This window comes from Amblyomma mixtum, chromosome 3, assembly GCF_055824585.1.
Source record: "Amblyomma mixtum isolate Tamu chromosome 3, ASM5582458v1, whole genome shotgun sequence".
Taxonomy (NCBI): domain Eukaryota; kingdom Metazoa; phylum Arthropoda; class Arachnida; order Ixodida; family Ixodidae; genus Amblyomma; species Amblyomma mixtum.
Genome location: NC_143014.1, coordinates 140,626,726 through 140,698,814, shown reverse-complemented (window position 1 = coordinate 140,698,814; position 72,089 = coordinate 140,626,726). Strand labels below are relative to the sequence as shown.

The window sequence follows — 72,089 nt, the reverse complement described above, 5'->3', positions numbered from 1 at the left end:
TCAGTCGCATGAACGTGCTCGGGGCGTTAGACAAACCAAACGGGAGTCGAGTAAATTCGAAGAGCCCGCGGTGGCAGGTGAATGCGGTTTTCTCAATGTCACCTTCGGCCACCTCAATCTGCAGGTACCCTCTGCTTGCATCTAGGACTGTGAAGAACCTCGCGTTCCCTAACGCGTACATCACAGCCTCGATCGACTGAAAAGGGTACGCAACCGTAGGCGTCAGTGAGTTGAGCTTGCGATAATCAACACACAGCCTGACCGATCCATCTTTCTTCGGTGCTAGAACCACTGGTGACGCCCAGGGACTTTGTGAGGGTCTCACCGCACCGGTGTCAATCATCTCGTCAAGGGCACAGTCGAGAAGCTGCCTCTTATGCGCACTTAACGGCCTCGGGTTACACCTGAAAGGGCGCGTATCACCCGTCTGAATCTCGTGCTGAAGCAGGTCGGTTCTGCCCGGTTTCTCCGTGAAGGAATCCGAAAACGGGAGTAAAGTTTCCGCGAGCCTTCGGCGCTGACTACTGGGTCCTGAGAAAGACGCAATAATCGCTTCTAACGGGCCACCGTCTCTCAGCATCTCGAGGGAGCTCACCTGCCTTTCTGTCGCACAGGTGTGGACACCCACCTTTTGTGCAGGACAGCCGGGCAAGGATGCGCTTTCGAAGGGAATGAGGGGGGCGAGCTGGCTGTAACGATAGCCATTCTCCCCCATGTCGAGCACAATGTCTTCGCTCGAGAGAAAATCCCTCCCCAGAATTACTGGTATCGACAAGCCAGGCAGATAGACGAAGCGATGTCTCCGCTTTCTGCCGTCAAAGCGCATCGTAAGACGCACTGCTCCCTTTGCCTTTTCCGCCCCAGCTGCTAAGCTTAACGGGGTTTCGGCCGGTCTGACACGGATGTTACCTATCCGGCAGGCCTCGTACACCTCGTCACCGACCAGTGACAGCGTTGAGCCCGTGTCTACGAGTGCAGAGTAGCATCGACCCGCTAACTGCACTAGCATAAAAGGGCTTGAGCGCGGAACGACTCCCTGAGCTCTACAGGCGAGCGGGACAAAGGCCTCCCCGTCGCCGGCGCGGGAGTTCTTTTCCTGACTAGCGCCTTGACAACCATGAAATTCTCCCGCTGACGGTGAAAGGTCGGTGCCACCAGACATCACCGCCAGCGCCTGGCGTTTCCCTGCATACGCCTAGCTTGGCATTCGCGTGCCACGTGGCCGGGCTGGTTGCAATTCCAGCAAAGCCGGTCGTTCACCCGCCGCGTGGACGGAGGACCCCTCGTTCCACGAAGCGGTTGGGGACGACTCTCCCCTTTCTCCGCGCATTCCTGACGCTCGCTCGGCGCGTGGCCTGTGAGGCCGGCACGACGCCGCTGCTCGAATGCGTACGGGTCAAGCGCGCGAGGGACAACAGGGGGTTCCGCCTGCCTTTCCACGGCCATTACCTCGGCGCGCCGAGCCCTCATCGCGCATTCTCGGCCTCCATCCCATGCGCATCCCGGTTCTAGCGATTCGGCCGGCCTGGGGGGCGGCTGGTAGCGCAGTTCGGCGAGTAAATCCGCCTGCACGGTCTTGGCCTCCTGCGCTAGGGCCTCGAGGTTTGTAAAACTGCGGCCCCGCAGATACGGCTTGAAGCGTGGATGGCACTGCCTGATCACACGCGCAACCTGATCTCGGTCGGTTGCCGTCGGATCTGCCCTCTTGTACAGCTCTTGCATTGCGCGTACGTACTCGAGGAGGCTTTCCTCTGGGTGTTGGGTGCGCAACGCGAGCTCCTCCAGCATCCGGCGCTCATAATCAGGCGGCAAGAACTCGGCGCGGAAACGGTCTTTGAAGTCCGCCATCGACTGGAAAGTCGGCTGGCAGCGCCTCCATCGCGCCGCGCTCTCGACGAGTGCTACAGGCAGGACCTGCCCTAGCATTACGTCATCTGGGGCGCCCAGAGCCGTCTGGTAGTCCTCGAGTTGTTGTAGAAACTCGTGGACTGATTTCGCGTCCGTGTACCCGGAAAAGGAGGGGACCTCCATATTTATCCGCGGGCGCGATGTTGTCGCCGATGCTACCGATGCTGCGGCCTGGCTGGCGCCAGCCACCGAACCGAGATGACGGGCTAATGCGGCAAACATCTCAGTCACCTGCCCTATTACGGCCGCCGCGTCGGCCGTCTCACTACCGGCTGCCCCGCCATCCAAAGCCGTGGCTGAAGCATCCTTTCTGGGAGGCATAGTTCGCGCTAACTGTCCGGCCGCCCCGGCTAACTGCTCATGGCAACAAGAACATTCATATACGCAACAATCTATCTACAAACACACGGAAATACACAACAGAAAACGCCCCATAACTACACAAATAACACAAAACCCCTAACAAATTTACAACACTACACAAGTCGCTACCCCGCGAACATTCCGCCTGACCCGCTCCTTAACCCTATCGGTCCGGCGTGGCCCCGAACAAAGAGGGCCTGCCACGAGTCTGGCTGCACATCCCAAAATCGGCAGAGAAATCGTCCACAAGGTGTTAATTAAAGCCGCACGCTGGGCGCCATTATTTGTGGGCGATTCCTCTGCGCGGGGACGCACAGGCAGTCACTCGAGACAGGACTTTGTACAAACGGTTTATTCTCACATCAGGGGGGCCGGTCGTCGTCGTGGCAGCTGGGTCAGGTGGTCCTTTGGCAGGGCTTGTCCAAGAGCGAGAGCCCGCGAGCCTTCCCGGTCTCGCCTTATAAAGGCTTTCTCCCAGCCTCGCTCCCCCCGCCCCCCACTCGGGAAGAAGGGGTCCGAGGCTACCCGCGGTGAGCGGCGCGAGATTTGACTTGCCCGCGAGCAGACCCTACAAACTTGAGAAAAAACAGATGCCTAACATAATGAGGCTGCACTGCTTAGTGGGCAGGGAGTGCTGACAGACGAGGGACGAAGGAAAGACGAGACACACAGGGCGTACTTCCTTCGTGCCTCGTCTGTCAGTGCGACAATGTTCAGACTGCGTAGTGGGGATTCCACAAATCAAGTTTGGTCTAGGGCTTGAAGGAAAAACAGCATCTACGTCCTACTGGGCTGTTGGCTGGCATGGGGCAAAATTGCACTCACAATACCAATATCTACGCGTACTGAGTATGCAAAACTTCATTTATTTATCTGCAGCATACCTGTGGCTTGAAAACCAAGAAAACGGGCCGAAATATGAAGATGTATATTGTGTTTCATGCGCTGGTTCAAAATGCTATTATTTATTGTTTACGAGAACTGTACTGATAACATCGTTTCTCCTCTATTTGGCTGCAAATTTGGAGCTAAGTTTAAGTGGAATGACCACTTTGGGTATATTTAGGCCGAGTTATGGCTCCTTTTTAAATGTGCCTAACGGAAACGAACCGTGGCAGGCAGGCAGCCAAAATTTTGGGGGAAGAGGCCCAAGATGACTTCCTGCAATGAGCAGTGGAGTGAGGGGGGTGTCGGTGGGCTCATCCTCATCAACATCACTGCCATGAGAACTGGAAGGGATGAGCTTGTTTTAAGGGGTTGTGGGGAGCCACTCGGGTCACCCTTTGGATACGTGCCGGACGCCAGGTTTTGATGGACCAGGCTTTGCGTGCCCACAATCGAGGTTCCAGCTCAGATGGATTACAGATAACAACACCTATGTATTTTTAAGCGTAAACATTATAGTCATGTACGCAAAAACAAATTCAGCGGCTCGGTCTGCATTGACGCAGGTTGTAGGCAAAACAGCAGGCTGCCGGTGCCATGCCTAGACAGGAGTTATGCGTTTCTTTCAACCTGTTCACCACGAAATTACTATGCGTTGTACAGTCGAACCTGGATATATGAATTCGGAGAAGATTGCAAAATGGTTAGATGTGTCGTTAACAGATAAGCTCATCGGTGAACTAGATTCAGTTATTCATTGCGCACAGGCTAGCTTCTGCCAGCGGGCGTCCCTGCGCGCCGGCGTGCTGGGAGCGCACCGCTCGTTGGGTGTTGGTTTGCATGAAAGCCGCCGAGGACGATACTTTGCAACTAGCCATGACACATTATAAAATGTCTGATCATGTTACCATTATAGTATAAAAAGAATGTTATTAAATATAGGTGTGGTTGTTTTCCGGAACGCTTTAGGCAGCAAAGCACGCCAACCGAAGGCCACCGCTGTAGGCTTCAGTAAGTTTGGTTGACTTCAACACATTGCTGTGGTGTGGCATGGAAAATGAGTACAAGAAACCGAAGGACAACCTCAAACACATTCCACTTTCACAGCGCTAGCGCTGACAACAAGTACTCAAGGCCGCGCTGCCGACCTGCCTTCGCGCGCGAAAACCGTTGAAAGAGCGCTGTTAGGAGAAGCGCCACTTAAAGGAGTGCGGTGCACGGTTCGATATATAGGATGTTCCGCTGAACGCGAGTTCGATAAACACGAACAACAGTGCTGTACTGTTGCATGGGATTTCCAAGGGGCTGTTCTGAATATTCGCTGTAAACAATAATTCGATATATCCGGGCTCGACTGTTATGCATCGGTTTCATTCTCCGCTCGTCGCCCTCAGCAAGTAAGACGTCTGCATGGCAGGGCTACGGTGAGCGACTACACTGATGAAATTAAACCGAGAAATCGAGCTATCCTGAGAAACTAGTGAAAGGTTCTCACCTTTCTGTCTTATGCAATATACCCGATTACAGCTGCATGGAAGGGGACCACGCAAGGAGGCTTTGGACACACTTTCACATTACGAACCTTGTGATGTGGGACCGAGCTACTTCACTCCGGAGGACGTGCAAAAACATGAAATTTTAGAGATACAATTACTTTGAATAAGGCAAGTGATATCCCTCTATATTTAGAACTTTGTTGAGAGCCCAGTGAACTTATCGATAAGAAATTAGTTTATTCTGCTTGCTTCAACAGACACTTGTGGAAAGAGTCGAGGTCTTGCTCCGCCGGGAACGTATGTAGGTCGGCAAGAAGGCAGTATGTTTTAATTGCAGTTACGTTTGGGTAAACAGCATATATTACAGCAAATAAAATATGTTCAGACTGCTGCGCTAAATATTACCAAGTCATTCGACCTGTAGCCGCGTTACATGAACGCGACAGAAGTCGACTCCAGCTTGAGGGAAAGTGGTGGTAGTGTGTAAAACTTTATTCAGCAAGAAAATTCGAGGCCCGCAGTCCCCGTGGGTCTCGGCACCACCCCACGAAAATGTCGTGGAAGAAGTAGAATATGAGTGATGGCTTTCCTTTTTCAAAACCTGCTTTCTCTCAAAGAGGGGAGTGGAGCCGATTTCTGTCGCATTTGCGCTTCATTTGCTTATCCACAGTAGCTTTGGTGCGGTATTTGTTTTGTGTGTCAGGCATTAAATGGTCTGTAATGAGGAAATCATGAAATCAAATAAATGGCACTGCTCGTGCGACTAATTATACTTTCTCGAGACCCTGTATCGATGTTGCATCGCTTTGTGACAGTTGGATACACATAGTGTCGAATAGTCACTCGTTGATGCTTGTGAAGGTGAAAATTCAGAAGAAACTACATGTCGTATTATAAGCATCGACGCGCTCAGCGGTCACTGTGTTGCAGAAGCCTTAACGCTCGTAGAAAAAGATGCTCGGCAGGAATTCCGGTTGACCCGATTCTGAGAACAACTTCCCAGAGTTCAGAAACTTGGGGTCGCACTTTCTGCGCGCAGTATATAAACATAAATGTATATCATGTGCCTGAACTTCTTATCCTCAGCTCGAAACAGGACACGGACGAGCAGCAGGCGTCGACTCTTGCCTTGTTCTCTACGCAACTTACGAGAAATCATGAAGGTCAAAAAGCGCGAAAGAAGCGATCAGTTTTCCTAAAATCACACGTTTGCAGAGCAGATCCGCTGAATGTGTCGATCTCTCTCGCGACACAGCGTCTGCCCACAGCTTCCACCCCGGTTAGTCCACAAGATACTTGTGGAAAGTTATGCCGCTTCTCTTCTTGTGTCTTTCAGCGCGACCAGCTGCAAGGCAACTGGCTGGCATATCTCGAACGACGCTTAAAACTATGCCAGCGCGGCACACCGCAGGAAGACGCGTTTTCGCCTTTTGCCTACGCGGTGAAAGTCACTACTCGTACATAAGCAAAAAAGGCTATCGTGCTCCATGTACAAGGTTGAAACTGTCTTTTTTTTGTGTGGGAAAGAGCAGAACTGTTTTCGTTTTTTTAAAAATGTCATTGCTTCTCAAGGGGCTTTGTTTCTTTTAAAAATTATATGCCAAGTGCGCAGAGAGGAACCAAATATTGATAAAAATTACAATTTTTTTCCGCCTCCGATAATAACATTGCGCCCGCAACAGATTCAGCTCCTGCTAAAAGGATAGGAAAGCGCGCATCGACGAGGTGTTGTTGTCTTCAAGAAGATAATGGTGCGTACCCACTGGGAGGATTGACGAAGACGCAGGCGGCGACTGACAGGCGCTCAAAACGTTAAAAAATGAAATAATAATAATAATAATAATAATAATAATAATAATAATAATAATAATAATAATAATAATAATAATAATAATAATAATAATAATAATAATAATAATAATAATAATAATAATAATAATAATAATAATAATAATAAAATAAATAAAATAGAATTGAGATATGTTGATTTAAATAAACAAATCAAACACTGAGATGGGTGACTGAAAGAGGGAAAGGGGCTAAACATGCCGTGTTTAGGAAGCTTTGGTGGGAGATAAATTTTGAACATGAGAAAGAGTTTAGGATGGCAGCCGTTTCGTGTCTGAAAGGAAAGTTTGAATGGCTGAAACCACAAAGCACATTCCATTTACTGTACCCAAATGAGGAAGCACCAAGAGACAGAACAAACCTAGGATTCAGACTTAGACCGACCTGTCGTAACGGGTCCTCTGCAGCAGGCGCCTCCGTGAAGAGGAGAGGGCAGCAGGGCAACAAGTAGTGACCTATCGTTTCAGGTTCAGCGCAGAGCGGGCGCAATGGGGAGACCGCTAGACGAGATCTGTGTAGGTAGAAGTAACTGAGGCACGCGAGAACGTAGACGCGTGAAAGAAACCTCAAGCTTGCGGGATAGCCATCCTTTACTGCACCACAAGTAGAGAATATGCTGGAATTCGGGAGAGGAGGTCAGTGCTGATGCAAATTCTTCCAAGAGCAGATACATACGAAACCTGGCCGCAGTAATATAAGCGCAGGGCAACAGAAGAGATATGACTGGGCATTGAAGAGATGCCTTCGCCAGGGTATCAGCAGCCTCATTTAAATGAATTCCTCTGTGTGCAGGCACCCAAACCAACCGCAATGAACACACGTGGGGTGGTATCAAGCATTTGAGTAAGCGGAGTGCCTGAGATCCCGTAGACGCGGTGAGAGAGGAAGACAGGGATAATGGATCCGTCACAATTATGACAGAAGACAGAGCGGTTTAACTTGCGCAAGGCCAGGACTACTGCTAAATATTCAGCCAAATAAATGGGGCTGTAATCGGTAAGGCGGAGTGAGAATGACCAGTCAAGGGAGAGAGAGAAGATACCAACGCCAGCCTTTTCTTCACACTGTGAGTCGTCTGTCGCAATGAGTACACGAGAGTTAAAGCGCATCAAGTAATCCTGTAATAAACCGCTGAACAGGTCGAAAGGCATTAATTTTGCATGTTTTGAAAAGATGTCATCAAAGACAATCTGAATAGATGTTGGATTAGCGCACACCGGAAGGGTGTCCGAAATACGGACGTTTAAGGGGTCAAGGAGAGATTGCACAAAAACAAATCTGTTGAGTATGAAAATGAGACCAGATTTCGTTGAAAGATGGCCTAGGCTGACGAAGGTAAGACTGTAAGGACTGGTAAAGAGAGTATATGTCATTCTGGGAAGCAAAAAAGGCGATGTCAACTGCGTACACATAGGCTGGCACCTTATGACTGCAGGGAATACTGCTAAGTAAGATGTTGAAAAGTGCAGGGGAGAGGACCGCACCTTAGGGCACTCCTCTCGATTGTGGAAATGTGCTTGAGGGAACACCGTTCTGGAAGTAGTGAAATTCTTTGTCAGCCAGAAATTCAGAAACCCATGCCACAAAGTATCTCGGAAGTCCTATTGCCTGTAATATTTGCAAGAGCGTCGTGTTCTCAACGCTATCATAAGCCTTATACATATCTAGAGTAACAAGCGCTGCGTACTGTTTTCGGCGACGAGCTAATTGTATGCGGCTCTCCAGGTCGGCATAAGCACACCATATAGAGCATCCTGGCCTGAAACCTATTTGTCAAGGGTTCAGCAACCAATTCTCTGAAATGATTCACGTTATTCGACCATGCAACATCCTTTCAATTAACTTTACGAGATTCGAAGTTAAAGAAATTGGCCTTATGTTGTCTAACACATAACCGTCTCCCTGCCTTTTAAGCAAAGGGATAATCTTTGCAAGACGCCACTCATTTGGAATCCATGGCCTTATAAGAGTAATTTATAAGCGCCAGTAAGTCGGCGGAAGACTCCTCGCACAAAATTTTAACCCTAGAAGAACTGACACCATCAGGGCCAGGGGCCATGAGTGGAAGGCGGGACACAGTTTTCGAGAGCTCAGTGAGGGCGACCTCCTCGGAATCGTCCAAAGTGGTAAGAAATCTCGGAGGAGAAGGAAGAAGAGCCGTAAACCGACGCTGAAGGTCTCTGCCTATATCTTCTAAAAACTGAGCAAGTCCAGCCGGTGTCTGAACTAGGGAGACTGCGTTCATGACGGTCGGGATCAGTTTCCTGAACTTTAGGTAATTAGATAAAGCATGCATTTTAAGGGGCTATGCAATAAATTAATTGAAATTACGGTTTGGTTTGGGGGGGTTTAGTGTCCCAAAGCGACTCAGGCTATGAGGGACGCCGTAGTGAAGAGCTCCGGAAATTTCGACCACCTGGGGTTCTTTAACGTGCATTGACATCGCTCAGTACACGGGCCTCTAGAATTTTACCTCCATAGAAATTCGACCGCCGCGGCCAGGATCGAACCCGCGTCTTTCGGGTCAGCAGCCGAGCGCCGTAACTACTGAGCCACCCCGGCGGCGATTGAGATACCGTAAAGCAGACCGGAGATAGGCATTCCATCACTAGTCATCCCAGCGCAAGAATTTTTCAGCTAGCATCAATAACAACGTAGTTATAGACGATCAAAATTACGCTCCTCCTCTTCCTCCCCAACTCGTACACGCGGGGCACCACACAAAAAAAAAAATTAAGAAAACAGCTCTGGAACTGGGTCCCGCCCATGAACACGTCATTCGCTGACGTTCGGTTTGCGACGACCAGTTGTCGCACCCAGCACCCCAGCAGCAGCGTGGCAGCCTTCCAGTATTGCGGCGCGCGTCGGATTTGTTTGCTTGCCACTGCGACAAAGGTGGTGGTTATGGTTACTATGAAATATTCTGGGGGGATGATACTGGTCCTGGCGTATGTTGGCCAGTTAGAGGCATCACTCTTGGGGACCAAGGGAAGGGGGGGAGGGGAGGGGGAAGGTGGTCGCCACCGCATCGGGTGAGGGCCTTGACCTTGCGAGGGAGGGTCTTGTATCCGCACTGCTGCCGCCGGAACTACAGCTTGGGGAGCTCGGTGGGGGGGAACCTCAGCTCGTCTACTGAGCCGGAGTACCCGGGTTCGAACCCGACCGTGGCGGCCCCGTTTCGAGTGAGGCGAAACGCAAGAGGCGCCCGTTTGCTGTGCGATGTCAGTGCACGTTAAAGTTCCCCAGGTGGTCGAAATTATTCCGGAGACCTTCACTACGGCACCTCTACCTATCTTTCATATTTCGCTCCCACCTTCCTCCGTTCCCTTACGGCACGGTTGAGGTGTCTGCCGAGATATGTGAGACAGATACTGTGCCATTTCCTTTCCTCAAAAACCAATTTACCAATTTACCAACCTCGGCGCACTGGGAGTGTGTGCAAGCTCCGGGCAGAGGGAAGGAGCCCAGGTGCACTGGGAATATGTGCAAGCGCCATGTAGGGAGGGGGGTAGAACCACGATGCACTGGAGGTGTGTGCAAGCATCGGGCTGGGAGAAGTCAGTCTTCTAGCACCTCCATCTGGCTGTGAGGCACCGTGGGAGGCGCCGAGTGTCGAGGAGGTCACAGGTCCAGGAGGGCCACGTGTCCAGGTATCCGCAGGCCTGGAGGAGGCTGTCCAAGCCGGTCTCCTTGAGGTAGGACAGCAGGACACGGTAGGCGGACAGGTGGGTTCTGGCAGGGAACAGCAGCTGGTCCCCCGTGTCTGCTGGAAGGACGAGGGCTCGGTATCCTGCAAAGAGGCGGCAGCGATGCAGATAAAAAGTTGGCCACGCACACAGCAAGTGTCCCAAAGTGCCTGCATCGCCGCACGATGGACAGGCAGGGGAGGGGGCCATGCCGACAATGAACTTCCACGTTGTCGCCCATGCGGAGTCGTAGCAGGAGGACTCGTTCCCGGCGGGGGATCTCGTCTGGAAGTCGGTGGGAGGGCCGGCACGCAGCGATGCGCCTGTCGGGGTGCTGCGCCCTTACCACCTACTGCCTGAGTAGCTGCCGAGCAATGTAATAGGGGGCTACTCTGGCAGACACAGGCGACCCGTTGTTGGGAGCTGCATTGGCGAGGGAATCGGCGTCCTCGTTGCCCTGGATGCCGGCATGACCAGGAACCCATTGTAGAGACACCTGGTAGCCGGCATACTCAAGGGCATGCAGCTGGGCATGGAGGTAGCTGGACGAAATCTGGAAGATGTGGGGCCTGCTCAGGTGCTGTAGGGCTGGCCGGGAGTCACACAGGACAGCAGCGGGGCTAGGGGGGTCATTGGTCCCGATGAAGTCAGCTGCTAGGTGGAGTCCCGCCAGCTCAGCTGCTGTGGAGCTGCCCGGGAAGGAAAGCCTGCAGGTCCGGGACTGCTGCAACTGCAGCACTGGCAAAGCTGCCGCCACCTGCCCCGTGGCAGGTAGTACCGAGACGTCGGTGAAGAGGAGGGTAGAACCTTTGCACTCTTCCAGGAAGGCTGCGGTGGTCTGGCGGAGTGCGGCTGCAGGGGAGTGACGCTTGGTTACTCCGTCAAGGCCCCTTGTGACCTGCAGAGGGGGTCGTGTTGAGAGGGGAGGGAGAACCGGACGTCCCTGGGGAAGACCAAGTGCCTCCTCTTAGGCCGCATGCAGCTTCCCCATCCTGGAGTTAGGGTTGCCATGCAGACGTTCACTGAAGGCCCCGCCGTCACGAACGTGGGCGAGCCGGTCCGTGTGTGTCAAGCCTCTCTGTAGCAGCAGGAGGTTCAGTGGGTACACGCCCGCCTTTGCCAGTGTCGCCGGGACCTGCGATCACTCTGGGACTCCCATGAGACGGCGGATCCATTTCCTGCAGGAGAGTTTCAAGCGATTAAGGCGGGTACTCTGGAGGGCGACTAGAGGTAGGGCGTAGAGGACGGCTGATGTGGCCGCTGCCTCGAAGAGTCGGATGGCCCAAGGGAGGGTGTGTGCAGCCGTTGTCTCGGGCGAGAAGGGATTGGGCTGCTCGGCCGACTTGATCCATGTGGGACAGGAGTGCCTTGTCAGCAGGGATGCAGGTGAGCCGGTGGTCGATAGTGAGACCAAGGTACTTCACCGGCGAATTCCAAGAGAGGATAGTACCATAGACTTTGATGGTAGCAATTCGAGCCGTGGCTCGTGCTCCTCTCAGATGGACAAACAGGGCCTCGGATTTCGTGGCCGAGTGACAACCCCCTGGTCGCCAGGAACTGCTGCACCCCGGTGAGGGCACGCTGCAGGGCCTGCCTGGCAGAGGTGATCTGCCTCCTCGGTGCTCGGACCCAGAGGGCCACATCATCCGCGTGCACAGAGCAGATGACCTTGTGGCGGCTCTCCTGCTGGATGGAGCGGGGGAGGCTTGCCATGACCGGTTGAACAGGGAGGGGCTGAGGACGGAACCCTGGAGGACCCCGGAGGTGTGGGGCGAGGACTGCTCAGGGAGCGGCCAACCAGGACCTGCATGGAACGGTTAGAGAGGAAGGAGGTTATGAAGCATCGGAGGTTTCCTGTAACCTCCAGCTCGTCCAAAGCCACCTCGATGGTGCTGTGTGGCAGACCGTGGAAAGCCGACGGACGTCCAGGAGGACTAGGAGGGCGACGTCTCCTTGATGCTTCGCCTCCTCGAGGGACGACACCACGTCCGCGATGGAGTCTGCGGTGCAGCAGTGCCTGCGGAACCCTGTCAGGTTCTCGGGAAGGAAGTTTGCGGCCTCTGCGCTCCAGGTGAGACGCTCGAGTGCCACCGACTCCATGGTCTTACAGGCGGCCGAGGTCAGCCAGACTGGTCTGTAGGAACACAGCTCCCTGGAAGGCTTGCGGAGAAAAAGGATGTGAACCACGATGACTGTGGTCCAACACTCCGGAAGGCTGCCGCTCGTCCAGATGTCGTTGAACATAGTCAGGAGGCGGGCCTTTTCTGGAGCATCCAGGTTCCGCAGCATCTGCAACGTGAGCCCGTCCGCCACAGGAGCGCTCTTCTTTTTGGACTACTGGAGGACCCTGTGGAGCTCGTGGGGGTTATTGGATCGTTGCACAGGGAGGTCGCGCCTGCAGAACCTGCAAGAACGGGTGGGCGGCTGTCCGGACACTGGGCAGGGGGACTTGAAGCCGGATGGGCTGCCTTGGTGGGGTGGTCGGCCAGATGCTCTGCAAGTGCCTGGTAGGACACACCCCAGGCGATGGCAGCACTAAGGACTGGATGGCGATTGGCGGCGACCTGGAGCAGGGATCGCAGGAGGCGCCAGGCCATCGCCGACCGCCGGGCTGAGTGGATGGAGTTGCAGACGCCAGCCAATCACTCCCGAGCGCGGCGGTAGGCCTGGCTGCGGCAGTCAGCGTCGATCTGCCGGTAGGCCATCCAGCCCGCGGGACGCGACGTTCTCTCCGCCTTCCGTTCAGTACGCCTCCTGGCACCTTGGAGGCCCAGCAGTCGGAGGTCGGGGCCGGGGCCTGCGCTGTGGTAGAGCAGGATACGGTGGCGCTCTGGGCACACGTGCAAAGGAGGGGCAGGAAGTCCCCTGCATGGTGAATGTCCTTTACGAGTTCCCTCAACAAGGGTCACTTGGTGACTTTGTGCACTTTTTCTTTCCATTGCCTTCGAGTGGAAGGGTTCAGGAAGATGGGGAAGAGGTCCGAGCCCAGAGAGTCCGCTGCTCTTTCCCAGGAGTAGTGGCATGAATCCGACAGCAGGCCGAGGTCGATGATGGACGAGCGTCTCAGACGGATGAAGTAGGAGACGTGGGCTGCAGGACCCGAAGTCTGGCAGCGGCGATGGGGTGCAGGAGCTTCCTGCCTGTGGCGGTCGTGGTTCGACTGCCCCATTCCCTGGGATGAGAATTGAAATCTCCACAGATTAGTACATACTTACCAATACGTGCATGAAGGGCCGTGTGGCAGGAAGGATCCCAAGGCACACTGGGAGGGAGGTAAGCCGTGGCCATTGAGGTGTCCGTGTTGCCCATTCGGACACGCACTGCACAGATCTCTCTGTGACCCAGGTGAGGGTCATCCACTGCCAGGGCGGTGTGGGGCATACCGTTCCTGACATAGAAGGCCGTGCGGGGTCTCTCCATAGGGTGAGCTCGTCCAGGCTGGGGGCGTCACTACAGTCCTGGAGGGAGCAGCAGGAGCGGCCCGAGTACCCAGTGTACTCGGGAAGGCGGGACGCTTGGGCAGGGATCCGGGTCTCCTGAAGTGCCAGCACATCGTAGTCTAGGGAGCCCTGCAAAACGAGATATTTTAGATCTGCGAGGCGTGCACGCAGGGAATTCACATTCTACTGCATGACGCGTGGTCTTGACGTAGTTTCGTTACGACGAGCCGTGATGGCGGTCGGTAGGACTCTCGGCAGCGATAGCAGCCATGCACACAGCTTGCGGGCCCCTGAGGTAGGGGAGAGCTGTGGCAGGAGGGATTGGACGGCGAGCCGCAAGGCGGCAGTCACCGTCTGTTGGGCGTCCTGGACAAGCGTGTGGGCTGGGACCTTGACAGCAGGTCGGGAGGGCCTGGAGCTCCGTGACTGCTGGGCCTTAGCGTAGCTGAGCCCTCCGACGTCCCTGGCTGTCCAGGACCCCGGTTCCCTGGTGGGCTGCTGCTGTTGGCAGATCTGGGCCATGGCTTCCCACGAAACACAAAACGTCTTATAAACTTCTCGGAACAGCTCCAAATGACTACAAACGTCTAGCGCTGCGTTCAAACGTCTCATAGATGTCCACAAGAAGAAGTTTCCTCTGCAACGTCTCTTAAACATCTGCAGTAAGACGTTTGCTGTGAAACTTCTGTGAAACATCTGTAGTCATGATGTTTTCTAGACTTGTTTCTAACACGTATGCGGAACTTGAGATCACGTCAAGGAGACGCGCCTAGCAATCAGCAGAGAGTTGCCGCCGTGGATTAAACATGCTGTAAATCACGGCACATAAATTAGATGGCTCTCCTGCTTGACGTTTCGAAGAGCAGGCGCGCCGGTGCAAAGACCGCTCTGTGTATTCGAACACTGCAAGAGCATTTTCTGCTACGGAGCCCGAATCACGTTCGACATCGAGTGCAGCTAACCCGCCACTCGTAAGGCTGGATTTAGGTAACATATAATGGCCCTGAAAGACGACGGTAGTTATGCGAGTGAAAAAATTTGCTTCATGTTGCGAACGCCTCTGTTACGCCTCGGCTAGCTGGCGGCAGCACGCGGATTGACAGGCGCAGCGTACGCTGCCATTACCGCCTTCCCGCCGCCTTCGCCGAGCTCGCTCGCGCGCGATCTTTTCATATCCTCCGAGATCAGCCACGCGCTATCGCTATCGTTTCGTGTCGGCGGATCTTGGAGGCAATAATCTTTCTTGATCGAGTCACGCCGCAGCTTGCAGCTTGGTGTCGCTCCGCACGGTGGCGATGCAGGCTAGTTTGCCAAAGTGGTTTTAACCGTTTCAAGCAGAAATAAATCTTAGTGCAAGTTGCAAGTGCTTAGTTTTACATGAAAGTATTAGATTCAGTTTGTTTTTTTGGTTCTTTGATGATTTGCTTATTTTTACGTTTAGAAATTTAGTACTTCATTTGGCCATTTGGCTTTGCAGAGGCTAGCGATAGCTACGCGCGCGAAGTGGATGCTGCGTACGTTGTACGTTTCGCTGCGCACTTTTCTCCGCGCTGGTTGGCACTTCACTCCGCTGCAGTTTACCCTTTTTCTGCGGTATCGTTTACTACCAGTGTTGCACTGAGATGTGCGCCTCGTTTTCCGCAAAAGTAAGTAACCTTCCATTTCTCTTCTGTGGTAAAAGTGTCGGCCTTGCTTTAGCTAAGCCACTAACACGCCTGATTGTACGGTCGGCTAATGTGTCACTTCTTTGGTTTACAAATCACAAAACAGTATCAGCCAGTGCTTTACATACCAAAGTGCAGCGTTGAATGTATCAAAACAGGGCATTTGCATGTATTTGAGCTTTTGTTAAGTGGATACAGCTAGGCTGCTCTCGCATGTGAGTTGCTTCCTTTACCAAGGCGGTGACAAGGTGAACGTGACAAAGCTTCAAACCAACCAGCTTTGTTTAAGTGTATTTTGATAAGGCGCGAATTTGTTCCTACACATTGATTAAAGTCTGTGCTCTGTTGCATTCTGTCAGGGTTTTATTCTTGCCAAGGACTCTCATCTGGCCACCTGTGTGCTCCAATTCTCCTTGCTGTGATTGCCATCAGTGAAACTCGCGTTAAAAAGGCTTTGGTTGTCTTAACTGCGTCAAGATTTTATTTCATTACGATTGAGAGCCCCGGCACAAAGGTAGTTTACTCAGTGGTGCTGCCCTGTATGTGTGCAGGCTGTTTGACAGTGCAGTACTACGGCTCTTTGCAGGCATGGCTGCTTTTATTTTTTGGCAAACCATTGCACCGTGCACAGCTGGCGTTGTCCCTGCTTCACTGTGTACATTTCGTTTTGTGTACAGGCTGTTCAACAGTGGTTTTCAGAGGACCTCCTTGCCTGCTCAACTTCGCAAGTTTTGGTAAGCACGCTTTGCCGCTGACACCTTTTCTTTCACTTCATAATTTCTTGTATAGGTCTAGGCTGTTTGCTAATGTTCATTCCACAAGCCCCATTATTTGTTTGTCCTTTAGAACTCCAACGGTTGGCCGAAGGTGCAAGGACCTTGTCTAGTTTCACGCAAATTAATCCCAGCACCTTGTACTTGGTTGTTCAGACGACTTGGCCTGGACATTGTTTCAGTTCTGAGGTGAGAATCTGGACTAATGCTTCTTGTGAAGTGGTGTAAGTAATCTCTTGCCCGCTGTTTGAGCTTCATCGTACAGATTAGAAAGGGCTTGTTTGGCAATGCAGTCTTAGGAACCTTATACACACGCACTTTTATTTGTCTTATCTTTCAGATGTGCCCGTGCGTGGCTGTCAAGGTAAGGTCCAAGATTTAACCCATCTCTGGCGTATACTGAAGTGATGCAGGTATTACCAGAACAGCAGCATCTCAGCTGTGTTTTCATGCGACGGTGCAAGATGTCAACCATACACCACTTTTGATTCAGCCATATCTTGCAGGTAAGAGAAAGCCTGTTTGCAAGGTGCAGATTAGGAGGTTCTGTGAGTACAGTGTGCATCACAGTAAAGCAGTGCACTTGCTATTCACTGCTTGGCTTTCAGTGTCTATGCACGCTGTTTGAATTTTGCTTCCCTCCACAGTGATTGACTTCTTGAGTTTATGGTGAGCCGTAGCACTCTGCTGAAATACCGCTTGCAATGACATATCATATGCATCTATGTTTATAGTTAGCTTATTTTATTGCCTATGCTGTCCCTCCTAGCCATTCCCTGGTCTTATTTGCTTCCGACTCCTCATTGGCCATTCTCCATGCACCTGACTGACTGTGTGTTTGGTTACCCTAATATTTTTCCCTTCTGCAGGCTGCTGAACAGACCTGGATTTACTTCCCCTTGTTACCGTCTAGTTGGCATCCTCCTTGCAAGATAAGAGATTTTTGGAACACCTAGCGAGCTCTTCACTGCCATCTACATCACGCAACTTGCTCATCAACGCATCCGTTATGAACAAGGCCCGGGGCCGAATCAATTTTTGATTTAACAATTGGTTGCTGCTGGACACTTTCCCGCCATCCAAGTGCTTACTGTTGTAATGTCAGCCAAACCAGGGAAGCTACCTCCTCCGTGCTTTAACAATAAATTCCTGGTCCTTTTCTTTTTTTGTGTGTGGGTGTATGCACTGGATTCAATAAAGAGTAACGCAGTGACTGAAATGTGTGCTAGCACATGCATTTATGGCTCATTACTACAGCCATACATCCCTTGCAATGTGGGCTCATTGTTCGGGTCATTGCAAATCAGCTTTGAGTTCTTTTTTGAGTGATGTATACCAGAAAAATGAGCTATAACATTTTTAAAGCTTTAGAGGGTTTAAAGGCAGCACTAAAATAAGTCTTGAAATGCGTAAAATAATCCAGGCACCCATTTCGGAAAAAAAAAGGAACGTCTAAAAAAATTCTAGAAAAGTTCTACCTCAGAAGTTTTCTAGCCGTATACAAGCGTAGCGTTAGCAGAGCTAATAGAAGGCTAGTAAATGTCTAAGTCCAAAAAACTGCTTAGATGAAACTTCTTTTAGATGTCAAGCGTTTTTTTTCCGAGACTTTTTTTAAACGTCTATTAGCGCTTTTTGTGTTTCGTGGGTTCACGTCGGGCTCCAGGGCCGGCAATCCGGTGGAGAACAGTGGATACCTGACTCTGCTCCTACCAGCAGGGACAGGTAGGATCCGCAGCACGGTGGTGTCTGCCGCAGTGGAGGCATCGAGGGACTTCAGCCGTGCAGTCCCTGTGGTGGTGGGGGCCGCTGCAGAAACTGCATCGCTGTGGTCTCGTGCAGGAGGCGGCCACATGGATGTAGCCCTCACAATGGGAGCACAGCAGGGGCCAGGGTTTGAAGGGGTGAACCCGGAACTGCATCCCGGCGATCTGAACCTGGTCCGGGGGGGGGGGGGGGGGCTGCCGCAAAGCGAGCGGTGACGCCGTGGCCATGGCGCCGGATGTTTAGGATGTCGACCGTGGCCTCGACGGTGTCTGCGACGTCCCAGTGAGTCCCCTCTGGGTCGACGCCGAAGATGGCCCCGATGCAGCCTTCAGAACGGGAGGCCTCAAAAGCCCGAACCTGGGTGGACAGCAGGCAGCTGAGGCCCAGGAGAGCAACCCTTGACTCCTCGCTGGAAACATCTGCAGCGTTGATGTTCCGCTTCCGGTTGATCTGGAGGTCCATGACACCAGGCTGGGCGACGAGGAAGGATCTGAAGACCTCCTTCACGACGTCCCGGAGAGAGAGGGACCTCTGGAAGGGCCGGAAGAGGATTGTGGTGAGCTGGGAGCGTCTGTGAGCCGCCGGACGCCCGACTTTGCGCAGAACCTGGATCCAGCCCCCTGCTCCGCTTTGGTCCTGGCTGCCTGCGACAGTAGAGGGGGGGGGGGGGGGGGGAGGTGAGAAAGCGAAGGCTCTCTACCTACCTCCGCAGGGCCCTGGCCAGAGGACGAGAGGAGAGATTCCTCACTGTGGAGCTCCGGTGGAGTGGCAGCACTGGTGCTGGAGCACACAGAATGAAGTTGCTGAGTGGCCGCGATGAGCTGCTTCTCCAGGGCTTGGGACTTCTCTCCCGCAGTATCTCCTGGAGGTGGAACCTCTGCAGTGGGAGCGTCCAGGGGGGTGACCGGGGCACCTCCCAGCTGGTTCTGCACCGCGCGGGGGGACGGTCCACCTGCAGGGGAGAAAGGGGCCAGTGAGTGTTCAGGTGGCGTGTTCACTGCTTCCTGGAGGTCCCCTGCGGGCGAGTCCTCCAATGCCGTGCCCGGGAGAGGCTTTGGCTTGGTGCGCCAGGGTTTGTAGGGCTGACGCCTGGGACCTGGGGGTTGCTCCGGGTGGTCCTTCAAGAACTCGGCCCGTTGGCGAGTGATGACCGGTGAGGGAGAAGGGCTGCGCTCGGGCGACTGGGGCCTGGAGCCAGCGAGGGTGTCCAGCGGGCTGACGTCAGCCTGGCCTCAGGTTGCTGGAGGGCGAGGAGGGGCCTTGAAAGGGACCGGGATGTCCGGCGTTTCGAGGGCGCGCTGGCCCTTGTTGATCTCCTCCAGAAGGGCCCCGAAGGAAGAAATGCGAAACAAAAAAATAAATGAGAATAACAAAACAAAAAGAGGGATTGAGAAAGGCGCAGGAGGAAATGCGAAAAAAACAATGAGAATAACAAAACAAAAAGGGAGGTTGAGAAGGGCGGTGGAAGAAATGCGATAAAAAACGATGACAATAACAAAACAACACAAACAGAATCCTTGGGAGAAAAGAAGAAACTTGATAGAGAGACAAGCAAACTCGGAGAAAAAATAGAGACGGTAGTAAGCCTGGAAAAACGATAGAGAAAATGGGGAGAAAAAAAAGACTGTAGAGACGAAGTAAATGCGTGCAGAAAGCCGCGATTAGAGGGATTAGTAAGAGGGTAGGTAAAACTGAAGAACTAATGAAGAGAGAAAGTCAAAAGGTGCTGAAACCCGCGGAAGAAGGGCGAGCAAAAAGGCTAGGGGGAACGGAAAAACCTGCTGCAGCGACGGGCTGGCAAGGCTCCTGAAGAAGTTCAGGGGAACTCCACGCCAGGCGGCTGGGGTGGAGGCAGGGCTGAGGAACAGCTGATTAGGACAGGTAATCCAAGGACCAGGGCACCAAGGCACAGGGCACACAGAATCACAGCGAGCACAGGATGGCGGAGGGCCGCGGCCGCGGGCGCGCTCGAACTCGACGGAGCGAACGCCGCGCACAACCGGCCGCGCCGGGAGCTAGAAGACTGGCCCGACGCGGCGAGAACGAAGCAGCGAAAAACCGGGAAGCGAGCGACCGGGGTCTGCTCTATTTGAGGGCTCTGCGAGTGGCACCCGAACTCCCGACGGAAAAAGACGGCTGAGGTAAATTAAAACCATATGCGCGAAGCCAATGCACTGGCTCGCGCTTGCCCGATGGGGTCGCGCGGAGGCACGAGCAGACTATTTTCACGGCTACCGGAAGTGTGCCCGTGACGTCGTGGCTGCCGTGGTTCCAACGAATGACAGCGTATGGTGGCCTGCCGACGTCACGGAACTAGTGACGTCTATTTTCACGATTTGAGTTTCAAAATCGGTCACTACGAAGACACCAATCGGCCCGCGAATTTTAAAAACACAGTTTTTAAAAATTCATAATAAAAAGCGGGCTCAGCTTCGATGACTCATACTTGGTGTGAATGCTTCATAGCGTCATTTATAAGAACTGAAAACATTTACAAGCGGCTTTTAATTCGCTTATTTTGTTGAGTTGTTGAGTATAGTATAACTCTTTCGCACGAGTTGCGGTAGTACGCTTAAACGTAGACGCAATGAACTTATCATCTATGCAGTTTTTGGGGCACTGATTGTGGAGAAGTTTCTTCCATGCAGCCCTTCGGCGCCTATAATCTCGAGTGCACTCTGCGTTACACCAATGACATGGCAATGTTCTCTTATTTGCGTGGACCAAGAACTCACATTTGTTACGAGCTTCGTCCAAAATCGAACAAATGCGGGCGGCATTGTCCCCACTGTTTGAATTAGATAATGCTTGAACATCTGATTTGTGGATATTTTTAAAGCTGTGGTAATTTATAAAACTGCGCCGGTGGCTGGTAGGAGAACTGGCACGCAACTTGGAAACTGATCGGAAGGTGATCACTATAGGGAGGCGCAGTCAACAGGCGCCCGAGAGGAGGCAGTTATTCCAGGGGTGGAAAATGACAGGTCTAGACTGGCCTCTAACAAATGTGGGGAGACCCGAATTTGGACAGATGATGTTACTTTCACAAGCCCAGTCCCACAAGCGTGTACCGCAGCGATCTGTTCGAAACCCCCACGAAACATGATGAGAGTTGAAGTCACCAACAATTAAAACCTCAAATCAAATCAAATGTTTTTTTTTTCACCAGGTTTTTACTGGTTGGAGCACCTGGGCTAAAAGCTGCACCTTGTGTCCTGAAACTAGATGAAAACGAGTCTAAAGACCGAAAGTCATGCACACCTGTGGGGAAGTGTAGATTAGCTAGAGTGGGTGGATGATATCCAGGAAGGTTCAGACAAACAGCCCGAATTTCGCACTGCCTGTCCGTATATTGAAATAACACAGTTGCCCTGTGGCAAAATTTAGAGGATACGAACAATACCAAACCACCTCCTATTGATGGACGATCTAGCCTGAAAGAGCGATAAGTTTTCAAATTGTACACTGAATCTTTAGTGAGCAGCGACTCCTGAAGAGCAATTAAGTCTGGAGTTAATTTATTGGTTGAACAAACTAAATCTGTTGCAGCGGAAAGAATATACCGGCAGTTCCACTGCCACACCTTCAGCGACCCTATTTTGCCTAAAGGGCCGCAGCGGCGACCGCCTGGTCCAAAATACTGCCTTTGGGTGTAGATTTAGGGTGATTCTTTTTTTGTCTTCGTCAGAGGGCAATACGGACCAGCAACGTCTAACGGGGATCTACTGCGCTTTTAAACTTGCATCTCAGCCTCCATGTCAACGCACTCTACAGATGATTGAGTTTGATATTGTGGAATGGCAGCCACGGGCATAAAAGGTTGGGGAGGTGCATCCGAAGCTGAAGAGATTGTGCCATGAAGAGGAGCAGTGGAGGCTTGCAAGAAAGTCGACATCTGAGATGCCATGACCTGCGAAATGCACGTATATAGCTCGACTATACGATCCATGGCACACGCCATTGCTTTCTCCACCGGAGCAGCTATCGCTTGCGACAAGGAGGAATCCACAATATTTGCATGCCGCGCTGCCACACTTGCATAGCCAGATGCCCTATCTTTTATAGATGCAAATGCCTCGCGTCTTGTGAACCTGCGCTTGTCGATTATCTTCAGCACTTGAACTTCTTGAGCGCGCGCTGGGCCGACGGAATGGCTTGCGGAGTGGCCAACACCACATTAACAGCACTTCTCGTGTTCAGAACACCCAGCGGGGTTGTGGCTCTCTCCACACGCACAGCAACGAAAACTCTATTTACAGGCCTTGGCACCATAGCCCAACCTCCAGCACTTGCGGCACTGTGGGAGCCTAGATGTGAACTGATCAACACGGAAAATCAAAGGCCACACCTTGACTTCCGATGGACAAGTCAGCCCTGCAAACCTATACCTATAACCGTCTCCGTCGGTATCTTTGTCTCTTCCACCATTCGAGTGCATCGGTGAATGGCGATCACGGCAGCCGAATTTAGTTCCTCTAGCGCCTCAGACGCGCTTAGCCGTGGGTCTACAGCACGGTGTAACCCTTTGGAACACGCCAGATGAGGAGGAATGAACGCGCTCACCGGGTGATCGGAGAAGGAAGAACACTTGAGTAGGTCAGCCACGCAAGCCCGGTCTGGCGACCTGCAAACGATCCCACCACGGCCGACCTGCCGGACATCAGTGATCCTCATGTAGTGAGTGGTGGTCGATTTAAGAGATAGCTGTACAGCCTCGGGGTAATTGAGCTTGATGGAGCCTCCATCCGCGGGGACGAAAGCAACCGGAATGCTGCTTACTCCGCCGCGGAAGAAACAGCCAAGTGGCAACTGATCTGGGGAGAGACAAACCGACCAGAGGGAGTTCTCCTGGCCTGGAGGGCTTGTGGACCTCAGCCCACGTTCCCGCCTTCAGTCACCCTGGAAAACAGGAAAAGAAAGCAGGAAACCAAGCAGAAATTCAAGAGGTAAGGCAGCACCGCCTGTTACTTAGCCGTAACCCAACAGAGAGCAGCCCGAGTCCAGCAGCAAGCGAGCTTCACAGGCGCATCTGAACCGTTTTCAGATCTTCGTCGTCTGTGGCGGCGAAACGATGACGAAGAAGCTGCAGAACAAGGGTGCCGATCTCAGTTCTTTGCAGTGGGTTGACGACACGCCGGCAGCAGTTTGGAATTCCATTTTGACCACATCTTCCCATCTCATGCGGAACACATGCCTACAAACACTTTAAACGGCATTCTTTCTGGTCATATAGCGGAATTCCCCCATCATGTGGTGCTTTCTACCGATGCCTCCATCAGCTGCCAAAAAGCTGCAGTTGGCATCTTTTCGCAGGATTTGGCATGGAGCTATTCTGTCCGCATCCCAGATTATACCCCTACATTCTTTGCGCAATTTTTGGCTCTTGGAATGGCCCTGCGCAAAATTCCGTGTCATGTATCTCGCGTTATCATCCTGGCTGATTGTTTGTCAGTTTTAGTCTCCCTTGAAACTTCCCAAAAAGATTTTTTGTGCCGTTTCCTGCGATTTTTTGTCCCCTCCACTTTAAAGGAGGTCCGTTTTGTCTGGGTTCCTGGTCATGCAGGCATTCATTCAAACGAGGTGACTGATTATTTAGCAAGGTCAGCTCTTGACGGGTCAGTAACGCATCCCGTCCCGAATTTCAGTCTGCTGGCTATCTCCAGGTTTCAGCGGTTCCAACACATATCAGCCAGGTCACGCGATCCCCTACTAAATACTACTGATTATCAGCACTTAGCGTATAAATGGAACGTCCGTTCGTGTAAAACCAGGCAGTGTGAGGTATCAATGACGCGACTGCGGTGCAGGATTCCCAGTTTAAATTTATACCTATGCAGATGTGGGTGGTCACCAACAAACCTATGTGACTCATGCGGGGACGTTGAGTCTGTGGACCATTTCCTTCTCTACTGTCCAAAGTTCGCACTTCAGAGAAAAATTTACCTGGAGGTCCCTCTCTCCAGGTTAGGGCACCCGTTATCTCTGCCAGTGTTGTTATCGTTCGGTGCGAGCGTCAAAGGATTTGCATTGGGTTCAATTTGTGGGAATCTCCATGATTACACAATTGCAACTGGTAGATTGATTTGCTTACTCCTTTAAAAGTCTTGGAGTTATCTTTTTTTTATTTTCGCCAAAATGTTCTTTGTTATTTCACTTCAAATATTCTCCTGTCGTTTTTCATGAATGCATTTTTCAAAATTCACGTTTGGCTCCGATATTTTGTCGTAATCCTATGGAAATATCCATATTTATACCACTATACCTTGGCCAATCCCCCCACGTGGGTATGTGCCATTACAAAGAGGAGGAGGAAGAAGAAGAAGAAGAAGAAGGATGCCACGCGCAGCGCCGAACCATCACCCTGGCCAATGTTAACAAATGTTAACAAATGCGCTACCCTTGTTTTCCGACTCCAAGATCCTGTTGCTCTGTCTCTAACTTACAAGCGTCAAATTATTCCCCAAGTTCAGTCTTTAAAATATATTGGTGTCATTTATGATGACAAGCTCACATGGCTCTCTCACAATGACCATGTTGCAGCGAAAGGCACTCGTGCTGTGGGCATGTTGTGTAGATTAAGCAATCCCCGGTCTGGAATGCGGAGAGATGCACTTTTAATGATTTATGTTATGTACGTCCGACCAATGTTAGAATTTGGATCAGTGCTGTTTTCTGGTTCAGCTGCTTACAAAATTCGCCCGCTTGTTCTTTTAGAGCGGGAAGCTCTACGGTTGTGCCTTGGCCTCCCTAAATTTGTAGCTAACGACGTGCTTTATCTTGAAGCTCGAATTCCACCTTTAGTATCTAGATTTAAGTTTCTCACTGTTCAGACGTACCTCACGATATATGACTCAAGTTTCCACCGTTCCTCGTCTGTGTTTTGTTGCCAGCCGATCTCCTTTTTTGGAATCCACTGGCCTCGATTTCATACACCGCAGGTAGTACTGGTACAAACTTTACTTCACCCGTTAAATGTACTCCTGTCTGACATACTTCCGACACAAAAAAGTGGGCCTTCCGTGAAAATCGTCTATGATGACATTTTCCCGAAGAATGCAAAGCATTTACCATCAAGCATTTTAAATGGATTATTAGAAGACCATTTACAAAGCCTACCTGTTTCCATCATGATTGCTACTGACGCCTCCCAATGTGATGAAAAGGCAGGAGTGGGAATAAATTGCCCGCTTCTGGATTGGTCTTTTTCTGTGCGTCTTCCGGATTTCACCCCAATTTTCCAAGCGGAGTTTCTGGCGGTGGTGCTTGCTCTTCGGAAACTAGACCCTTCTTTCTCCGCAGTGGCTGTCACTACTGACTCCTTTTCTTTGTGCTTGTTCCTTGCCTCAGCTACGGATTCTCCAATCCTCAACACCTTCTTATCATTACTTCCTCCCCATTTGAGCCTTTTACATATAATATGGGTACCGGGTCATAGCAGTGTGACAGTCAATGAAGTGGCTGATAGCCTGGCAAAAGCGTCCCTCAATGGCCCCGTGCTACCTATTCTCCCGGCTACAGCGTACATCACAGCAGCGAGGTTTCGGAGAAGCATTTTGTTAGGCATGACATCTGGATCAATTTTAAGATCTGATGATTTCCTGCATCTTCAGTATCCGTGAAGAAGGAAATCATGCCATTCGCGACAGCTTGAAGTCTCTCTAACTAGGCTGCGCTGCCGGATCCCCCCCTTAAATTTTTATTTGCACAGGTCTGGTTTGGCGCTTTCTCCCGTCTGCGCATTATGTGGTGAACAAGAATCAATAGACCATTTTTTGTTGTTTTGTCGACGCTTCACCATGATGAGACGTCGATATTTAGAGCAACCACTGCAACAGCTTGGCCTTAGTTTGAGCAGCCCGATCATATTGTCATTTGGGGCCACTATTCTTTGTTACAGCCACAGGTCTTTTTTTACCGTCATTCAAAATTTTTTACTGGGATCTAAACGGTTACCTTGCTAATATTTTATTCTTTATTTATTTATTTAATTTTTACACATCATTACATTTTTTTTCTATCCCCCGTTACCATTATTATTTTCATTCATTTATTTATTAATCAACTCCCTCTGCTAGAGATCTTGCTGAGTCCAGCTCCTGCGTGCGTTATGCTTGTCCTGTTTCTTTTTGGTCTTTCTGCTTTCTCTTAAACATTATCTTCCCCAGCATTCTGGTATTTCTATTTATTACTTAATTTATCTATTTATTTTTCCCCAGAAAACAAAACCAAATAAACAAGCAAAAAATCTCAAAAACTCTCTATGCACCCCTCTTCTTGGCGGATCCCCCCCCCCCCCCTCTGTGGGTATGCGCCATTCTATGAGGTGAACAACAACAACAACAACAATCCCCCGCCGTGGGTATGTGCCATTCAGCCCGAGGTCATCATCATCATTATCATCATCAACCATCGCAGCCCCGGAAGCTGACGCGGCGTTCCAAGCCGGGGTGGTAGAGCGTCTGCACACATCTGCTGCAGCCGTCGTTCGGTGCGGCGTCATGGCGGAGCCGTAGGTCTGGGCTCGCCGGCGTCGCAAGGAGAGGCGCCGTCCAGCCAGACGCGGAGACACAGGAGTGCGAGGATCGGTCCAGGACCATCGCGGTGCTGGGCGTCTTCATTCCCGCATACGTGAGCGTCCCCGTCAGCTTCACACCCGAAGTGCAAGGCCAAGCAAGTACGCAACTTCGAATTCTCCGCGTTTGGGGCAAAGCGGAGTACCTCCAGTGCAGCACGGCGTTTTGAGGTGCACGCCTCCAGCGCCCTATCGTCCACTCTGAAAGGCATGCCACCGATTACGAGTTTATAATGGCTTCACACTGTTATGACGTTCCGTCCGCAAGTAGTGTCTGTATGCAGAATACCGACGACAACTTCAACGTTTTAAAGACGACGGGGACATGCCTCCGCCATTCTGTTTCTGGCACGGAGCCCGTTGCGACCTCTTCCACGGCGCCGCTAGCGCAACTTCATTTGAACACTCCAGCGGACGCTTTCAATAGAAGCAAGGATCAGGGCAGCACTTATTTTTCTTTCTTCTGCGGAGACTGCTTGTGACGGCGGAACTTGCTGCCTGTAGTTATCACAACAGACCGTTGCCTTGTGGCGTGCGTGTGTGTGTGTGTGTGTGTGTGTGTGTGTGTGTGCGTGCGTGCGTGCGTGCGTGCGTGCGCGCGTGTGTGTGTGTGTGTGTGTGTGTGTGTGTGTGTGCGTGCGTGCGTGCGTGCGCGCGCGCGTGTGTGTGTGTGTGTGCGCGTGCGTGTGTGTGTGTGTGTGCGTGTGTGCGTGTGTGCGTGTGTGTGTGTGTGTGTGTGTGTGTGTGTGTGTGTGTGTGTGTGTGTGTGTGTGTGTGTGTGTGTGTGTGTGTGTGTGTGTGTGTGTGTGTGTGTGTGTGTGTGTGTGTGTGGTGCGGACTGCGGCAGGGACCGAAAACTGCAGTGTACCCTCGCTTAGTTTATTCTGACGTTGTTGTGTTCTATATATTTTTTTTTCGCCTTGTACGTCATTGTGAAAGGATGCCAGGGTGAAACATACCACATCAAGAACAGACAATGACAAGGCACACAAAAGCAAGCAGCGAGATAAGGCGGAGGAGAGGAGGGATACGGTGGCACACAATTGCAAAAGTGCTGACGTTTACCTGGTGCCGGACATTAACAAGGGGTGTCGGGATGAACCTGCACCCGTGAACCAAAACATGCTACGCCATTAATTATGAGCGTCTGCGCTCACTACCTTCACCTCCCATCGCCCCCGGATGTGGGCCTCAAGTGAGCGGCATTGAGCGCCTCGGCGGACGAGGTCAAGGAGATCCTGTGGAGCGTTGTGGGAAAGCTTTCTACCAACAGGTTGAAGTAGAAAGCTTTGTGGAGAGAGTGGAAGAGAGTTGAAGCACGCAGGGACGTGCAGCAGCAACAGATCAACAGAGCAGAGAGCAGCAGCAGCAGAAGAAGAAGGAGATACGAGAGAGCAGCTTTTGCCAAAGGGTGGTGGTGACTATATGGTGGCACTTCATAGCAGTACGGGCTGTCAGGATGAACCTGCACCAAAAGCAAAGATGAGTCGCCGTTTGCAATGAGCGTCTTCAGTCATTAACTCCTTTCTTTTTTGTATTAACCACGTGCTCGTGGTTTTTGCAATCTTTTTCTTTCTTCCTCTTTCTTTTTTTCTTTTCTTATGAGAGTGTGTGTTTCAGATTTTTGTACTGCATATGGGATATGTGTCGATAAAATTGAAAATAAAACTTGTCCAATATTTCTTCTAGTGCACCCATGTTCACTCTTCAAGAAGTTTAGTGAGCTCCCTAATGTCAGAACTGCATCAGAGAGTGTGTATCGCCAAGAAACCGTGGTCCGTACGCTCTCTTGTCAATCTCGCTTGGGTGGGGCGCTCTTCCCCGCCCCTCCGGCAACCAAGGTGCGGTTGAGTCCATTCTCAGTGGGGCCACAGCGGCACTACGTGTGGCGCACATCCACTGCTGCGTGTTTACAGCTTCCAATGTGCTTATGGAACCGCGGGCTCAGCGCCAGCATCGCCGTCTTTTCTACTCCGACGTCCGAGGTCCAATGATAATTCCATCAGCATTAGCATTACTATATAGCTCCTCTGCACATTGATAAAAATGGGAAAAAATGCTTCATCCTGAATAAGCACGCTTTAATGCAGATATGCATTCTATACATGCCATCCAGCAGGGTTGCAATTAGTGACTACTTCGTCGCAAATGTCTAGTTGACGACCGTGCCTGGGTTGAAAATTTTAGGTTGGCTCCCTGGCTTCTTTCTGGCTACTCTGAACATCAACTTTGGCGCATTTCCTTCGAAATTTTGAAATCGCACAATCTCCTCGATCCTGCATGCGGGCGGGGCACGGCTCTGAAGATGGGCACATCTTCCGAGAGAGGATTTCACTAGACCAGAGGGCCGTGAGAGAGCGCTACTTTAAGTTCTTGAGGCAAATGGCGATAAAACTTCTACAGCGGCTTCCAAATCCCTCTTCTGTATTTCGGAGGCTGCATGCCATGAGTCCTGATGACATTGAAAAGCCGTGAAGGCATACTGAAGTTACCGCTGCATTTTTTCCAGGTGTTCCTCGATTGAGCTGGAGTCAGAAATACGGCAGCTGCAAATAATTAGGGTACGTGAACATGATCACACATCTTGTTTTAGATCATGGCACAGAGCGGGATTGTACATAGATATTTGCGGCAAATGAACCTTTCCACACCTGGTGCAAGATACACTGAAAGTGTTGTCACTTCCAGTTTCTATCACTGATGCCCAGTCCGTATTCTCCTGTGTGAACGTAACAGAAAACATATGCACACCATATTGAAGGTGCAGTGCCTAATGGGGATTCCACGAATAAAGTTTCGTCTAGGGCTTGAAGGAAGAACAGCATCTGCGTCCTACTGGGTTGTTGGCTGGAATGGGGCAAAATTACACTTGCAATATCGCTATCTGCGCGCGCTGAAATCGCAATAATTCAGATTTCTATCTGCAGCACACCTGTGGCTTGAAGACTAAGAAAAATGGCCAAAATTTTGAGCTGGTTATTTTCTTTCTTGTGGTGATTCAAAATGTTATTATGTACTGTCTATGAGAACTGTACTCATAGCATCGTATTTTGGAATGAAAAACGCCTATTCAGGCTCCTTAGCCAAAGTTTATCGATAGGGGCAGTTAGAAAACAGCGCTGGCGCGCCAGGGAGCGGCGCGGACCCAGGCGATCGCCGCGTAGGTGGTGGCGCTGCGGTCGCTTTAGGATGGCAGCGTCGTCTGCTACTCCCCCCAGCTTGAGGTACACGGTGGCTCGCGTGTTTACAAACGCGTATTTAAGAAATACAAACGTAGTTTTCGCCATGGTCTTTTTTTGTATTAGTGAAACAAGACGGTGTAGTAGTATTTATAACTATACCTTAGCCAGCCACATTAAAGACGCGTTGGAAAACAGCTACTCGTCTCGTTAAACAGTTACTCGTCTCGTTAAACAGCTACTCGTCTCGTTGTGACTTCCTAGCCAGGCAAACTTTCAGGGAGCCGACATAGTAAGGCAATGTTGTGTTCCGTTTCGGAAACTTAAAAGCTCGTTTTTCGGGCTTCTTTAACCCTATCTCCATTAATGCGGGGTAAGTTAGTTTCTTTACCCTCCTAAAAGGCGGTTTTGGCGGCTTCTAAACGTCAGATATCGTATTTAACGAGGGGTGGTTGACTCCCATTTTACGGAGTAATGCACCCAGGCCGAGGCTGAGAAGTCCAGTAGGCGCTTCATTTACTTCTGAGAATGTCAATCAGTCAATATTTAATTCCTTAACAAAACTGTTAAAAGAAGCCAAAGCAAAATATCTCCTAATATGGTGCCTTTCTACTGCAGTAGGTGCTGCAGGGTAAGCGCTAATTCAGTGCTTTTACTGCGACTTAAGCCTCAGTTTTAGAGGTGATCTAAGCGACCTGTAAATGTTGCTGCGATTCACATCGCATGCAAGACGAGGAAGGTAAGCATCAATGGTCAGCAGAAATGCGGCCTGTACAGGGGAGACCAAGGGGGCCTTGGTCTCCCAGCCGCTTGGACAGCCGCATATTACCCACATGAAAAATTTTATGAACGAAAACTACGAGGGAGCCAGGCGCAAGCCGTGTTTGTTCCATTTTAATGTGTACAGCCCCGCAAACAAGGGCTTTCAGCTGCGGCCAAGATCTACATCCAAAAGCTCAACCCCAAGCATCCTGCCCTTTCGTACCCCAGGTGTAGAGCGCATGCGAAATTAGCGATACGCAAACGAAATACAAGCATTGAACATCAAAAGCGACGCGCGTTTAGAAGCAGCCGCACCCGGCGAAGATGATGCAAGGCCCCAGCCCTGCAGCGCATGACCAAGCGCATCCAATGGGCGTAGCGGCGGCGAAGAGAAAACCAAGAGAACTAACGCGGTATTGTCACCGCCCTAGTGATGGCGCTTCCGCCCCTTTGCGAATAAAGTGGCGACAGAACGGGGGCCGCATCCCCGGAGGAAGTTTACCAACTATCCATGTCTAATAACGTTGACCTTAGCCACGGTGACCTTAGCTTACGCGTGTGCGGTGCGAACATTTTTTTTTTTTTGGTGCGCGGCGCGGTTATGTGTCAAGTGCACAGAGAGAAATGAAATATTGATAACAATTACAACTTTTGCCCATATCCCAGAATAACGTTCCACACGCAACAACTTCAGGTCCTGCTAAAGGATAGCAAAGCACGCATCAACAAGGTGTACCAGGGAAGGTCCTTGGAAGCCGTTTTCAAATCTTCGTGGTCCGTTGTTGCGAAGCGACGGCGAAGAAGTTGCTGAACAAGGATCCCACGCGCAGAGCCTAACAATCGGAGCCCCGGAAGCTGACGCGGCCGTCCCATGCTGCAGCCGTCGTTTTGGTGCGGCGTAATGGCGGCGCCGTACGTCTGGGCTCGCCGGCGTCGCAAGGAGAGGCGTCGTGCAGCCAGACGCGGAGACACAGGACTGCGAGGATCTGTCCGGGACCATCGTGGTGATGGGCGTCTTCATTCCGGCATGCGTGAGCGTCCCCACCGGCGTCACAGCACAAGTGGAAGGCCAAGCAAGTACGCAACTTCGCGACCTCCGCTTTTCGGGCAAGGTGGTGTACCTCCAGTGCAGCACTAGGTTTTGAGGTACACGCCTCCAGCGCACGTCAACCACCCTCAAAGGCATGACACCAGTTGCGAGGTTGTATGGATTCACTCAGGGAGCAAGGTTTGCCCACAAGCAACGTTTGTGTGAAGAACAGCGACAACGACACGCCCGTAGCACGGCGGACTCCCAATCGCCAAGCGATTTCAAGGCGAGGAGGACATGTCTCCGCCTTTCTGCTGCTACCCCGGCGGCAGCTGCGGCTTCTTCCACGGCGCCGCTAGAGCGTCTTAATTAATACAAACGCCCCGGCGGACGCTTTCAACACATGCAAGGATCGGAGCAGCATTTTTTTTTTGCGGTGACTGCGTGTGACGGCCGAACTTTCTGCCTATGGTTATCACAACAGACAGTAGCCTTGTGGTGTGAGTGCGTGTGTATGTGTGTACGTGTGTGTGTGGTAGGGACTACGGCACGGACCGAAAAGTGAGGTGCTACTTTGACTTATTTTTTACTGACATTGTCGGCATTTAATTCTTTTTTTTTTTTTGCTTTGTACGCCCCTGGGACAGGATGCAGAGAGAGACATACGACACCAAGAACAGACGATGAAAAGGCACACATAAGTAAGCAGCAAGATGAGGCAGAGGAGAGGGATAAGGAGGCACACAATTCCAGAAGTGGTGACGGTTATGTGGAAAGCAAAGTTTTGCGGGGAGAGTGGAGGTAGGTAGGGACGTGCCACAGCAGCAGCAGCAGCAGCAGAAACGATTTGCCAATGGGTGGCGGTGACTATACGGTGGCAGACATAGCAGCACGGGCTGTCAGGATGAACCTGCACCCAAAGCAAAGATGAGCCGCCATTTACAATGAGCGCCTTTACTCATTACCTCCTTTTCTTTTTGTAATAAACACGTATTCGTGGCTTTGTAACCTCTTTGCCTTGTAACATTGTTGCAAACTTTTCCTTTTTTCTTTTTCCTTTCTTTTTCTTTTTTCCTTTCGATGTTTCACTTCGTGATGTTTTTTTAGAGAGAGTGTGTGTTTCAGAATATTGCATTCCATTTGGTATATGTGGCCTTAAAATTGAAAATAAAACTAGTTCAATGTTTCTTCTAGTGCAACTATGTTTACTCTTCAAGAAGGTTAGTGAGCTCCCAAGCGTGAGAGCTGCATTACAAAGTGTGTAGTTAGACGATAAAAAAACCGTAGTCCGTTCGCCCGGTTTGCCTGCGGCAACTAGCGAATAGCTATCTTTCCGGCACAGGGGCGAAGTTAGAGGTCACTCTTGGAGGGGGCGGCCGGGAAGTGGGGACGGTTTTATTGCAACCGTTTGTTTCTTGGACTTAAAAAAAATGGTTTTCAGCATGGTTCTTTTATGTGAAATTTCTCCCTTGTGTGGGGCGGTCTCCCCCGCCCCTCCATTAAATTCTCCCCTGTTCCCGCAACACCGGGTGCGGTTAAATAAATGCCCATTCACAGCGGAGCCAGAGCAGCAGTACCTGTGGCGCACATCCACTGAGTCGTGTTTACACCTTCCAATGTGCTTATGCAACCGCGGGATCAGTGCCACCATTGATATGTTTTCTACTGCGACGTCCGAGGTGATTTTTTTTTACAGCTTCGTTGTGTGCCATGAGCTTCCTCGGCATCTTTGGAATTTTTATATAGCTCCTCTGAACATCCAGAGGAATGGGAACAGAGACTCCATCCTTAATACGCACGCTTTAATGTAAAAATGCATTCTATTCATGCCAGGCAGCAGGGTTGCCCTCGGAGACTACTTTGTGCCAAAATTTCTACTTTACTACTTTCTGTCCATATTGAACTACTACTTTGGGGAATTTACCAGCCAATTTTCATGATCGCACAGTCCCCGCTGGGGGAGGGGGGGTTGGGTAATCGAGGCACCGCTACTTGCAGCTAAAGTACAGCCTATATGCGCGCGCTTTGCTACTTCAGAGAAGAGCAAATATTCAGAGAGAGGATTCAACGGAGCAAGGGGCCGTGGGACGGCGCTACTTTCAATTCTTGAGGCAAATGGGGATACAACTCCTACAGCGGCTTCAAAATCCCTCGTCTGCATTTCGGAGGCCGCATGCCATGAGTACTGATGACATAGAAGAGCAGTGAAGGCGTACTGAAGCTGCCGCTGCATTTTTTCTAGGTGTTCCACCATTGAGCTCGAGTCAGAAATACGGCAGCTGCAAACAAGTAGCCAATGTGAACTTCGGTCACACATCTTGTGTTAGTTCATGGCACGCAGCGGGATCGTACAGAGATATTTGCGGCGAATGAACCTTTCCACAGCTGGCCGAAGACATACTGAGACTTCAGTTTCTAACACGTACTGATGCCAGGTTTTCCTCTGTGAGCTTGAAAAAAACTGATGCGCAAGACGATGAAGCTGTGCTCCTTAATGGCTATTCCACGAATCAAGATCGGTCCACGTCTTGAAGAAAAAAGTTACGAGGAACTTTAGCGGCTAAAGTGATGTATGGCGAAAGCCTGAGTGCTGCATTCTGCTACGCGATTGTTCACTTCACATTTTGTTGGTGCATTAATTAACTGTCAATTAATGACGCTTAATCTTTGCCTTTAGGAGTGGAACGCGACAGCGTGTTGTAGCGCTGCCAGGGAGTCCACGGAACGCCACCACCCGTTCGGCGCAATGCGTTGCCCTTTGAACGCAACACTTTTTGAGGAAAGGAAATGGCGCTGTAATTCTCTGTCATCTCGGTGGACACCTGAACCGCACCGTACAGGAAGGGAGGAAGTGGAGTGAAAGAGGAAAGAGAAAGAGGGGCCGTAATGAAGAAAATGAAGATTGTATTTGACGAAAGGAAATTACGCAGTAGCTGTCTCACATATCTCGGTGGTCACGAGTCGAAAATTGTATTCGAGGAATGGAAATTGCGCAGTAATTGTCTCACATATTTCGGTGGGAACCCTTCAAAATTCGCGCCCAGTGACGTCACGACAATTCCGACCAATCTGAAACGCGGACAAATTTGCTAACACGTCTTGGTCACGACAGTATGAGCCATTAAAGGTTTTCGCCTTAAAAAACAGCATATAGGTCCTACTGTGTTGTTGGCTATTATGAGGCAAAATTATACTCGCAATATAAACGCGCGCTTAGTATTGAGTACTTAATAATTCATTTATTTATCTGCAGTGTACCTGTGGCTTAAAGAATAACTACATATATGTTTCAGAGATCGATTAGCTTAAAGGAGTAGAATATGTGATAGGGTTAGGTAAAGCATGCGAATTCCTCTGGGGCTGCGATTTGAAATGGTGACATAATCGCCGATTAAAATCCCGATGGCCTTCAAGCTTCTCTGCCGACACAGCGCCAAGAGGGCAGAGCATGATGATTTCATTGAAGTTGCCGGCACATTTTCAACCCATAAACTCTTGCTTTGAATGAAAATAAAAAAAACCAAAGCCACTGAAGGCAAAGCCCGCCAAGAGTTGTTTGCCAGCATCAAACGAGGCACGGCAGGTGTGTAGTTGACGGCTGCAGTAATTTGAAATATACCTTCCGTGACGTCACACCTAACTTACCCGCACTTCTATGATGCTTTGAGGAGAAGCGTAAAATAATATCGTCGATTGCGTCATTATTTTAAATGCTAGCGCAAAAAACACTTGGCATGCTTTAACTACAGCCTATATGGATTTGAACAATTGCGAATATCGTCGAATTCTCAAAAAGTGGAGGACTTTAAAGGCCGAGAAAAAGGGCTAAAATTTTGTGCCTTTTATTCCGTTCCTTGAGGTGATTCTAAATGACATCATTTAATGTCCCTTAATAACAGCTGTATTCATATCAACGCTTCTGCTCTATTTGGCTAAAAACGTGGCGCTAAAGTTAAATGGCATGGCTACTTTGGCTACTTTTAGCTCGAGTTCTGCGTCCTTATAAATGTGCCCAACAGCACCTAACTCTGCCAGGCGGGCACGCAGCCATAATTTTTTGGGGACGGTCCAAGGTAATTTCCTGCATTGAGCCATGGAGTGAGGGAGGTGCTGGGCGGAACATTCTCATCAAGATCACTCCGATGAGAACTGGAGGGGAAGAGCTTGTTCTCACGGGAGGGGGCACTCGGGTCACCCCTTGGATGCGTGTATGGCGTCACACTTTCGTGGACCAGATTTGTGTGCGCAAAATCTGGGATCCGGCTCAGATACATTACAAAAAACACCCCCCACATCTCTTTAAGGGCAAACTTTAAAGGTGACAGCTTCATGTATGTAAACAAAGCCAGCGGTGCGGTCCGCATTGACGCAGGGTGTAGGAATGTTTTAAAGTATTTCAAAGCTTGTCCGTAGTTGGTTAAACACATTATTGTTTATAGCTGGGGAGCAGCCGCTGCGTTTCTTTCAACTTGTTCACAGTATGTAATTAACATGCATTCTGCTATCGAACCCGGATATATGAACTCGGAGAGGATCGCGAAATAGTTCGATGTACCGATATTTCGATATATAAAAATGTTAACAGCTAAGCTCATCGGTGACCTAGATTCGAATATACTAGCACACAGGCTAGCCGCGTGCTGCGCGCCGGCGTGCTCTGAGCGCACCGCTCGTTGGGAGTTGTTTCGCATCAAAGCCGCTGCGGACGATGCTTTGGAACTAGCCATTGCATATCATAAGGTGTCTGATCATGTTGCCAGTACAGTATAAACAGCCCAATGTGATTAAAAAGAAGGTACGGTTGGTTTCCGCAACGCTGCCGGCATCCAAGTACACCTACCGAGGGCCGCCTCTATAGGCTTTAGTAAGTTTGGTTGGCTTCAACGCATTGCTGCGGTGTGGCGAGGAAAACGAGCACAAGAGACCGAAGACCACCCTCAAACACACTCCACTTTCATAGCGCTAGCGCTGACAGCAGGTGCTCAAGGCCGCACTGCCGACCTGCCTTCGCGCGCGAAAATTTGAGAAAAGAGCAATACTTTGATTTGAGCTAGTTGGTTGTAGCATGACATGTTTACGCAAAAGGCGTACTGGCGCTAAAAAACGAAGACAACACACACAACAGGACAGGACTGGCGCCAACTTCCAACTGAGTTTATTCACAGAAAAACCACTTAAGAACCACACTGCATGCAAAAAGATACAGACAAACCAGATACAAGGGGTGATTTAACAAAGATACACGTGCCAAACGGACCAAAGCAATGATTATAACGGTGACAGAGACCCACTCAGAAACCTAATCTCTTCTTCTGACAATGAGACAGATGGCTTGCTTATGCAGATATCGCCCCTCTGCTTGATGTAATAGGCTTCTATTTCACGCTCTAATCTGTCTTTTGACCTTACAATGAATTTGGTGTTCTCAAAACGAGGACGGCATTTGCAGCTTTTGCAGTGAGTACCCATGTGGCTGCCATAGCCAATTTTTACAGCAATCTTGTGCTGCCTCACTCTTTCATTGTAGCACTGACCTGTCTGGCCGATATATTCCTTGCCGCAGCTTAGAGGAACAACATACACAACATCAGCCGTGCATTCAGTGGCGCGAATTTGGTGTTTATTTTTGCACTGCTTAACCTTTCTTACTCTATTGAAAGTGCAAACGCGCGACAGCTTGTAGGGAGCAGAAAGCAGCACATTGATCTTATATCTGCTGGCCACTTTCTTCAAGTTGTGCGAAAGCCGGTGAATATAGGGAATCACCACCGTCGGTTGTTTTTCTTTATCCTTGTTTTTTTGACCCTGTTCTCCCATCAACGTCCGCTTGCGCTTCTTAAGCAGGTCTTCACTAATACTAGTGATGAGGTGTTCTGGGTACCCGGCTTGATGAATGCGTTCAATTTGCGCATCGAAGCTCTGTGCCATCTCATGCTCACAAGATTTATCCAAGGCTGCATTCAAGCATGTCGCAACGATTACGCGCTTAATTAGCTTGGAATGTGCACTACTAAAAGGCAGTAGCTCTTTGCACGATCTCGGGTTGTAGGACCAACAAACATGGCGGTCCTGCTTAAATTGAAGTTTCAAATCAAGAAACTGCAGGCTATTGTTGTGGGGAACTTCATGCGTGAAACGGAGCCCTTTTGATTCACTGGTGAAAATGGTGACTATGTCTTCAAGGATGGCGCTTGGTTTTGAACCTACATGATCGGTTAGCACAATTAGGTAGTCATCCACGTATCTAAATACCCTAACAACGTTAGAGGTCAATAAAAGCCGGTCACTAACACGTTTGTCAATACACGATAAATAAATGTCACTTAAAATAGGCGCAAGGGACGACCCAATACAAACACCATCACGCTGAATATAAAACTTATCGCTGAAAAAAACTGCAGTCGATGAAAGGTAAAATTCTAAAAGTGTTAAGAAATCATCACAGCTAATACCTGTCTCGTCCTGAAATGACAGTTCGCCTATGCATGCAATCTTCTCTTTGATATAAATCAACATTTCGGTACGCGGTATGGAATAGTACAGGTCGGTAACATCAATCGAAAAAGCAGACAGTGCTCCAGGCAATCCATTCCTAAGTTCTTGAACAACCTCATTGTCTTCATTTTTTAGCGTCAGTACGCCTTTTGCGTAAACATGTCATGATAAAAGAGCGCCGTAAGCAGAAGCGCTACTCAGGAGTGCGGCTTACCGTTCGATATATCGGATGTTCCGCCGAATGCCAGTTCGATAAACACGAACAATGCGATGCTCTTGCATGAGGTTTTCAAAGGGCTGTTCTGAATATTGGATATAAATAATAATTCAATATATCCGGCCTAGACTGTATTGTATCGCCTTCATTCTCCGCTCCTCGCTCTTAACAAGTAACACGTCTCCCCGACACGGCTACGGTGAGCGACTACATTGATTAAATTAAACGGAGAAAAATAATTATGCCGGGAAATAATAAAAGGTTCTAATCGTTCGGCCTCATGCAATATACTCTATTACTGCTGCACGGAAGGGGCCATGCGAAGAGGCTTTGGACACATTTTCATATAACAAACCTTGCAATGTGCCGCACGCTTTCTCCTAGCCTCTTCACTCCGGAGAACGCGCAAAAACGGTGCACTTGTGTGATACAATTTCTTTAAATAAATCATGCGTTATCCGTCTATTCCTTGGAACTTTGTTGAGAGCACAGTCAACCTATCGAGAAGAAATTGCATTATTCTACTTGCTTAAACAGACGCTTGTGGGAAGAATCGAGGTCTTGCTCCGGCGCTAACGTGTGCAGGTGGTCGCATAAAAGCAGACTGTTTCATTTACTGTTCAGTTTGGGTAAACAGCATATATTATTGTTTCCTGACCTGAAAACGGAAATACGTTCACCCTGCTGCGCTAAACATTGCCAAGCCATCCAATATGTTTTTTTTTTTATTCTAAATTGGTAATCAAGTGCGCTTTGCTTTACCACAATGGATTTGGCGTGGTAGTTGTTCTTTTCGTCAGGCATTAAGCGGTCTGCGATGAGGAAATCCTGAAATAAAGAAAACAGGAATGTGGGTACGTGGAGAAACGTGGGTACTGGCTGCTTCTAAGCGAGACCTGCTGACGCCGTTCTTAACAGCGCAATATGTATTGCGGCTGCTGCTGCACAGCGAATGGGCAAGAAATTTCACTGCAGCTTGGAGGTTGTAAATTTGTAATGGCGTAAAAGCAACTTGGCCAAAGGCCACCACGGTGAAGTGTATTTTGGTCTAAACAAAGTGAAGTCAAAGAACCGTTTGATATCACCTTTTGTGTGGTCAAATCGGTCTCAGCACTTTCTGCTGCAAGGAAGCTGTTGTTCTCTAGGTGCTGCAGGCAGAGAGAGCGTGCGGATAAAGGTTTCTTGTCCAATTTAGCTACTGTCTGCGATGTATCCCTCACGTTTTAGATGTGACATCATTGAGTAGAAGAGCGCCGACATTCCTACATTATGGAAGTGGCTACTGTGACGTTTCTAGCACTACTGGGACCCTGCACTCAGAACCAACACCACTTCGCTAGCTAGAACCACAGCTGTGGCTGCGAACACACCGAGGAATAGAACGCAGCTTTACTGGGTACCGTCAATTGGGCAGTCCCAATTGCGTATATGCCAGCCGTCCTCCGTCGTGCGCGGGCAGCAGGCAGCAGCAGTCGGGCAGGCAGTGGGCACGAGGTAGGCTAGTGTCACCTGGGCAGCAGGGGCTCTCGCTTCCTCTCCACCCGCCATCGCGCTCCCAAGTCCCAAACCCAAGCTCTCGCTACGTGCTGAGCCTGCGCGGCCGCCGAACATTCGAGGGGTAAAGGAGGGCGTCCACGTGACGAGGCGGGCGCCTCTTCCTGGCTTCCTCTGCTGCCGCTCAGAGGGCGCCGAGAGGGGAAGGGCCACGGTAGGCCACGAGCGAGAGAAGGAGAGATGCCTCGGGCGAGAGAAGGGCAAAGTGGGTCCCCAAACTATCAAGGACTAAAAATCGCGGTCGAAGAGATAGGGCAAGATTTTTATTTTTAAATTTTTTAATGAAACACACCACAAATGCAGTACAAAAAACTCTCAAAAGAACCCATCGAAGTGGAACTTCAAGAATGAAAGAAAAAAAAAGAGAAAGAGAGAAAATGAAGTTTAGAAAAATGTTACAAGGTAAAGAGGTTACAAAATCAAGAAGACATGGTTAACACAAAAAGAAAAAAATGGTAATGAGCCAAGAGGCTCATTACAATCAGCCCCTCATCTTTGCGTTGGGTGCAGGTTCATCCTGACAGCCCGTGCTACTATGCCTGCCACCATATAGTCCCCACCCATTCGGTCAAATCTGTTATCTCGTATCTTCTTCTTCTGCTGCTGCTGCTGCTCTGTTCCTGCTTGACCGTACCTTCTTCAACTCTCTCTGCTCCACTCTCTCCACAAAACTTTCCTCTTCAACCTGAAGAAAGAAAGCGTTGCCACAATGGTCCACACGCAGATAAAAAAAACGCTGCTCAGTTCACACATCTCCTTGACCTCGTCCGCCGAGGCGCTCAATGCCGCTCACTTGAGGCCCACGTCCGGGGGAGATGGGAGGAGAAAGTACTGACCGCAGACGCTCTTAATGATTGGGGTCGAATGCTTTGGTTCATGGGGGCAGGTTCATCCTGGCTCCCCTTGTTGATGTCCGTCTCCAGATAACCGTCACCACTTCTGCAATTGTGTGCCTCCTTATCCCTTCCTCTGCCTGATCTTGCTGCTTGCAAATGTGTGCCTTGTCGTCCTCTGTTCTTGATGTCGTATGTCTCTCTCTGTATCCTGTCCCAATGACGTACAAGGCAAAAAAAAGCAATTAAATGACGACAATGTCAGTTCAAAATAAGTCACAGTAGCACCTCACTTTTCGGTCTGTGCCGCAGTCCGAACCACACACACACGTACACACACACACGCACTCACACCACAAGGTAACTGTCTGTTGTGACAGCTACAGGAATAAAGTTCCGCCGTCACACGCAGTCGCCACAAAAGAAGAAAAATGCTGCGCTGATACTCGCATGTGTTGAAAGCGTCCGCCGGTGCGTTTATATAAAGACGCGCTAGCGGCGCCGTGCAAGAAGCCGCAGCTGCCGCCGTGGCAGCAGCACAATGGCGGAGACGTGTCCTCGTCGCCTTGAATTCGCTTGGTGGCTGGGAATCTGCCGTACTACCATAGAGAAGTTGTCGTCGTCGGTTTTCTCCACACAGACGTCGCTTGTGCACGGAGCTCCATGTATCTATTCTAGCCTCGTATCCGGTGACACAGGGCTTTCAGAGTGAACGAACGGGCGTTGGAGGCATAACTCAAAACTACGTCGCTGCACTCCAGGTCCACCGCCTTGCCCGATACGCGGAGAATTCAAAGTTGCGTACTTGCTTGGCCTTGCACTTGGGCTGTGAAGCTGGCGGGGACGCTCACGCATGCCAGAATGAAGACGCCCGGCACCACGATGGTCCGGGACCGATCCTCGCAGCCCTGTGTCGCCGCGTCTGGCTCCATGACGCCTCTCCTTGCGACGCCGGCGAGCCCAGACGTACGGCTCCGCCATGGGGCCGCACCGAACGACGGCCGCAGCAGCAGATGGGTGCACACGCTCTACCACCCCGGCTTGGAACGCCGCGTCAGCTTCCGGGGCTGCGATGGTTCGGCGCAGCGCGTGGCATCCTTGTTCAGCAACTTCGTCGTCGCTTCGCTGCCTCTGACGAGACGACGATCTTAAAACGGCTTTGATGGGCCCTTTGCGGTACACCTCGTCGATGAGCGCTTTCTTATCCTTTTAGTAGGTGCTGAAATTTTTGCGGGCGCAACATTATTCTGAAGGAGCGGCTAAAATGTCCTTTTATTGCGAAAGCGATACTACTTGCACTTTCAAGCCTTTGCCGTGACGCGGCGGTGACATGAATGACCTTTAGATGAACCCCGTGTGACGTCATGCGTGACGTAACGCCGAAGAGCTGGGCGACCATCTCGCGCCGTCGGAGGAAGCGGCGGTGCCTTCACCGGCGCCTAACTCCAGCGCTCTCCGCTAGGAGCGGAATAGATGTTGTGACGTCACGCCGAAGAGCTGGGCGACCATCTCGCGCCGTCGGAGGAAGCGGCGGTGCCTTCACCGGCGCCTAACGCCTGCGCTCCCCGCTAGGAGCGCAACAGGTGTTGTGACGTCACGCCGAAGAGCTGGGCGACCATCGCGCGCCGTCGGAGGAAGCGGCGATGCCTTCACCGGCGCCTAACTCCTGCGCTCTCCGCTAGGAGCGCAATTGTGGCGTTATGCCGAAGAGATTAGGCTCAACTCACGTCGCTAGTAAGCAGTAGCTGTGCCAACCACCAGCGGCTTAACATTGCTTCGCGACGATGCCGCCCACCGTTAGCGTGACCTATGTGTGACGTCATACCAGCTGTGGAAAAGCGGGGCCCCAACTCGGCTCGTGGCGATCGTCCCAGCGAATCCTCCACGCGCCGCTGCCGTGGTGGAGGCGCTCGCTCTACGTGACCAGCCAAACCAGGCGCAGTCAGGCGCCTTGCGTTCAAAGGGCAAGGCATCGCGCTGATCGGGTGGTGGCGTTCCACCCTTCCTGTACGGTGCGGTTCGGGCGTCCACCGAGATGACAGAGAATTACTGCGTAATTTCCTTTCCTCAAAAAGCGTCGCGTTCAAAGGGCAAGGCATCGCGCCGAACGGGTGGTGGCGTTCCGTAGACTGCCTGGCAGAGCTACAACACGCTGTCGCGTTCCACTCGTAAAGGCGAATCTTAAGCTTCATTAACTAACTTCGATAACATAACCCTTACTAAGAGCACCACCAAGACACACCACCAGCCAACCTAGGCGGAGCCAGGGGAAATTGCTTTCGCAATTACCGGGCTTGACCAAGCTAAGCCTCAGCGAATTTTTGCGGTTGATAATGGAAGGTAATAAACTAGCGCCACATCATAGTGCATGAGACGGGCGAGAGCTATACGTATCAGGCATGGCCTCCGAGGTCAAGCATAAAGGCGGGGTTGGCTGAACCTAATTGGGGCCTGCCGAGCCTCCAGTCTCTGAGGCCGTGTATGAGTATTATGAACACCGCCACCACCGCGCATACCGATCGCGGCAGCATGATACGCAGCGCGGATATTCAGGGTGTTACAGGGAAGGCTAAGTAATTTTTAAAAATAGGCTTTTGCTGGTAAAATTGTTTTTCTTGCACGAAGTAATGAGGGGCCGTTGCAGGGTGCTAAAAACGGGTTTGATGTGCTATTTAGGAGAATAATTAACTAAAATTGGTTAACAAACTTTTCAGCTATTGCAGTTAGGTCTATGTTTGCAGTTAGAAAATTGTAGAGGATCATCAGTCAACCCGATATCCGTCGTCAGATTTACGAAATTGCAATTGCGCACAGAACTACAGCGCTCAGAATCTCCGCTCTCCAGACGTGCGCAATGGGCTCCGTGCGGCAGCTGAGCGCCGCAAGGTCATGCCCCCGTGATGACGTCACTCACAGCTGGAAACGTCACACGTACGTGCGGCTCGAACGAAAAGTGGCTAGCCGAGGCCGGCGTCTACCTGCAGTCTTCTCGCCCGCCAAATGTGACTTGTCCTTACTCGTGCCCATCGCGCGCGGTCGTGACTTCAGCAAAAATAAAAGTGGGAAATGCGATGTATAGAAGCCCGCAATATCAAATTCCTTCCAAGCGCATTAGCATCGCCTGTTTTATCCTTTCAGCCACTTACCGTGCCTGCAGCTGTGTGTAGCCATTGTTCAACGGCTGAGAGTCGACATGGTTATTGCATACGTGAACGCGGATGGAAACCACATTTTAGCCGCACGACTGTACACTGCACGACAGCGCGGTCGTCGCGTACCATCTCTTCCTTTGTTCAGAAAGGTGCTCAACCCCTTTCGTACCACCGCAGCGCTCTAGCCTCAAAGACGTAGACGGCACCATGTCCTGAGCGAAGATTTTGAGACCGGCGTCTTTGCCTACGCTAACTGGAAGCCACGGGCGAGCGTGAGAGAACTCATGTGATGCATGTCAAAGCAACGTCGCTTCAGTTTGGAGAGTGTTGTCTAAGCATCAGTTGTACCCGTTTTCCCTATGTCTACATCAGGGACTCTCGGACAGCAACTTCCAGCGGAAGCAAGAATCCTGCAACTGGGGCCTCATCCAGTTTCACCAAGGTGAAAATTATCTAAATAATGTGCTTTGGACCGAGGAGGAGCACTTAGATAGTGATGCGGGAGTTAACTTACTGTCGTGTCCGGTCGCTGTGTTGAATGCAGCGAAAGACGCACACGGTACTTTTAGACTTCGTTTATTTAAAGCTGATGAGGGTGCGACCAGCGTCGACCGAGGCAGGAGCCGAACTGGCCGCCCGAAGAAAGGAGGGAGTGGAGAAGCGTCCACGGCAGGGAGTGGCTTCCCAGAACAGGAGGAGGGTGCGGGGGCGCACCGTGGGGGGGGGGCATCCGGCGACAGCGTGCGACGAGGGGCAAGCGGTCGTTAGGAGGAGGATGCGAGTGGTCGTTAGGAGGAGGATTGAGTGGTCGTTAGGAGGAGGATGCGAACTGTCGTTAGGAGGAGGACGCGGGGGCGCACACACACAAAAGCAATAAGGGGACACAACACTTCCTTCCCCCTTAGAAAGTTGCCTGGTATCGTGCAGGGGGTCGGCGCTCACGCGTGGAGGCGCGCTGGCTTTGTGCGCTCGGGGGAGAAACACTTGTAGGCTGGCTGTTGTTCGCTGTGTCTCCTAGGTCTGTCCTGGGCGAAGTCTCTTCTTCCGGGAAGAGGTGCCAGGCTATGTGGGAAGATGGTGCACGTGTTCTCTCCGCTGGCGGACAGCTCTCAGACGGCGTCGTAAATCTACGCAGCTGGTTGAGATGTCGGCGTGCTACTGTGCCATGTATGTTGACGAGCCAAGAGCGCAGGCCTATGCGTCTGACAATTGTAGCTTCCTCCCAGCGTGGCTTTTTCAGAAACTGTCGGGCGAGGACGCGCTGCCCCTCATTAAGCGTGCCGCAGCGCGGAATTGCTTTTTCTTCCCGGAACGTCTCTGCTTTTGGCTCGGGGAGGATGGCTGTGAGCTGGGTTCGCATTTCACGCTCGAACATCATTTTCGAGGGGGTCTCGCCTGTTGTGCTCTGAACCGTCGTGTGCTGCTTGAAGAGAAAGCGCGCAAGGCGGCGCTGCAGCGAGCCTGTCTGATCTCTTTCAAGGGCGCGTTTTAGCTCGGCTACGTAGCGCTCGGCTTGTCCGTTTGTCGCTGGGTGGTAGGGGGCCGATGTAACTGATGAGATCCCGTTGTCGCGATAAAACTTGAGGATCTCCGCAGACACAAACGGTGTTCCGTTGTCCGACACTACCTTGCGCGGCAGGCCGAACGTTGCAAATAGTGATCGGAGGTTGTCAATGACTGCTGCCGAAGTCGTCTGTCCCATTTGCCTTATCTCAAGCCACTTTGTGTAGGCATCTACGACCACAAGGAAAGTGCAGCCCTCAATTGGTCCTGCAAAATCAATGTGCAGTGTGTGCCATGGTGTGTCTGGCTTTTCCCATTCTGGGACAGGAGCTTTCGGCGGGGCGCTCCGGCTGCTCTGGCAAGGCTTGCATTCTCGCACCACTGTTTCGATGTCGTTGTCAATGCCAGGCCACCACATGTAGCTTCTGGCACACTTTTTCATTGCAACGATGCCCCGATGTCCGGCGTGGATGAGAGACATAGCTTGTGCGCGTAGTTCTCTCGGCATCACAACTCGGGACCCAAATATGATGCAGCCGCGATGGGTGCTCAACTCTGTAGCTCGCCTGCGGTAAGCGTCGAAGTTGTCCCCTTTGAGTTTATGCACGTTGCCTTGTTGAACAGCTGTGTAAACTAGCCGGAGAGCTGCGCACTTCTGCGTAGATGCTGCAACTGTGCCTGCTGTAAGCGGAGGTTCTGGCAGTGCTTCGAACATCAGAACGTCTCCTGGTGGAAATGGTTCGTCAACAGTTGCGTCTAGTGGCAGACGGCTTAGCGCATCGGCGTTTTGATGTTTGCCGCATATCATCACGCCTAGTGGAGAAAACCAATTTCTCCCTAGAAGGCTTGATCCTGTGCCCTTCACAACAAGCAGAGGTAGCGTATGGGTCTGGCCGTTGTAGTTAACCTGCACGTTGGCAGAGCCCAATAGTGGCAGATTCTGTCCTGACCACGTTCGCAGGTGCGTGTCGTCTTGTTGCAGGGCGGGTGCGTCAGATGGCCATGAAGTTCGGAACGTGTCCTCACTGATCAGAGTACAGGCTGCGCCGGAGTCCACCTCGAACTTAATCAGCTGGTGATGTACGCTTACTTCTGTAAAAATCTTCGGTCGCGTGCCGAGATTCATGGTGTTCAGGTCGTACAACACAGATGGTGTTGCTGATGTTGTTCCATGGAGATCAGATAGCGGCGTATTCTCTGAGGCGTTGACGCTGTGATTAGGCTGGGAAGGTGACTTTATCTTGGCAAGTCTCCGTTTCGTAATGCATGCTCTTTCGATATGCCCTCGCTTGTGGCAAAAATTACACGTGGCTGACTGGAATCGACATCCCTGGGGGTTGTGTTGGTCGTCACACCGCCAGCAGCGTTGTGCCTTTTTGACCGATTTTACAACAACAGAAGGCTTGCGCACCTGGTTGCTTGTCTGGTGTACCGGCTCGGTGTTCCGGCGAATCCCTCTCTGCTGGTGACCGGCGCTCTCCGCTCGAACGGCGATGTCGTAAGCTTTGCTGAATGTGAGGTCCTTCTCAGCGAACAGGCGCTGCTGCAGTGACTCGTCACTCAGTCCGCACACAAATCTGTCGCGTAACATCACGTCCAAGGGAAGCATGGTGGTGTTAGCAGAAGAAGCTGCGTCTCCCTCCTGCCCGGTAGCTGTTGTCGACAGCGTTCCAAAATTGCAGTCGGCAGCGAGCTTCTTGAGCGCGGCTACGTAGGCGCTCACAGTTTCTCCTCCCAGTTGATCTCGTCGTTGGAAGCGAGCCCGGCTGTAGACCTCGGATGGCCTTGGGTCGTAGTGCTTTTGCAGCGCTTTTACGATGTCGTCGTAAGACACTGCCGCTGGTGTGCTTGGCTGAATAAGGGCGCAGACAGTATCGTAGGTCTGCTCCCCGCACAGCGTCAGCAGGTTGGCCCTCTTCAAGGCTGGGTCTGTGATGTTGTTAGCTTCAAAGTAGAACTGAAGGCGTCCAACCCACGATGACCACGATGAGCCGTTGAACTCTGGTATCTGATTGGGAAACCCTCGCGTAGCCATGACTTGTCAATAGCGTTGCGTAGCGCGGGTCGAATCCACTTTCTCGTCGCCACTGTCGTGTCCGGTCGCTGTGTTGAATGCAGCGAAAGACGCACACGGTACTTTTAGACTTCGTTTATTTAAAGCTGATGAGGGTGCGACCAGCGTCGACCGAGGCAGGAGCCGAACTGGCCGCCCGAAAAAAAGGAGGGAGTGGAGAAGCGTCCACGGCAGGGAGTGGCTTCCCAGAACAGGAGGAGGGTGCGGGGGCGCACCGTGGGGGGGGGCATCCGGCGACAGCGTGCGACGAGGGGCAAGCGGTCGTTAGGAGGAGGATGCGAGTGGTCGTTAGGAGGAGGATTGAGTGGTCGTTAGGAGGAGGATGCGAACTGTCGTTAGGAGGAGGACGCGGGGGCGCACACACACAAAAGCAATAAGGGGACACAACACTTACACAACGCGCACTACTGGTCAGCAGGAAACCCACACTGGCTGCGAGAACACAGGCACAAGGGGCAGCTTTCTGTAAATGTTTGGTGGGAAATTTTTCGCGGCCGCATCTTTGGGCCATACTTAGTTGAGGGAAACATGCTAGCAAAGCGTTACAGAGACTGCATCTAAATGATGTGGTTGCGAACTTTGTATCTCAACTTCCACTAAGCTCTCTCTGTACTATCAGGAGGAAAAATAACAGACCGCTGCCAGCGCGTGCCGATCCGCGCCAAACTGAATGCAAATGCAAAGAAGAGCAAATATTCAGAAAGAGGATTTCAACGGAGCAAGGGGCCGTGAGAAGGCGCTACTTTCAGATCATGAATCCAATGGGGGTTCAACTCCTACAGCGGCTTCCAAATCTCTCGTCTGCACTTCGGAGGCTGCATGCCATGAGTCCTGATGACACAGAAGAGCCGAGAAGGCATACTGAGGCTGACGCTTCATTTTCTGTATCTTCCTCCATCGAGCTGGAGTCAGAAATACAGCAGCTGCAAATAAGTGGCCTGTGTGAACTTGATCACACATCTTGTTTCTGTTTATGCCACGCAGCGGGATCGTACAAAGATACTTGCGGTGAATGAACCTTTCCACACCTGGCGCAATGAAGGTGCACTGCCTAATTGGGATTTCACACATCAAATTTGGTCTAGGGCTTGAAGGAAAAACAGCATCTACGTCCTGCTGGGTTGTTGGCTAGAATGGGGCAAAATTACACTCGCATTATCACTATCTACGTGCTCTGAGTATATAATAATTCATTATATTTATCTGCAGCGTACCTGTAGATTAAAGACCAAGAAGAGCCAAAATTTTGTGCGTTTTATCCTGCTCCTTGCGCTAATTCGAAATGCTCTTATTTATTCATACCATACCATGCATACCATACCATGTCTGGTCATGTTACCTTTAGAGTATAAACATAATAATGTGATTAAAATAAAGGCACGGTTGCTTTCCGCAATTTAGGCAGCGAAGCATGGCAACTGAGGCCCGCCTCTAGGATTTAATAAGTCAGGTTCGCTTCACCGCATTACAGCGATGTGGCGTTGAAAATGACTATAAGAGACTGAACGCCACCCTGAAACGCACTCCACGTACACAGAGCTAGCGCTGACAGGAGGTGCTCAAGGCCGCGCTGCCGACCTGCCTTCGCGCGTGAAAAGTGGTAGAAGAGTGCCGTTAAGAGAAGCGCCATTGGCTGGAGCGCGGCCCACCCTTCGATATATTGGATGCTGCGCGGAACCCGAGTTCGAAAAACAAGAACAAAAGTGCGATGCTTTTGCATGGGATTTTCAAGCGGCTGTTCTTAATATTCGATATAAACAAAAATTCGATATATCCGGAATCTACTGTTATGCATCGGTTTCATTCTCCGCTCGTCACTCTCAGCAAGTATAACATGTGTCCACGGCACGGTGACGGCGGGCTACTACATTGATTAAATTAAACCAAGAAAACGACGTATGGAGTGATGGTAGCCAAATATTCACCCTACTACTGCTGCACGGAAGGTGCCACGCGAAGAGGCTTGGGCACATTTTCCCATAAGGAACCTGTGATGTGCAGCATGGTTTCTCCGAGCTACTCCTCTCCGGAGCAGCGCAACTGGTCAGCGCGGCGGCGGCACCTTTGAGTCACCCGCGCAGCGACGGCGGCGACGCGACAGCTGTGCGCCGTGTGACGTCACTGCTCCTCGCGCATGCGCAGTATGGCTTCTCGTCAGCTTCGCGAAATGGCTCGGCGACACGCGCAGTGTTGCTTTCGGAACAAAACAGGACACTTGAGTGATTCAATTACTTTGAATAAGGCAAGTGTTACCCTTCCATATTTTAGAATTTTGTCGCGTGCCCAGGGAACTCACCGATAAGAAATTACTTTATGCTGCTTGCTTAAACAGACACGTGGTACCAGTCGAGTTCTTGATCCACTGGTAACGTACATATGCAGGTCCGCGAGAAGGCAGTCTTTTTTGTTTGCTGTTAAGTTCGGGTAAACAGCATATATTATACTTTCTTGACCTGCAAACGCAAATACGTTCACCTCGCACGGCTAAATATTGCCACGCCATCCTATCTGTTTCTTATTCTAAATTCGCAGTCAAGTGTGCTTTGCTTCCCCACAATGGCTTTGGCGCGATATTTGTTCTGTGCGCCAGGTATTAAACGGTCTGCGATGAGGAAATCCTGAAGTCAAGAAAACAGCAATGTACGTGTGACTAAATTCACTTTCCAGAGACCCTATCGGCGTTGCAGCTCTTTCTCGACATTTATAATTACCGTATTTTCCGGTGTATAAGACGCGGCTTTTTTTCAAAAATCTTGCTGGTGCGTCCTATACAAGGGTGCGTCTTATATGCGAATTTTTCATCTTCTTTTTGCGAGTTAATCGATTACTCAGGTTCATGCTCAAGCTTTTTTCACCTAAAAAATATCACTACCAATAACGCGGTTGTAACACGGTTAATACTTCAATACCGGGACCGCCGTGCACGGCATTCTAGGTGATCTTTATCATGAAACGGCGGCGATGACGACTTTCGGGATCACAAACGAGCGGCTGTTTCGGAGGCCCCAAGCAAAAGTAATGAGAAGCGCCAAAAGATGGTGACAATCGCGCTTCTCGCCATTGTCAAGACAAGCCGGCGTTCTTTTTTAGTCACCCTTTGCAACTTTTTTTGCTCCGTGTACGTAGTGCATGTTTCAGCCGAGTTGCTTCCAGAAATGGGTGAACCTTTTGATAGCGCATCTGAAGATGAAGACTTCGAAGGTTTCAGGTAGAAATAAAATGTTGTTATGGACATATGGGAAGCTGTATCGTTTTTTCTTTCTTTTCTGCTAAAACGTGGACGGGTATGGCGTGAGTGTTGCCTTTTTCGATCACTTAGCGTTGCTTAAGAATTGCTCACAGATACGGTGCATTTCGCGATAGTCGCGCAAGCGTGTTTAATTAAGCCTCACTAGCCTAACTGGGTAAACTGGGGTGCGTCTTATACACGGGTGCGTCTTATATACTAACTTTTTCAGTGACAGCTTGCATATATGGCAGGTGCGTCTTATACAAGGGTGCGTCTTATACACCGGAAAATACGGTACTAGTTTCGAATTTGACCCGTGGAAGCTTGCAAAGCTGAAAATAGAAAATTCAGGGGGCACTTTGTTGACCTAAAGTGCAGTGAGGCGAAAGCCTTAAGCGCGGTGTTGCTGCTTGTGTCACTGATGCGTTGTTAAGATGTTAGGCTTGGCCTCTAAGAGTGAAACGCGACAGCGTCTTGCAACGCTGCCAGGGAGCCCATAGAACACCGTCGCCCGTTCGGTTCTACGCCTTGCTCGTCGGTAAATTGGTTTTTGAGCAAAGGAAATATATCCGTCTCGCATATCTGGGTGGAGTGAAAGAAGAGAAAGAGGGGCCGTAATGAATAAAATTTAAATTGTATTTCAGGAAAGGAAATTGCGCAGTAACTGTCTCGCATATCTCCGTGGACACCCGTCATCCGCTTGTAGAGGAAGGGAGGAAGTGGGAGTGAAAGAAGAAAGAGGGGCCGTAAAGAAGAAAGTGAAAATTGTATTTGAGAAAAGGAAATTACGCAGTAACTGGCTCAACAGTGATCTTACTGTAAACTTTCCCGCAGTTTCCAGGGCTAAATGAAAAACGTTCCGGCCTACCCTCGGCGCCGTAGGGTGCCGGCCTCGCCGTGAACAAGCCGTTCGAAAACGCAAGCGTCAACTCCCAAGCACGCTTCCTTCCGAGAAACCCGCAGCTTGGTCACGTGAACACGGTGTTCGAAAACGGGACAGTCAACAGACAAATATTCTTCATCCAGCAGCGGAAGACAGCGGCTGCTCGGGCAGCCAGTCTGTACCTTGCAAGGGCCTGCCGCCTTTTTTTCTTTTTTGGGTCAAATTCTCTAAATAAAGACCCAATTCCTAACCTTCGCGAAGTCTGCAGCCCGTACTTCGCAACACCAAGAGAAACGTGGGTGTTGGCTGCTTCTAAGTGAGATCTGCTGACGCCGCCCTTAACAGCGCCCTATGTATTGCGGCTGCTGCTACACAGCCAATGGGGAAGAAATTTCACTGCAGCTTGGTAGTTACAAATTTTTAATCTCGTAAAACAACTTGGCCAAAGGCCACCACGGTGGAATAATCTTTGGTCTAAACAAAGTGAGATCAATGAACCATTTGACATCCTTTTGTGTGGACAAATCGGTCTCAGCACTTTTTGCTGCAAGGAAGCTGTTGTTCTCTAGGTGCTGCAGGCAGAGCGAGCGTGCGGATAAACGTTTCTTGTCCAATTCCAAGTCCCAAACTCAAGCTCTCGCTAGAGTGTACTAGAAAGGTCTTGACCTTTCTAGTACACTCTACTCTCGCTACGTGCACCGCCCGCGTGGCCGCCGAACATTCCAGGGGGAAAGGAGGGCCGCCCACGCGACGAGGCGGGCGCCTCTTCCTGGCTTCCTCCGCTGCCGCTCAGAGGGCGCCGAGAGGGGAAGGGCCGCGGTGGGCCACGAGGCAGAGACCGAGAGATGCCTCGGGCGAGAGAGGAGCAAAGTGGGTCCCCATACTATACAGGATGAAAAGGCCTTGGTCAAAGACATAGGGCAAGGTTTTTTTTTTAATTTTTTAATGAAACACACCACAAATGCAGTACAAAAACCTCTCAAAAGAACCCACCTAAGTGGAACTCCAAAAATAGGAAAAAAGAAAAAGAAAGAGAAAAATTGAAAAGTTTACAAAAATGTTACAAGGTAAAAAAGTTACAAAACCACGACGACGCGGTTAACACAAAAAGAAAAAAAAATGGCAATGAGCGAAGAGGCTCATTACAGGTGGCTCCTCATCTTTGAGTGGGTGCAGGTTCATCCTGACAGCCCGTGCTACTATGCCTGCCACCATATAGTCCCCACCCTTCGACGAAATCTGCTCTCTCGCATCTGCTGCTGCTGCTGCTTCTCTGCTCCTGCTTGACCCTGCCTTCATCATCTCTCTCTGCTGCACTCTCTCCACAAAACTTTCCTCTTCAACCTGTTGATGGAAAGCGTTGCCACAATGGTCCACACGCAAAAAAAAAACGCCACTCAGTTCGCACATCTCCTTGACCTCGTCCGACGAGGCGCTCAATGCCGCTCACTTGAGGCCGACATCTGAGGGAGATGGGAGGAGAAGGTACTCAGCGCAGACGCTCATAATGATTGGCGTCGAATGCTTTGGTTCATGGGCGCAGGTTCATCCTGGCTCCCCTTGTTGTCCGTCTCCACATAACCGTCACGACTACTGCAACTGTGTGCATCCTTATTCCCCTCCTCTGCCTCATCTTGCTGCTTGCAAATGTGTGCATTGTCATCGTCTGTTCCTGATGTTGTATTTTTCTGTGTGCATCCTGTCCCAATCACGTAGAAGGCAAAAAAAAAACTAAATGCCTACAATGTCAGTACAAAACCCAAGGTGGCAACTCACTTCTCGGTCCGTGCCGTAGTCCGAACCACACACACACGTATACACACACGCACAAACACACATCACAAGGCTACTGTCTATTGTGGTAACTATAAGCAGAAAGTCCCGCCGTCACACGCAGTCACTGCAGAAAAAAAATGCTGCTCTGATCCTTGCATGTGTTGAAAGCGTCCGCCGGTGCGTTTATACAAAGACGCGCTAGCGGCGCCGTGGAAGAAGCCGCAGCTGCCGCCGTGGCAGCTGCACAACGGCGGAGACGTGTCCTCGTCGCTTTGAAATCGTTTGGCGGTTGGGAGTCTGCCGTGCTACGGCAGTGAAGTCGTCGTCGCCGGTTTTCTCCACACAGACGTCGCATGTGCACGGAGCTCCATGTATCAATCCTAGCGTCGTACCCGGTGGCACAGGGCTTGTGGACGAACGGGCGTTGGAGGCATACCTCAAAACTACGTCGCTGTGCTGCAGGTCCACCGCCTTGCCCGATACGCGGAGGATGAGAAGTTGCGTACTTGCTTGGCTTTGCACTTGGGCTTTGAAGCTGACGGGAACCCTCACCAATGCGGGAATGAAGACGCCCAGCCCCATGATGGTCCTGGACAGGTCCTCGCAGCCCTGTGTCTCCGCGTCTGGCTGTGCGACGCCTCTCCTTGCGACGCCGGCGAGCCCAGACGTACGGCGCTGCCATTTCACCGCACCTAACGACGGCCGCAGCAGCAGATGGGTGCAGACGCTATACCACCCCGGCTTGGAACGACGCGTCAGCTTCCGGGGCTGCGAATGTTCGGCGCTGCGCGTGGCACCCTTGTTCTGCAGCTTCGTCGTTGATTCGCTGCCTCTGAACACGAAGATCTGAAAAGTGCTTTGATGGTCCCTCTTTGTACACCTCACCGATGAGCGCTTTCTTATCCTTTTAATAGGTGCTGAAGTTTTTGCGGGCGCAACATTATTCTGGTGGAGCGGCTAAAATATCATTTTTAGAATATACCGTTTCTTCTTCGCACTTGAGAGATAACAGCGCCGCGCAGCGATAAAAATGGGAGCAACACATATAAGTTCTGGACTCGTTTGATCTTCTTTTTTCAAATGGGGTTATCACCTGTGGTCACTTTCCACGTCAGTGGCTGGACGAATGACATATATTGGTAATTCTTGCTACATCACAATTAATATTAGGGGTGTACGAATACTGCATTTTGTAAACCGAATCGAATACGAATACTGTACCTTTGCTTATCGAATCGAAAACGAATAGTTTAGCTCAAGACCGAATACGAATCGAATATTCTTGCAAATATTCGCTGCTTGTGCGAATATTCAATGAGCAATCGTGAGAAACAGCGTAGTGCTGCTTTCACGGTTGTAGCTCTATCTGTTAAAAGAGGCAACACTAATCTTCATTCGGCGGGTCACAATACAAAGTGAGTGTATTAAGTTTATCGTTGTCATGTTATGCGCATACGAAGGGTGCCTTTTACTGTTGATAATGGAAGGTAATAAACTCAGGGGGGGGGGGGGGGGGGGGGGGGCACTTTTTTTACGCGGTGAGGCGGAAGCCTTGGGCGCGGTGTTTCTGCTTGTGTCACTGATGTGTGGTTAAGATATTATTTAAGTACACAATCTTAAATGCCCGAGACACTGGAGGGCGTTTGGGAGGCATCCGTCTGATTCGACGCCATTCTGCAAACGCTCTCCCGCGTCCTAGACAGGAGAACTACATATGCGTTGGCAGAAATTATACCGTAGCCATTAGCACGCTCGGCTGCGGAACGGAAGGGTGGTGGTTCGAATCTCAACGTGCACAAAGATATCTTTCCTGGTCTTGCTAGAAAAGCGAGACACCTCTTCTGACAACCTTCTGCTGACAACATTCTGTCGACAACGATGAGGCATTAAAGGCTCTCGCCTTAATAAACTAGCGCCACATCTCAGTGCATGAGGCGGGCGAGAGCTATACGTGTGAGGCATGGCCTCCGAGGTCAAGCATAGAGGCGGGGTTTGCTGAACATGCCTGGGCAGTGCCGCGTCGTCCAATCACTGAGGCCGTGTATGAGAATTATGAACAGCGCGCCACTCGAATGGGCCGCACTGCGGCGCTAAACTAAAGTTCACTTTAGCTGAATCCTCCATCCTACGCATACCGATCGCTATAAAACGCTATAAATAGCTATAAAGCAAGTTCCATGTACTATTTAGGGGGATAATTAACTAAAATGTGTCCATTAACTTTTTAGTTATTGCAGTTAGCTGTCTCTTTGCAATTAAGAAATTGTAGAGGATCATTAGTCAACCCGACATGTCTTTAGATTTACGAAAATGCAATTGCGCGCAGAACTACAGCGCTCAGAATCTCCGCTCTCCAGGCGCACGCAATGGGCTCCCTGCGGCAGCTGAGCGCCGCAAGGTCACGCCCCCGTAATGACGTCACTCACAGCTGGACACGTCACACGTATGCCGATTCACACGACGGTCCGTTCGCCCGCGGCCCGCGTTCTATACGTGCCCATGCGTCACCACATTGAGAGGCGCTCTGTCGGTTTGCGGACTGGTCAGCGTGCCTCTCAATGTGGTGACGCATGGACACGTAGAACGCGGGCCGCGGGCGAACGGACCGTCGTGTGAATCGGCCTTTATCTGCCGCTCGAACGGAAAGTATACCTGGCCGTGGCCGCCGCTGCATGCAGCCTTCTCGCCCGCCAAATGCGACTTGTCCTTATTCAAGCCCACCGCTTGCGGCCGTGACTTCAACAAAAATAAAAGTGGGAAATGCGCTGTCTAGAAGCCCGCATTATCAAATTCCTCCGGAGCGTATTAGCATCGCCTGTTCTATCCTTTCCGCTACTCACCGTGGCTGCAGCTGTGTGTGGGCTATTGTTCGACGGCTGAGAGTCGACATGGTTATTGCATACGTGAACGCGGATGGAAACCAAACTTTAGCCGCACGACTGTACGCACTGCATGGTACCCCGGTCGTCGCGTACCATCGCTTCCTTCGTTCAAAACGATGTTCTTCCGTTTTCGCAACACCGGAGGGGTGCATCCTCACAGAAGTAGACGGCACCATGTTTGAGACGGCACCATGTTTGAGACCGGCGTGTCTCGCTACGTTGACTGGAAGCTACAGGCGAGCCTCAGAAAAGTCGCTGATGCGTGTCAAAGCACTGTGGCTTCAGTTTGGAAAGTGTCGTCTAAACATCAGTTATACCTGTGTCGCCTACCTCTACATCAGGGACTATCGGACAGCAACTACCAGCGGAGCCTGGCCTTCTGCAACTGCTGCATCATCCAGTGAGACGAAGATGAAAATTTTCTAATTAATTTGCTTTGGACCGACGAGGAGCACTTCGATGAGATGCAGGAGTTGGCTTATACAACGCTCAGTACTTGTCAGTAGGAAACCCACACTGGCTGCGAGAACACAGCCTCAAGTGGCAATTTTCTGTAAATGTGTGGCGGGGAATTTTTCGCGGCCGCATCATCGGGTCATACTTTGTTGAAGGAAACATGACAGCAAAGCGCTACACAGACTCCATTCTAGAGGATGTGGTTGCAGACTTCGTATCGCAACTTCCACTCAGCGTTGTGCGTTTGATTTAAACCAACACGATGGAGCGCCGCCTCATTCGTCTTCTTGTGCTGTGCGTTTTCTTGACGTGAACTTCCCTTCGCACTGGATTGGGCGCGGCGGGCCCATTCCATGGCCACCGGGATCACCAGATTTGACCCCACTGGACTTTTTTCATTCGGGGCATGTAAAAAACGAAGTGTATCAAACACCTCCAACAAGCCTCCAGGATCTGTAGGGCAGGATCACCGCAGCGCTGGCCAACGTCGCAGAGGACATGATTGTGCGTTCTGTGCGTTCAGTGAAAGATCGCGCGCAGTTATGTTTTGCCATGCAAGGCCACCATTTTGAGCATTTGCTCTGAGCCCCTCAACCTCACTACTGAAATAAATGTTGCATGGTTGCGCGGACGCCGTGAAGAGCTTTTCAAAAGTGACCTCGGCGGTATCACAAACAAAACTATTTCGCAAAGGGCAATGCATTCACGGGATCGCAGGTCGCGGCCGCACTCGGCGCTCGTGATGACAAGTCACATTTGGGAGGGCGAGGAGGCTCCAGCGGATGATGAACACGACGCCGCCAGCCGCTGTCTGGGCTTAAGTTAAAGCGCGGCGTGCCTGCGATGTGTTCTGCTGCGAGTGACGTCAACACGGGGGCGTGACACTGCGGCGCTCAGCTGCCGCACGGAGCCCGGGGCGCGCGCCTGGAGAGCGGACATTCTGATCGCTGTAGCTCTGCGCGCAATTACATTTTCATAAATACAACGACGAATATCTGGCTGACGGATGATCCTCTACAATTTCCTAATTACAAACACCTAACTGCAGTAACTAAGAAATTAATGAACAAATTTTAGTTATTTATTCCACTAAATAGCATTTGTAGGAGAGTTGAAATCTGGGTTAGTTGCTACATACTTATGAAAAAACCAGCCAAAAATACGGGGATAAAGGAGAGACAAGGCACACACAACGACTGGAAGCAACTGTGATTTATTGAAAAACTGTCAGTCTCCCAAGAAACCTAACAGAGCATGCGCAGCTCAACGGCAACGCAAAACCAGCACAAAAGACCGCGATGCTTGCGAGATAGTCAAGGCAGCAGTGTCAACGGGACAGGTAACCTATTTCCTTCTGCATCAACGTGATAGACGCCGTGCTAATATAGTTATCTGCTTGAATACTTATGTGAAATGCTTCGAGGATTTCGCGCTCAACCTTACCCTTGCCTTTACCGAGAAAGGTGACAATGGAAAACAACGGGTAGCACCCGCAATCGCGGCAATGGCGAGGCAAGTTTGCTCCGTCAGCCGGAGTCAGAGAGTTGTGGTGCTCTCGTAGCCTTTCATTGATACACCGGCCAGTTTGGTCGATGTAAGCTTTTTCGCATGTCAGCGGAATCTTGTAAATCACTCGTGTCGCACATGGAACATAGCAGTTTTGATGCCGCGTCTAACAAACAGGGTGTCTAGTTCTGCCAAACGCGACACGTGAACAAAGGCTTGAAAGTTTGCAAGGAGCAGAAAAAACAACATTGACACCTTGTCTTACAGCAACTTTTTTGATGTTATGGGAAGCCCGATGGACCTAAGGCATCACCTCATTTTTTTTCTTTTCAGCCCCAGTAGAGTCAGCCATTTTTTCGTCACGACTCTTAATTCTTTGCAGCAACGACTCTGCCACAGCATTCAAAAACGATTTTGGGAAACCGGCCTCTTGCAACCGCTTAACCTGGTTATCAGAACTTGACTTCATGCTGTGGTGGCAACTCTTCTGCAGAGCATTGCGAAAGCAGCTCATGGCAATCCCTCTCTTTGTCACCTTTCTCGGTAGAGGCAAGGGTAAGGTTGAGCGCGAAATCCTCGAAGTATATCACATAAGTAATCAAGGAGATCACTGTATTAGCACGGCGGCTATCACGTTGAAGCAGAAGGAAATAGGTTACCTGTCCCGTTGACACTGCTGCCTTGACTCTCTCGCAAGCATCGCGGTCTTTTGTGCTGGTTTTGCGTTGCCGTTGAGCTGCGCATGCTCTGTTAGGTTTCCTGGGAGACTGAAAGTTTTTCAATAAATCACTGTTGCTAGTCCAGTCGTTGTGTGTGCCTCGTCCCTCCTTTGGCGCCGTCTTTTTGGCTGGTTTTTTCATTAGCATTTATAACGCGTCCCATAGTGCCCGCTACGGCGTCTGATCACTTCGAACAAGAAAAACTATTTTACTTCCGAAAGACTATTTTTTAAAGTCAGTCTTGCCCTGCCACACCCTGTATATCAGACGAGCGATCTCCTAGTGCATGACGTTCTTGCTGGTTTCTTCCGGGCTGGCCAATGGGTCTCTCGTTTTAGTCGGTTTCAGCTTAGCGGTCAAGCAAATATTTGTCATAGTGACCAGCTGTTGACCAAGCACATTGGAAGCCAGTGAGAATCCACGCCATGTCCAGTCATTGCCCATCGGCCAACGCTGCTTCGGATGGCCCCTGTTTTTGGAAAAGTCGTGGAAGAAATATGCGGTATTCCTTATTCGAACTTCGCACCAATTATTCGAAACGTATTCGAAAACAACAGGACATATTCCATTCGTTCCTAATAATTTTGAGCATGCACAATTCGATTCGTTCGATTAATCCGATTTGAGGATACTTGATCGACTATTCGAAATTTTAGAATGTCGCCCACCTCTAATTAATACTCTAGGAAACAGCTATGACTGGATCCTCTTTTAGGTTTATGCTGTGCATGAAGTTATCCAGGGTGGATGTTTCATGTAGGGGCGGAACGGGCTACAATGAGAGGCACCACTCTCTATAATATACCAGCAATTCGTCGCTCGGCGTGTTCATCGGTCAGGTACATAATGCCATCGAACTGAAGCACATCTTGCTTCCTTTTAGTATGGAGGCTGTCTGCTATAGAGACGAATTTGCATAATTCGATCTCGAATTGGACCGAAAAGTAGTTCGAATTATTTATAGTTTGGGCTAAAGCAAGCCTCATCGAAACGAGGGTATCATGCACAGGATTGCGCCAGTAAGTGGAATGAAGATGCATCACTGCTTGCTGGGCGTTTTCGTACGTATGCCGCAGCTCAGCACCAATGGCAATTGTTGGATCTGTAACAGCCTGTGACGTAGGCCGGCACCGCGTCGGTGTTGGCGAGCTTATACGAAGACGACAGGGGCCGGAAATTCTGCAACGGTTCTTAAACAGCGCCGCGCTCAAAAAAGAAAAAGACGGATCTTAGTTCCACATACATAACTTCATTTGTTTCGACTGGGCCTGCACACAAAGCGAAAAAAAGGACGCATGTAGTATGTTGCGGAGTTCTCCAGAATCTCTCTGCATCGAATGACTTCTTTGGCTTTGAGCTGTTTCCACAGTGGTTCAGGATTAATTGTAGGAATCCTCGCTAAATAACGACCAATACTTCAACAGCTAGGGCTCTGACATCTGACAGTTCCTCACTCGCCACGAAGCTGGCGAGAGCAGCCCAATATACGAGAGATGCCCGCATCGGCCATCATGGCGCAGCCACGATTTTCTTCATACTGGAAAGAAAGCGGTCAGCGTATACGAAAATCAAGCACATGAATAGAAAAAAAAATCAAATGCACATCATCAGCGCCCAGACCAGCGAACACCATGTGGTTGCCCGCGGGGAGTTACAACCAGCCCTAGAGAGAACAATGTGCGTGTTCGTCTAAGCAGGAGCAGCGAACTGCTCAAACTGCTCGGAAAAAACCGTCCGTCAGACGGTTTTTTCTTCGCTGCCTCCTCGGTATCAGCAGTTGTAACAGCAGCACTTGCCTGCACGATGCTTTTTCGTGAAACGAAAACTGTCGCCCCTAGATTGATTCTTATTAGCTTACAATCACCTGCACTGTTTTTCGTTTGTAGTTGTTTTCCTCGAGCGAAAAGGTGACAGTTCTTAGAGACATTACGTTATAGATCCCTTTCCCGACTATATAAGAATTAAGTTCGAACTCTACGTCCAATCAATCAAAAAGGACGCGGCTAATTTGGCGGACACCTCATATCCACTGCCTAAAATCGCCGCAAGATTTCGCTACCATCGGCACGAAACAATCATTCCTGGTACAGAATAAAACATCTAATGTTACCACTTCGGCTGTCACCACTTCGGCTATCTCCTTGGCACCAAGGTATCACCATGTCTGATGCTATGCGCACAAAAAATAAAATCCATATGCTTGATTTGCGATGCAGGGCTCCGTCAAGTACATGATAGAAAAGAGAAGATCTCTCGTTGCCGAAAACCGCGCTTGGTTTTCGCGTTTCTTGTGGGCTTAAGGCGAGCTTGTATAGTTCAGAAGCCGGGCCAAGTAGGTCAGGTGCTTCGCGCGGGTCCGGTCACCGAAGAAGACTAAGCGTCCGCTGCAGTGCTCGAGACCTCATCTCACGCTAGTTATTGCCGAGAAGCGGGCAGTCGTTCCAGCAGCAGGCATTGGAACTCTGAGTGTATGGGCCAGAGCAGTGTAAGAGGCGGGACAAAAGACATCTACCATTGCAACAGTAGGGATGCGAAATTAGATCAAAGGATCTGACACAACTTGTAGCGGCTAGTTGCACCCGCGAAGGGCCTGTGCCCATGCAACGGTCAACGATAGTAAGGCGAACAGCAACGAAAGTTTGCCGTTCCCGCGCCAGCGTAATCCCGTGCTTCGGCCGGGTCGGGCATTATGCCTTATGCTGCCTCGAGCGCCCTTGGCACTGAATACCTGCTTCCCTCAGCTGTCAATAACATGAAAATAGCTAAGCGGATACCGTGGGCGTGAAACACATGCGACAATCTTCGCTGGCGCGTCCACCCGCCACTCACCTCCACTCACACCCACTCATCACTCATGTCCACTCACCACTCATCTTTTCACACATCCACTCACTCATACCCATCTCCATTAACACTCACATGCACTCACATCCACTCACTCGCACTCATCTCCACTTACACTCCCAACCGATCACTTACATTTACAGACGTGAGTGCGAGTGAGGCAATATGAATGCGCGCATGAGTGAATGTGCCGACCTATGGCGGCAGGCGACGTGAACCAGCGACGTGCAGAGCGGTCGCCATGCTTGCGCGCTCGAGCTTAGTAAACACGCCCGTATCCTCTTCTCTCTCTCTTAAAATTTTGTGGGTGTGCCTCATAACAAGCGCAAAAGAAATATTTTCTCTACGCCGGCGGTGTAGAGGCAGCGGAGATGACCAGGCCGACGTGCTTGCGGGGACGAAGTCACATCACGCAGTGCCCGCACACTCCGGCTTAGTAAAAGCACTCCCGTAAAATGTCACCGCAGTCTGCTTGTAAGTGAGCAAACAGCTGCACTACCCTGGGGCGCACATCCACTGGGGCGAGTCGACAGCTTCCAATGTGCTTATGCAACCACGGGGTCACCGCCAGTATTCTCTTGTTTTCCGCTGCGCCGTCCGAGGTGATTTTTTTTTTTTTACACCTTCGATGTGAGCCTCGCGCTACGCCAGCAGCATTAGCATTGCTGTATAGCTCCTCTGATCATCGGTACGAATGGGACAAAAACGCTTCGACCTGAATCCGCACATTTTAATGCAAATATGCATTCTATACCAGCCAGGCAGCAGCGTTGCCCTTGGTGTCTACTTTGTGCCAAAATTTCTACTTTATGGTCCTGTCTTGCTTGAAAATTTTAGTGTGTCTCCCTCGCTACTTTTAAACTGTACTTTATATTGCCACGCCATCCGATCTGTTTCTTATTCTAAATTCGCCATCAAGTGCACTTAGCTTCACCCCAATGGATTTGGTGAGGTATTTGTTCTGTGCGCCAGGCATTAAACGGTCTGCGTTGAGGAAATCTTGAAATCAAGAAAATAGGAATGTACGTGTGACTTATTTGACTTTTTAGGGACCCTGTCGACGTTGCACCACTTTAAAGACATTTTTAATCGCTAGTTTCGAATTGTCACCCGTGGAAGCTTGCGAAGCTGGAAATAGACGAGATCCTGTGTGTCGTGTTATCTGCATGGACGCGGCGGCTGACTATGTTGTAGAGGCTTTAATATACATATTTTTTTTTACCAAGAGATGCTCGGCAAGTATTCCGAATGATCGGAATCTTACAACGACATCCCAGCGTTCTGCAACTTGGTGTCGCAATTTCTGCGCACAGTGTACACAGTGTTTAACCTAAAATTTACACAATTTTTAAAAATACGCTTTTTGAGTTAGAAGAACGCTTCTCTTCGCATGGTATTGTCAGAGGTGTAGTATATCAGAATATAGCTAAGACCTGCTATATGGCTGCCTGATAAACTAATACTGAATAAGAATTTTTGTTAAGCTCCTTAACTACTGAGAGCCGTGTAGCACACATAACACCCAGCTGTGAAAACAGTTGCCCTTTGCGGAAGCCTCATGAATCATTTTTTTTTTCAGCCCTTTCATACTATACTGCGCATCCCACGTGAACAGCTGACTACGAACCATCTGTATGAAATTCTGTGTCGTTATCGTGTCTTTAGTGTGACGTATTCTTGCAAGAGATCATCCTGTGGGGTTTGTTTGTTACGGAATCATGTGGGAGTGAAGACGCAGATTGTCGGAAAACTGTCACCGCGGAACTGTGGATCGTGGATTTGTGCAATGTATGTAATGTGTCCATATTTCAAGGTCAGGGAGCGTTTCTTAAAACCGCAAAAGCAATGTCCTCGTTGCTTGGGTTTTCATGGTGAAAATTATTCGGGAAGGACAACCTATGACAACCATTGGGGGATTCCCCTAAATATTTGACCAACGATCGGATAACAAAGGTGTCTCCTTCGTTACCTTATTCTAAAACCGTATGCACGTGGTTGTGCTGTTCTTCTGTCTTCTAGAGAAGGTTCATTTGCTGCCAGATAAATGCTTGCTACAAGGGACGTTCTGCATGCTCCGCACGAATGGCGCAGACCTTGATATTGTACTGGATATAATCAATCGTTTTAAATATGATGGTGTCGTTAAACCGTAGACTATACAGGCTGGAGCTTACCAGTGAACGATAAATGTGCAGGAAGCATGTCCTATGAGACCCCCTAACAAGGCTTCCCTAAGATCACTTCAAGGATGTTTCGAGTTCGGGAAGATTTTGTGTTGGTGTTTTTCTAGTAGCGCAATTTCACCGAGAAAAAGTGACATCTTCCTCCCTGAGTCCATTATCTGAGACGACACCAAGAAACGTATTCCATGATCGGTGAGGGCTGATTACTATGCGGTTATCTACAAAGGCTTGTCATTCCTGAAAGTTTCTCGTGCTGAAGGTTATACAGCAATGGAGGTCGCCGTTTGCAAACTTCTTTATCTTATATCCTTGCCCTATGCGGTCCGTTAGAGTCCTTGAAATAATGAAGGTGAGGCACGCGGCGCAGTTCTTGCAGTTAAATTTCCTATAAATCACGCCGAGCTGTGGGAAGTTCTTGTTCTGCATGAAGAACTGTGCAGAGGGCTGGTTGAAAAAAAAAAAACAATACGGAGACACTTAAGTCGCCTGAAGAGTGGAATGCGATAGCATTAAGGGCAACGTTGCTGCTACATATATTTGTGGGTCTCTGTAATTCTTTCACCACTTGCACAATGTTGCCACTGTGATCGTATCTTTATTTGCACACACATAATTTGCACACACATTCCGCCGATAGCCTGCTCCAACCTGCTGGTCTCGCCCTTTCCCGGTTGCGCGCTCATTTCTTGTTTTTCAGGTTTGACGATTTGTGCCATGGTCATGTGACCTTGTGATGTCATCGCCCTCGCAACATATAACCGACTCTTGGCATTAACGCAGCACGTGAAATAGCATGATTTTCCAGTGCTGCGGTGGGTAGATGGCAACTAGATTGAAATCAATTTAATTATAACCTTCCACAGTGTGCATGTTTCTCAAAACCAGGTGATTGTATTGTGCTGAATTGTATTTCTTCCTGGGCTATGTTTCCAGCCGCCTACCATGGTGCCCCGCAAGGAGTCGGTACGGGAACTTACTGGGAAGACCTGCCCACGCCCACTGTACATCCCAACTATAGCGTAGATCCAAACATGGCGTAACTGAGGGTTAGCCACACGAGGTTAGACATAGCCGCCAGGAACAAAGGGAGATTCAAAAAGGGCGGAGGAGACAGGAAAGTTCTGAGAAAGACGGGAAAGTGGACGGTGTAGGGAGGGCAGGAAAAGGCGTATGCCGATATCGGCTGATCGGGTCAGCCCAGGTGTGCTATCTACGGGAAGCGCTGGCCAAAGTGATGTGTCGCCACCGCCGAGGGGCCTTAATGGTCCAAACACCTGGCGTTGGCTCAACCACGGCGATCCCATTTTCTCCGGACGCAGACAAGCGTGTCGCACGGCTAGTCGTGGGTGGGTCCAGCTCGCATGTGCTCTCGAAGCTACTGAGTCCTCAACAACATCTGCATGTTACAAGTGCCCCTGCGGGGTGTCTACAATGTACTCAAAGCCCGAGCCTAGCCAAGGGCCACGGGTTCAAGCCTGCCCCCCCCCCCCCCCCCCCCCCCGTGCTCGCCAAGCTTGATGTGAGGCCTGACTCAGCCTGCCCTGGCCCTGGCCCTGGCCCTGGCTCTGGCACTCTCTCTAGCCCTTGGCGGAGCTCAAGAGACTGGGAGCTAGCAGTCTCCTGGTCTCAGAGAAAGAAGTGACTCGCAAAGGTGCTCAAAGCACAAGTACATTTTAAGAAAATTGTTGATAAACACAAAAAGAAGACGAGATAAGAAAGGTACGCCCGATGGGCTTTTTCAGCAAGGATCTTACAGTAAACTGCCCTGCAGTTTCCAAAGCCAAATGAAAAGCGCTCCATACACACGCAATAAACTCTGCGTTCGCTTAAGTTTTTAAGTCATTCTTTTTTTTACCGCCAGTGATGTCCGAATATAAAAACATCCTCGAAACCGTAGCAGTGACAATTCTTTCTCCTCCTCTTTCTTTTTTTTTTTTTAATGAGCACGATTTCGGAGGTTCAGTTTTTGGCCGCATTGGCCGCGCTTCAATGAAGACGAAAAGCAAAAGTTCCTCTTTTCTTGCATAGTATAGGTTTGATGACCCCACTTATCCTTAACCAATATGCCCTTCACCAGTGGAGTTTCTCGCAGCGTAGACAAGAGTTTTTGGGAGGCGAAGGCAGACAGCCAGGGACTATCGAACGAAGGTCCTTTTAAAGCGGTTCTTATATGAGACTTCAAATGTCGAGTCGGGATCTGTAGCACTAAACCGAGACGATGCGGAGCGCCTTCTGGCAGATATACGGCGGCGTGTGTGATCGCTGGTCGCTGAAACCACCCAAGCCAGCGGTGCTGCGTTCTTTAGTAGGCGAACGCACTCGTCCCAATGAGCTGAGTGTCTGTTCTACAACCCTCCAATAGAGAGAAGCCAACAGCCACAGAAACCAAGGGGCACAGGAGATTTTTCTTTTAAATTTATTTATTTATTTTGTGGAGTTGATCAATTTATAATATTACTGAATATGTTATGGCTTAAACCTAATTGATTAGAAAAGCAGAAGAAAAAACAACCACTGCCGCCGGTGGGATCCGAACCCACGACCTCCGAATTACGCGTCCGGTGCTCTACCGCTGAGCTGCGGCGACGGCTGTCAAACCTTCTGCTTTCGGGGGTATTTATGTTTACAAATAACCTAACCTTGGGAGTGTTCACCAGCGCTACCCGCGTTCTTAAGCGGCGGACGTAGCACGTCCTGAGTTACCGCTGGTGTGACGTAGAACGTCATCGAACGGCGAGGTTGGAAGCTGTGTGAGAACCCTCTTATGCTTCCTAAGGCATCAAGGCTGCCAGAACCGAGGCCCTCGTTAAGCAATTAAGCAGACAAGGAAAGGGGAATTAGGGGCTCGTTATAAATATGAGAGAAGCCAACAGCCACAGAAACCAAGGGGCACAGGAGATTTTTCTTTTAAATTTATTTATTTATTTTGTGGTGTTGATCAATTTATAATATTACTGAATATGTTATCGCTTAAACCTAACTGATTAGAAAAGCAGAAGAAAAAAGAAGAGAAAGAAGAAAAAAGACGAAAAAAAGAAGAACGTTCGATGACGTTCTACGTCACACCAGCGGTAACTCTGGACGTGCTACGTCCGCCGCTTAAGAACGCGGGTGGCGCTGGTGAACACTCCCAAGGTTAGGTTATTTGTAAACATAAATACCCCCGAAAGCAGAAGGTTTGACAGCCGTCGCCGTAGCTCAGCGGTAGAGCACCGGACGCGTAATTCGGAGGTCGTGGTTTCGGATCCCACCGGCGGCAGTGGTTGTTTTTTCTTCTGCTTTTCTAATCAATTAGGTTTAAGCCATAACATATTCAGTAATATTATAAATTGATCAACACCACAAAATAAATAAATGAATTTAAAAGAAAAATCTCCTGTGCCCCTTGGTTTCTGTGGTTGTTGGCTTCTCTCATATTTATAACGAGCCCCTCATTCCCCTTTCCTTGTCTGCTTAACCCTCCAATAAGAACTACGTTATTTTTTTGCTTTTTAAGTTCTTCTTTTGTACCGTTAAACGCGGCCAGGCGTGCGCATTCGAGGTTTCCTGAACCTACCACTTTGCATGACGTTGATTAAACTCGGCCTACAAATCAGCTTTGTCTTACTCCGCGTCAACAGAAAACTAGTGGTAGTGGTTTATTAGTAATCCACTGGAAATAATTTAACGCCAGGAATCCTTCATCTCCGGTGCGCTCCGGGCAACACATTCTACCCCCAACAAAGACAACATATTATTCTTTTTTTTCGCATCGTGAAAATGTAACTCCAGCAGACACCAGAACAAGCAAATAAGCTTTCAGTAATTTATTTTGTTGTTGCGAAAGCAACTCTAAGCTAGTCGCCGAGCCATTTCAAGGAGCCTCGGAAACGACATAGTGCGCATGCGCGAGGAGCAATGACGTCACACGGCGCAGAGGTGGCGCGCCGCCGCCGTCGTTGCGCGGGTTACTCAGAGGTGCCGCCGCCGCGATCGCCAGTTGCGCATGCGTAGTAGCGGCGCATAGCTAGCGTGCCGGGGCCACCGCCGCTGCCGTGCGCTCTCCATCGCCTCTCTCTCTCTCCTCATTGCTTTCGCAATCTTCCAGGTTTAATAAGAGCTAAACCACTGCCAATTTTTGCTCTCAGCCAACACCATGGCACTTTTTTCATCAACGTCGCGGCTAGAAGGGCACATGTTTAGTTTACCCTGAAATAATGAGTACAAAGCCCTTCTGTGTATGAGCCCGAGCCCGACCCGGGCCCACAACTTCAAGCCCGAGCTGGCACAGGTCCGCAACTTCAAGACCACGCCCGGCCCAGGCCTGGCGGAAGAGCGCATTTTTCAGACCGCGTTTTCGGCCCGGCCCGAGCCCATACAGTGATTGATCTAAGCGGAGCCCGTGTGCTGTATCATGTCAGTGAGTGTTAAAGAACTCCAGGTGGCCGAAGTTAATCGGTAGCCCTCCACTACAGCAACTCATCCTACAGCAACAACCGGGGCCACCGCCGCTGCCGTGCGCTCTCCATCGCCTCTCTCTCTCTCCTCATTGCTTTCGCAATCTTCCAGGTTTAATAAGAGCTAAACCACTGCCAATTTTTGCTCTCAGCCAACACCATGGCACTTTTTTCATCAACGTCGCGGCTAGAAGGGCACATGTTTAGTTTACCCTGAAATAATGAGTACAAAGCCCTTCTGTGTATGAGCCCGAGCCCGACCCGGGCCCACAACTTCAAGCCCGAGCTGGCTCAGGTCCGCAACTTCAAGACCACGCCCGGCCCAGGCCTGGCGGAAGAGCGCATTTTTCAGACCGCGTTTTCGGCCCGGCCCGAGCCCATACAGTGATTGATCTAAGCGGAGCCCGTGTGCTGTATCATGTCAGTGAGTGTTAAAGAACTCCAGGTGGCCGAAGTTAATCGGTAGCCCTCCACTACAGCAACTCATCCTACAGCAACAACCGGGGCCACCGCCGCTGCCGTGCGCTCTCCATCATCTCACTCTCTCTCCTCTCCGATGCACACAGGGTGTCGAACCGGAACCGAACCTGAACCCGAAAGCGGAACCGAACCCGAATTTTCGCCCGGAACTGGAACCCAACCGAACCCAAATTTTTTTTCGCCATCACGGAACTGAACCCGAACCGGAACGATTCAAAGGAACGGCTGGGATCCTGTACCCAGAACCAACACCACTTCGCTAGCTAGAACAACAGCAGTGGCTGCGAACACACCGAGGAATAACCCGCAGCTTTATTGGGTTCTGTTTATTGGACAGGCCCAATTGCGTATATGACGGCCTTCCTCGGTCGTGCGGGGGAGCAGGAGGAGTTGTCGCTTCTGCTCCACCCGTCATCGCGCTCACAAGTCCCAAACCCAAGCTCTCGCTTCATGTACGGCCTGCACGGCCGCAGAACATTCCAGAGGGAAAGGAGGGCCGCCCACGCGACGAGGCGGACCCCTCTTCCTGGCTTCCTCTGCTGCCGCTCGGAGGGCGCCGAGAGGGGAAGGGCCGCGGTAGGCCACGAGCGAGAGAGGGAGAGATGCCTCGGGCGAGAGAAGGGCAATGTGGGTCCCCAAACTATCAAGGACTAAAAATCGCGGTCGAAGAGATAGGGCAAGGTTTTTATTTTTAAATTTTTTTAATGAAACACAAAACAAATGCAGTACAAAAATCTCTCAAAGAACCCATCGAAGTGGTACTCCAAAAATACAAGGAAAAAAAAGAGAAAGAGAGAAAATGAAAAGTTTAGAAAAATGTTACAAGGTAAAGAGGTTACAAAATCAAGAACACATGGTTAACACAAAAAGAAAAAAATGGTAATGAGCCATGAGGCTCATTACAATCGGCCCCTCATCTTTGCGTTGGGTGCAGGTTCATCCTGACAGCCCGTGCTACTATGCCTGCCACCATATAGTCCCCACCCTTCGGCGAAATCTGCTCTCTTGCATCTTCTGCTGCTGCTGCTCTGTTCCCGCTTGACCCTACCTGCGTCAACTCTCTCTGCTGAACTCTCTCCACAAAACATTTACACTTCAACCTGTTGATAGCAAGCGTTGCCACAACGGTCCACACGCAAAAAAAAGAAAGAAAAACGCTGCTCAGTTCACACATCTCCTTGACCTCGTCCGCCGAGGCGCTCAATGCCGCTCTCTTGAGGCTCACGTCTGGGGGAGATGGGAGGAGAAGGTACTGAGCGCAGACGCTCTTAATGATTGCCGCCGAATGTTTTGCTTCATGGGCGCAGGTTCATCCTGGCTCCCCTTGTTGATGTCCGTCTCCAGATAACCGTCACCACTTCTGCAATTGTGTCCCTCCTTATCCCTCTCCTCTGCCTCATCTTGCTGCTTGCAAATGTGTGCGTTGTCATCGTCTGTTCTCTCTGCATCCTGTCCCAGTGATGTACAAGTAAAAAAAAAACAATTAAATGCGGACAATGTCAGTACAAAAGCCAAGGTAACAGCTCAGTTTTCGGTCCATGCCGCAGTCCCAAAGACACATACACACACAACCTCACACCATAAGGCAACTAACTGTATGTTGTGATAACTATAGGCAGAAAGTTCCGTCGTCACACGCAGTCGCCGCAAAAAAAAAAAAAAATGCTGCTCCGTTCCTTGCACATGTTGAAAGCGTCCACCGGAGCGTTTATATAAAGACGCGCTAGCGGCGCCGAGGAAGAAGCCGCAGCTGCCGCCGTGGCAGCTGCACAACGGTGGAGACGTGTCCTCGTCGCCTTGAATTCGCTTTGCCGCTGTGAATCTGCTGTCCTACCGTAGAGAAGTCGTCGTTGTCGATTTTCTCCACACAGACGTCGCTTGCGCACGGAGCTCCATGTATCTATCCTAGCCTCGTATCTGGTGGCACAGGGCTTTTAGAGTGGACGAAAAGGCGTTGGAGGAATACCTCAAAACTACGTCGCTGTGCTGCACGTCCACCGCCTTGCCCGATAAGCGGAGAATTCGAAGTTGCGTACTTGCTTCGCCTTGGACTTGGCCTGTGAAGCTGGCGGGGACGCTTACGCATGCCGGAACGATGACGCCCAGCACCACGATGGTCCTGGACCGATCCTCGCAGCCCTGTGTCTCCGCGCCTGGCTCCATGACGCCTCTCCTTGCGACGCCTGCGAGCCCAGACGTACGGCTCCGCCATGGGGCCGCCCCGAACGACGGCTGCAGCAGCAGATGGGTGCAGACGCTCTACCACCCCGGCTTGGAACGCCGCGTCAGCTTCCGGGGCTGCGATGGTTCGGCGCTGCGCGTGGCATCCTTCTTCTTCTTCTTCTTCACCTCTTTATAATGGCACATACCCACGTGGGGGGATTGGCCAAGGTGTAGTGGTATACATAAGAAAATTTTCATAGGATTAAACGTGAATTTTGAAAAATGTATTCATGAAAAACGACAGAAGAATATTTGAAGTGAAATAACAAAGAACATTTTGGCGAGAATAATAATAATTAAAAAAAAAACAAAAAAAAACTCCGAGACTTTTAAAGGAGTTAGCAAATCAACCTACCAGTTGCAATTATGTAATCATGTAGATTCCCACAAATTGAACTCAAAGCAAATCCTTTGGCGCTCGCTCCGAACGATAACAACACTGGCATAGATAACGGGAGCCCTAACCTGGAGAGAGGGACCTCCAGGTAAATCTTTCTCTGAAGTGCGAACTTTGGACAGCAGAGGAGGAAATCTTGAGGAAAAACACAGCGCACTCTTAAGACACGGACAAAGAAAGGCAAGACGATACAGCGCTGTATCGTCTTGCCTTTCTTTGTCCGTGTCTTAAGAGTGCGCTGTGTTTTTCCTCAAGATGAACTACCAACTAGCCCGCTCTTCCACCCTTGCAAGAGGAGGAAATGGTCCACAGATTCAACGACCCCGCATGAGTCACATAGGTTTGTTGGAGACCACCCACATTTGCATAGGTATAAATTTAAACTGGGAATCCTGCACCGCAGTCGCGTCATTGATACCTCACACTGCCTGGTTTTACACGAACGGACGTTCCATTTATACGCTAAGTGCTGATAATCAGCAGTATTTAGTAGGGGATCGCGTAACCTGGCTGATATGTGTTGGAACCGCTGAAACCTGGAGATCGCCAGCAGACTGAAATTCGGGACGGGATGCGTTGCTGGCCCGTCAAGAGCTGACCTTGCTAAATAATCAGCCACCTCGTTGGAATGAATGCCTGCATGACCAGGAACCCAGACAAAACGGACCTCCTTTAAAGTGGACGGGACAAAAAATCGCAGGAAGCGGCACAAAAAATATTTTTGGGAAGTTTCAAGGGAGACTGAAACTGACAAACAATCAGGCATCCTTGTTCGGCAACTTCGTCGTCGCTTCGCTGCCTTTGACGACGAAGATCTGAAAAGGGCTTTGATGGGCCCTCTGCGCTACACCTAGTCGATGAGCGCTTTCTTATCCTT

General features: G+C 50.4%; 1 pseudogene; it reads left to right on the top strand.

Moving 5' to 3' along the window:
* Window positions 1–22,898: 22,898 nt before the first annotated feature.
* On the top strand, window positions 22,899–64,716 carry LOC149352172 (uncharacterized; annotated as a pseudogene).
* The last annotated feature ends 7,373 nt before the right edge of the window (window positions 64,717–72,089 follow it).